Source organism: Solanum pennellii, chromosome 9, assembly GCF_001406875.1.
Source record: "Solanum pennellii chromosome 9, SPENNV200".
In the NCBI taxonomy this organism is placed as follows: Eukaryota; Viridiplantae; Streptophyta; class Magnoliopsida; order Solanales; family Solanaceae; genus Solanum; species Solanum pennellii.
This window is the reverse complement of record NC_028645.1, coordinates 81166324-81231983: the sequence shown is the minus strand read 5'-3', so window position 1 is coordinate 81231983 and position 65660 is coordinate 81166324. Positions and strand designations below refer to the sequence as shown.

Here is a 65660-nt window from a genome sequence, read left to right as displayed (position 1 = left end):
TATATATATATATATATATATATATATGTATGTTACTCCAGCTATTTCATATTAAATTAATTTTTGAGGTGTTTCACAACCCTTAAAAAAAATAGATTATGACATAAATTGAACTTAGTGTTTCATTTTTACTCTTATTAATTATCGTTAAATTTATGATTAAAATAACTTAATATTAATTAATCACTAATTTAAATATTAACTAACGAAGGGTAAAATTGAAAAAAAATATCTAAAAGAAGTCTTGGAAACTAAACAATTAAGTTAACTTAAAAAATTAAAAAATGGCCTAAAAATCAACTTAATATGGAATGGAGGGAGTATCAATTTAGAGTCGATCTGTTTGAATTGATTTATTATTAGTGATTTTAAGTTAAAATAATTTTTGAATATTTTTTCATTTTTGACTAAATTTTAAAAGTGTTTTTAAATATTTATTTTAAGCCAAAATAATAAAAATAAATCATAAATTAGAATTAATAATTTATATGCTCGTTGTTTATAAGTCATAAGCTATAAGTCATTCAAACAAGTCATTTACGTGATGTTGTATTTAGTTTCTTACTTTATAAAAATAAATAAATTTGTGACGGCGTGATATTAATTTTGGTCTCCCAATTATTAGAAACTTTCAATCCTCGTGATAACTCATTAAATATCTTTTATATTGATTTCAGGTTCAAACTCTGCTCCTTAATTTGGAAAGGTCATATGTCAATGTTTTCAGGGTAGAAAATTCTACTTTTCTTAGTTAGGCTTCGACTCGAGAATATAAATGGATCGATCGAATGAGAAAACACCTTATGCTTTCACTTTCTCTTCACTCTTTCTCCTGTGAACACATTTTTTATATTCGATAACTTGAAAAAGATTAATAAACTTAAATTTATTTTTTATTTTATTTTATGAGTGGGCAAAAGATCTTAATTCCTTTGTAAAATGTTTACTATGTAGAGGGACCACAAAAGCAAATTGCAAAACTAACACTGTTTGAAAGTAACAATAGATAGACTTTAGTGGCTACAAGTTGCAAATTACATACTTAAAATAATAGTGCACGTGATGGTCTTATCAGAGTCAATCCACGTGCTTTGCTCACTTCCATCGATAAACATTTTTTTGTATTATTTTTATTTTACTATATACTTTTTTGTTTGGTTCATATTTTGAATTAAGTAAAATGATTTTTGTAGTAGGACTAATGGAGTATGGAAAATAAGTTACAGAAGTGATATTTTAAGTTTATATATTTTTAAGGTTAAGTTAGGTAGGTTTGAGTCTTTTTTGACGTAATATTATACTATTTATATATATATATATATATATATTATTTAAATTATTTTTCACGAATATATAGCAGATATTAAATTTCTATTGAATTTTCCTGTACTTTTATTGTTTATATTTGAATTTTCTTATTAAAAATCTTAAATCTACTATTATCTGTCCCCAACCCTCCGTCAGTTGTTGTCGAATCCCTACTCTCATTTTTATAGTGTTTTGTTAAATTACATATAAATATTTTTGGATAATTTTTTATTTGACGATCGCTAAAAGTAAATAAGAAAGTGACTTGTTTGTCAATAAAATATTTACTTATAAAAAGTATTTTTAAGAAAAAATGATTCTTCGTAGAGGAAGGAAAAACAAGGGAGGAAATTACAAGATCGAAAAATCGATCCTCACCAACAAAATAAAAGAAACAAGACAAAATAACAAACACAATAGACATAATAAGTCTTTATAGTCACAGTTTTAATAATTGTGTCCATAGTTTCATTTGTTATGGAGGTTATAGTTTGTATATCTCTACACATTTGTATAAAATAGGATAAGTATATACATATTTTTGTATTCATATAATGAATTTTTCATAACTCCCTTTGTATATTTTGCTTTCAAATATACAAACATGATAATTCTTTATGAGTTTTTCGTAAATCGTACACAAATAGCTAGGGTAATTAAGCATATACAAAATTTAAATTTATACCGAATTATACAAATTTTGAAATATACAAATCAGGCGAATTATACAAATAAAAAGAATTATATAAATTAACGAATAGTAAGAAATAGAATAAATATAACCGTAAATTATAATTTTTTTAATCATAGTTATAATACCTAATATAAGCTAATGTTTGTTATCCTCCATAATTTTTCATAAAATTAAAATAATACAACTGAGCTACTAAAATTTCTCGCCTTTAGCTTATCCTCCTTTCTTATTTATGGCTAATTGAGGTTTAATCATATGAATATACATAATAAAAGTTGATTACTAAAATATATTTTTCAGTCACGCGTATCTATCTCTAGATATATATACCCCACTGTGTTAGGGGTATTAAAGTAATTAAAAAATAAATCTTTAGGCCATATATAATATTTCACTTCCTCATACAAAATTCAAATAATTATAATCTTTTACCCATAAGTTTGTGCAAGATTAATTACTCATTTACTTGAGAAATGTTACCACTTGAGTTAGAGTAAAGTGGATGGTTAAGCATCGAAATGGATTGTGGTGCATTGATAAAAGTGTTTCACCTATAACCAGAGGTCTCGAGTTCTAACCTTGAGTATGAAGAAAATCTTGTTAGAAGCGTCATCCCTAAATGAGTCCTGCAGAGCGCGATTCAAATTAAGCTCCAATGTAAGCTCTGAACACCGAAAAGAAAACCAAAAAATTGGATTGTTAAGCACATTTTAAATTTATTATGGTGCAATAAATTATGTTTTAGTTTCGAGCGAAGAAGCAATTTCACTCTTTATCGTATTAATTGTAATATTTTTATATCCATTTTCTAGTGAAAAAAAAAGTTAAGATATTCAAAGTACATATATTGACTATTTATAAAATAACGTCTCAATTTCTTTTACTGCGATGCACTGCCTTTTTATTTGCTTTTAAGACATATTTATTGTTCTCTTCATCTCAATTTATATAATGTTATTTGACTTGATACAATATGAGTTTAAGAAAAAATAAAAAACTTCTAAAACTTATCATATAAAGTAAGTAGTAGATGTTGTGTGACTATAAAACATTTCATAAAAGGTAAAATGAATTTTAGAAGTCATATGATTACTAAATATGTATAGAAATGTATTATTTTTTTATACGGATGATTTATTAAAAAAATAAATCATATAAATTGTGACAAAACAAAGTAACATATTTACATCTGATCCAGTCACGTATTGATAAACCATGTTGAGTTTGGTCATCACTCTTAAAAAATATTTAATTCAATATATTATATTATATTTATTCAGATTAATCGTACTTTAACGTAAATATCGAATACGATTACGTGGGAAAAAAGAAAGAAGTAAGAATCACATTTGTTGTCTAAATTTGGATGTCGCTTTATTTTTTTGTTCGTCAACTTGAGTATATAATATTATAATAAATAGAATAAGGTAAAAATAATATGAATTAAATTCAAAGGATATACATAAAGATAAAAAGTAGAGTAAAAAGTAGTGTCTATTGAAAAAAACAACAGTCAAATGACAACTAAATTAAGTTTAAAAAGACCAAAATGGGTCTGTATTTTTAGAAAACAAATCAACAGTCAATATTGGAAATTATTATATTTTAAGTAAATTTGAACCAAAAGTGAAATGATTACGAATCAAATTGAATAGGAATAAATAAATAGACGGAAAAGGTGTCTACGTTCTTTTTATCACGTTTTATAGTTCTAATTTTTTATTCCTTCTGTTCGATATTATTTGTTGTAATTTTTATTTTTATAATCAAGTTATAAATTTTTTTATTAATATGTTAATATATATTTTTCATCATATTAATATGAAAAAATTATAATTTATCGTAATTTTTATATAGAGTTTTAGAAGATTTAATTTTTTTTGTTTCAAATATCGAATTAATATAATCTAATTTACTTTTTAAAATTAGTCAAATTGACTTTCGATAAACATAACATGACACAATTTCGAACGGAGGAAGTAATTTAATATGTGTACATGTATTATGTATACGTTATTTTTGGAAAGAAAAAAAAGTATATCCAAGTTCATTTTAATTGTCGTACTTATTAAATATAGTCGGTTTAAAATAATTATTATTCAAAAAATACAATTAGTTAATAGTTATTTTAAAATTTTATTAATAAGATTAGAAAATATAATATTCACATAAAGTTTGAATAATAAATTTTAATGATTCAGTTAAATTATTTTTAAAAAAATATAACAAGTAAAATAATCAAATAAAAATAGTACAAATGATAGAAAAAGCTTAGTTCACATTGGTTGACATGTTGTAATAATTTTTGTATTTAATGGAAAAATTGTCAAATAAAGTTTATATCTGCAGCAAAAAAAAGATTTGTAAACAATTAAAGTTTGTCCCTCAAAAAAGGAAGAAATTAAATAAATAGATATGTTGACATACGTTAATTAAATAAAAAAATTCCCATTTCTGCCCCCAAAAATGTGATTAACCCATAATGTGCGGATTTAGATTTAGTTAAACACAAGTATAAATATTAGATATTAGGTGGAAAAAAAAATTGACATGGTAGATATAAGCCTTACGTCATCATTCTACGATTTTATGTTAGTTTTGTTGAATCATTACTATTATATTATTATTGAATTAATTTATTTTACAAAAAAATATTTTTAACATAATGTGATGTATTGATATTGATGCTTTGAACTAAATTTGATACGACTTTCCTTGAAAAGTCTCATTCTATTTATAGAGAATTCTACTACTATATTCTATATCTAACTTTTCAATTCTTTTATAACTATCTAATATGACATTTTATTTTCACACCCAATACTAAAATTTTAAAAGAAATCAAAAACGAAAAGATATATCACGAAAAGGCATTTTGGTCTTTAATGATAAAGGTTATATTTTGATGATTTTATTTATAAATCTAGTCTATAAATGCAAAAGTTGAAATATTCAAAATATTTGCAACATTAGGCCTCATTGCTTGACTTAGCTATTATTATTTTTTATTATTTACTCTTTCTCCAAGTTATATGTAAGAATTGACTTCTAATTATTGTGTTACTACTACCACATAGATGCATGGGGTTATTCCGGAGGGCAGAATCAATATTTTTAATTTTAATGAGAGGGTTTAAAATTTTGACATCTATTATATATACATATAAAATTATTTTGATTATGTATTAATATTATAATTTTTCGTCGAAGGGGGTTTGGATGAACTCTATTCGTATAAGATGGCTCAACCCCTGGATTTTCTGGTACGATGTTAGGCAGAAAGTAAGTTATTCATGTACAATCATTAGTATAATAGTTATATATCTTATGATATTTTAGTTGTTACATATAAATTTTAGTATATTAATTAAATTCGATATTTGATTGTAGTTTATTATTCCACATAAGTGATATAAGTATAAATTATGAGAAAATTTATAATATTATTGTATGCATAATAGAAGATAAGATAACTGAATTTTGCTTAGTTAATTTCTCTTGATTCTACATTTCTACTCTTCTTTTTTATCATTTTTATTGATTCACTAATGGCAACTAAGAAAAAGAATCCAATTGGATTCACTAATGGCAACTAATAATCTTGAATGATAATCATGTATCAATCAGCACATTAAATATGGTAATATTGTTGACAAGGAAAATTGACTTTGCATTTGATACATCCATAAATATTAATATGAGATAAGAATTGTCTAAATTATATAAGAAGATAAATTGGCATATCTATTTTTTGTAGCCCAAATCAGATAATTTTCTATCCCTTTTTGGTTTACGTGGAATTATCTTATGGACTCAGCGTGTGTTGATATTTTTATTCAAACTAGTGCCACGTAGGCCGAAAAGGGGTAGAAAATTATTTACAAAAAAAGTTCCGGAGGTAAAAGGACCTTATTCTAGTATAAGTGTGTCTCTGAAATTTTGGACATTAATTAAGGGTGTACTTATGCATTTTCCCAAAATAATATAATAAAAATGACACATCTACCACGAAGGTAGGATACCAACATCTTTTGCAACACTCACAACTAGAGCGTGGACAACATTTATAATATGGTGATACACATTGTATAATTAACAATTGAAATACCGTACTTGATCATCTAGGTACCGTAATAAAAAAATCGATCTTGAAATTAACTCAATCTTAAAAATTGACGTAAGAATCAAGAATTGCCCTCAAAACTATACGAAAGGACAAAATTATCACCGAATTATTGTGGAAGTACTAACCACTCCAGCACAATCACAACATAAATAACATAATATAATAGTCCACGTTGGGTAATCAACAATCGGAATGAATTCGATCATTTTGATATTGGAATAAGAAGATTATTTAATCCGAAAAATTAATTCATAAAATCTGAATCGACCAAAACGATATAAGGAGACAAATTTCAACAAAAAGTAGCTACATGCAATGTTATAAGGTGTATTTAAGGTTGTGAAATTTAAGAGCTTAGTCAATGATAATGATACCTCTTAACAGTGTATAAAAGTGGCAAAATAAATCAAATGTTATAAAGTTTGAAAAATAATTGGATGTCCACTATGCTCTTTAATTTATTATTTTGAGTGAAGCACTTGGAATAAAAGAGGACCCAACTTTTTTTTTTTTTTAATGTCTGCTATTCAATTCCATGAAGCCTCCTAAAATTCAATAATTATTGGGTCAAAATCTAATTATATCCACATCAAAATTTAAAATAAATATAACTTTCCAGCTGTATTTGATAGTATTTCTCTTATTTGTCCTATAATTCCCTTTGAATGTTTTTTTTAATAACACCAAAAATAATTTTTTAGTCCACTAGTTTTTTCTTCATTATCATATTATACTCATAATCTTTCGATGTTTTTGTATATTGTGTTATATTATATTATTTTGTTTAATTTTAAAATATATTATACAGGTTTTTATGTTACGTCATATAACTATAATTTTTAAAGATAAATTTACGAGAAAAATAAGTTAAGGAGTGGAGTAAGTTATAAAAAGAAATACGATGAAATAGAACTAATTAATAGATAATAAACTTGTCAATATATTAGTAATAATAATTATATAATTTTAAAAAGTAATATTATAATCATGACAAATTGAACATTATATAAAAATAAGGCCTTTTTATCATTTAATAACGACGAATTTAACAATGCAATATAAACAAAAATTCAACCACCGATCAAACCAAGCGGTAAGTCTCATTTCCTAATTCCTATAGTGTATGACGTACCATTATTTACTTATTTACGTATTTGTTTATTTATTATTATTCTCATTTTTTAAATTTTTTGTAATTTTTCTTTTATTTTATTTTTTTCTTACGTAATATTATAATCAGGTACGGAATTAGAAAAGCCGTAGAACGTTCATCCGAACTTTCTTTAACGGAAAATCATAGACTATGAACTTCGTTGGTGACTTCGCTACTTTTAGATACACCTATTACATTTTTTTAATTTTCCCCAACGCAATTTAAATAAATTAAAAATACTAAGAAAAGGTTGACGAATATTCCTAAATTTAGTGTAACAACAAAAATTGTTGCACTTTTTGGTAAGACTTTGAATAAATTAGTCAAAGTCAACATTTTAGGCTATTATTTTTATGTAAAATATATATAGCACACGTGTGGGTAGCATATTTTTTTTATTTATCGACATGCCGTATATATTCTTATAAAAAAAATAAGCCATATTCACATTGTATACTTTTTTTCTCTTTTAAAAGAAAAATTACTTTTTGTCTCTTATAAAAGAAAAAAAAATGGAAGTGCATGCATGTGATCCAATTATTTCATTAGTGGTTTTATTCTCAACTATAATTAAATTATTTTAAAAATCGCATTAGTGTTCGTTAGTCACTTAATCTATATCATAATCAGGATTTTACAATATGAAATATGATCCATAATTGCTTTACATCTGGATTGTAGTGAATTTGCTTTCGATCATTAAATAATGTCACACTTCTGATTAAATAGTGTACATAATTGATGACAAAAAAATATTTGAATTCGAGCGTGATGAGGTTCTTAATGAATAAAATGGAATCCCTCGTCAAATCAGTACGAGAGTACTTGATTCCTTATAAATTTTGGACAATTATCTTCTCTTAATAAAATTAAACTTTTAAACAGTGAGTTAGAACTTGGACCCAGGTCGAATTGACATTTGATCCAAAGAGACAATATTTCTATTGGTAGGGAATATACATATTTCTTTTGCGTCCAATCAACAAAAAAACTTAGTGTAATTCACAAGTGAAGTCTGAGGAGGATAAAAATGTATATAATCTTACCCCTACCATTATGGGGTAGAAAAGTTATTTTTAATCGAGACAACTTTTCCTTTTTATTCGGATTTGAAATCAACAACGTAAATGATCGATTAACACACATACATATATACATTGCGTGTTTGCGTCCAATCAATAAAAAAATTTAATGTAATTTTACAAGTAAAATCTGAGGAGGATAAAAATGTATACAACCTTACCCCTACCTTTATGAAATAGAAAAGTTATTTTTAATCGAGACAACCTTTTACATATTTAAATCCTAATAATACATTTTACATCCGTACAAACTTAGTTTCGAATAGTATAACCAATGAATATTTATTAGACTTCTACATAATAATAAAATAAAATAAATGCCAACCTTCTCCATTTTTTCTTTATATGTGACCTAAAAATTTAACTATTCTACAATGTATCTAACACTATATATCACCATCACATTTTTTCTAGTGTGACCCCAATTAGTCTCAAATTATATCACGTCATCATGATGATTAAGTTACAAATGTTTCAAAACTATTGTGCTTTTAACTTTTGGGAAAATAAAATGGTACATATCAAAATTTTATAGGACTCTGTTAGATGAGTTCTATTTCAGTTAGACATCTTGAATATTCTGTAAATTTATAGAATATTAAATTCAAATCATTCGAGTTTGATAAAAGAATATTAGGAGAGATGAAATAAAGAAAGAAACCATATTGTTTGTCGATAATATTCTTTGTTTCTTAAGATTTTCTTTTATGATTACTTTATTTTTCATACATTTAAAAATTTGTTGCAAACAAAAATATCGATAAATGATAGTATGACTTTCTCTATTTCAGCAGAAATATAAGACTTTAGGAACTCCAAATTTGAGACGTAATTAGACAAAAATAGGGTAAGGTTTGTGGTCAAAAATCAGTTAAGATTCAACTTCTAGCTAAGTTCAACACAAATAAATAGGTGCTTAATGATTCTCATAATTATTTGATGGGAAATAATTAGACGATAAAATTAGGTCATTTCTCTTTGAATTAATTAATTAATTAATTAAAGTAAAGAAACAATTGTCTTATCAAAAAGACCCTTTCAAAGAAAATATGTTAGTAGGGTCTTTTATTTCTCAAATCACAAGTGGTTCATGAGATGACATTTAAATTTTATTATAAGAGTTTAATTTCTACGGTAATTAGAAGCTAGTCGATTGAACTTGTTTAATGTGATTTATATATTTTTATAATTTGCAAGATATTATACATTGAAAAATTTATTCAATACATATAAAATATTTATCACAGAGCGTTCATCAGAAAAAAATAGTTATAATATAATTTGTAATCGCTACGAATTATCTGATGTTAAAAAAAATATGTATAACTTAAATCTAACCTTATATATGTGTGCCTGCCAACATCATGTTGTCCTTTTGTAAAATATATATGAATATATTAACTAACAAGTAATATTGGAAGTTACAAAGTTTCATATATATATATATATATATCATTTTTTAATTTTTATTTTATATAATATATAGATGTGATTGATGTTTAATTTAGGTCAAAAAGTTTACTCTATTTAATGGATAAAAAGACAAGAAAAAATTACGTGTAATAGGTCAACTAGCTGAAATGACACAATACATTATTTATTAATGAAATTATGGTTAACGTTGAAAATAATTGCTATATAATCTTTAAAGTAAGACTGGCGTCTACCTTTAAATAATAAATAAACGAGATTATCATTTCTCATTCTTATTTTATTTTAAATCTTTTGATTTTTGTGTTCTGATATAGTATCACAAGTGATTAGTAGATGTAGATTGAAGAAGAATTAAAAAAAGATAATCGAACAAGATTCAAAACATTTGAAGTTTACTGAAGACATGATTCCGTATAAAAAAAAATATGCATACTTCTTTTCTTTTTATTACTAGTTGTTTTCTTGCTTCAATTATCATATTATTTGTTGATTAGTATTCTCTACCGCGTACTATACGTATTTTCTTTTTCTTCTTATTTTGTTATGATGTTCTTGAGACGAGCGCTATCAAAAACAATATTTCTATCCATTAGATGTAAGACTGCGTATACAATACTATTTTCAAACGTCACTTGATCAGGCATTTTACTAGATATATTATTGTTATTGTATATATATTATTGTTATTGTCCTACAAATAACATTTGGATAAGGTGAGGTGTACGAATATAAACTTTACTCCTACCTTTATGAGTTAAGTAAATTATTTCCAATAGACCGTCACTTATTAAAATATTGTCAAAAAAATATAAAAGTGAATAAAATATATTAGAAATCAAAGATAATTACCAATAATAAAAATACTAGGGATAATTATTATTGGTAAAAAGAAGTAATAAAATAAAATGTCGACTATTTACTTTAATTAATTAATATTTTTTAACGCATCACGTTGCTAAATTCATCCCCTCTCCAAGTCATATTCCACTAAATCATAATTTTAGAACTCCATTAATCATGATTAATCATTAAAAATACTTTTAAAATTTTGTTTGAAAAAAGTAGCAGTCGTAAAAAAGTAGCTAAAATTGCACGAATTGTTTTTTTCTTCTTGTTAATTATTATACTTGAATTTTGCAACTTGTACTAAAAAGTAGATTAAGTTTCTTTGTTTCAACTAACTTCAATTTTCAATTGTAATGTTCACATTTAATTAATTTATATAAATAGCCAACCAATGAAATACTTCTTCCGAACAAAATTAGTCGTCATGTTTCGTCTTTTTTGGAGAGAAATTATTTGACTAATTTTTTAAAATTTAATAAAATAATTATATTAATTTAATATTTCAAAATTATAATTAAGAGATTTAAAAGCTATACGAAAAATACTGCAAGTTATGTTACAAATCTTTTTGTATCAGTATGATAGATAAATTACATTTTTAAAATATTGATCAAAATTCACATAATTCAACTATCGATACACCAAGCTCTTAATTTATGTGCTTTATATTCTAATATCTTATCGATCTTAATATTTTTTTAACACTTGATCCATATACATTTGCACGAATTAACAAATCGACTATGGGTTATAATAAGAAGACTTTTTCCAACCAAAATATTTAATATCATGAAGTATGGCTATATTTTCTTTAAAAAAAAATATATTGATGAAAGTGACAAGTAAACGATATTTAGTTTCTATATATTTTATAGGGTGCAAATCGTACGAAAAAAAATCATATTATAGAGAATTCGAATAAAAAATCGTGGTTTACCATCCAAAATATAAATCGAAGACGAAAATACAAAATTAAGAAAATTATTATTTTCATATTGTACATTATGATTTTATCAATAAATGTCATAATCATTTTGAAATAGTCTCATTAGGCAAAATTTTTGGCTTATGTATATCTTGTTACTGTTAATTTATATACTTATCAAAGAGATCTTGATAAAATGTCACATTATTTCATAAATATGTTACCTAATCTCGTTGACAAGGTTAATGAATTTTTTTTTACAATGACTTAATTCCCTTTTAGTTTGTTTAAGTATTAGTTAGTGATATAAAATTATTTATGATAACTATTTATTATTAGATAACAATATGATTAATTATTTATGTGGTTATCGTTTTTGTTAATAACATTTCATAGCTTAGTTAGCACGTTTTGACGTTCTGATACTACATTTAATCAAACTGTACGTTGAATTCGTTGTTCAATTATTATCTATATTTTAAGATTTATATAGTCGATTCGAACTCGTTGAAAATGAAGTATACTTAGTTGTGTTATACCTTACGTACGACTCATAAGTGGATTCATAATTCATATTTTGTATTCTCGAGTTTAGAGTTTTACTTTCACTTAATTATTTGGTGTTCAGATTAAAATTACTGAATTCAGATAAAAGTAATTGTACGCTCTAAATCGGATCGGCCCCTACGTACTTTACATGGAGGTTCATTAGATTTTATTTTATTTCACTTTATTTACCTTTTGAAATGGTCAACCAATAGAAAATTAGCTCTATGATATAACCTTCTTTAAATTTATATTAGAAATTTAAATATACATAAAATAAAAGGCAGATAATATATGTAGCTTAAAGTTTAAGTTTATAAAGTATAATGCTAATAAAATACTGTCACTAGCTACAGTGACACTTTTCCTAATTAATTGATAAGAATTTTGAATAAATCAACGTATATTTCAAAAATGTTACTAGGTAAATCCTGCTAGACTTCATAATTAATAAAAATATGCAATAATTAATTTATTATTTTGGTGATTCCAAAATTTTACTAACCCCACAAATTCAACTATGGGATTTAATGGTTTAATTTAGCGCTGAATAATTCAATGCGTAGACACATTCCAAGTGAATTTTACTCCTAATAAATCAAAAAAATTAATGTTTTTGACCCGATATTTAGTATACTCTTTTGAGCCCTGACTAATCCGAAATGTAGACACATTCCAAGTGAATTTACTCCTAATAAATCAAAAAAAATTAATGTTTTTGACCCGATATTTAGTATACTCTTTTGAATCCTGACTAATCCAAAATCACTCCGTGCAAGGTCCATTAAAGGAGAAAGGAAATGCTCAACAATATACTGAGTAAAATCTTATAAAGTGAGATTTGCGGAGAATAGAATGTACGCAAACGCTACCTTGCCACTAAATTTAATATATCTTTAAAATTGTCATTATTGATAACTTAAAAGAGTAAATTTGATTTCACCTGCTTTACTCAGTCACCTCATCTATATATGGAAAGTCTTACAGGGCAGGTTACATGACTGATTCCAGTGACCTCATTTATCAACTTTGTGTAATGGTGATATTTGTGCGAGCTTGCTTACACGTCGACTAATCCACAGGGCACCTGCTACTTCTCACTAGTACAAGTACAAAAGTATCAGATAACTCAGTCCACCGAAGCATTTCAAACAACATACTTTCAAGCACAAACTATCACCAAATAAAAAAAAATTGAAAAAACTAAATGAATCAATCAACTACATTACTCAGTATAAGGAGAGTGGAGTATAGGTAATATGATGTATGCAAAGTCGCGAACCTTACCCCTACATTAGTGGGATAGAGAGATTGTTTCTGATACACAAATACAACATCTCATAATTATATTGTGAATGGCGAATCCAAAGAATATGAACACTTTAAACCCTTTGTTCTTTGTCAAACTATGTTACTGTACAACAAAACTCAAAGCATGTACTTTGTCAAGGGAAGTTTTTGGAACCAAATAACTTAGTGAGCTCGAAATTAATCAGCTGCATACATAGTTGTTATATACGATTTTATTGAATCGACTATGGTACAACAGACAACAACACAGGGTTCTTGATATAAAGTTAGAGATAGCTATCTCAAGATTGAGTCTGGATCATCTTCATCGTCAAGATCCAAGTCATTTGATATTCGGAACTTCTTTCCATCTCGTGGTCCTGTTCTTCCCTTCTTTGGTTTACCCCTACAGTAGTCGTTGCATAAGGCTCACTCAGAAACATCGCAGAAGCAAAAGAACAAATATAAAGAAGTTGCAAGTTTATTTTGAGAATTCCATCCTCAATCCAAGTATCTTGGCAAATAGTAGGCTTAAACGTTAAAACAATTCCAATAAATGCAAGATATCTCTTCATAAAAAGCAGAACATACTGTCCGTTATTTGCAAAACCTCCGCCCCTCATTCGACCTTGAGTAGGATCTGGTCTTCCATCTGCAAAGAAAAACAAAAATAAATGATTAAAGGTTTCTCTAATAGCAATTCAATATCTGTTATAACCTATATGGTTTGTCTATGTTTGGTTTGGTGGCGTGATATTCCCCAGAAACAGCTTGAGTTTAGTTCCTCGCCCCAAAAGAAACCTGCAAGAGTTTATGCATTACAAAGTGTGCAGAACAAAAAAGACTAACCTTCACGTCCAAGTCCAAGCTCTTCCGCCTAAACATAAATGAATTTAACAGCCGCATCAGGCATCTATTAAGATCAAACGTGCTACATTTTAAGTATATACACTCGGTTAATGTATCAAATCAGTTGAAATTATAGATAGTGCAAGGTGATTCACATAAAAATAACAAGATAGAATCGATCTACGAATTTGTACATGCATGACAGCTGGACTTTCAACCATTTGTTCCCTAAATCTATGTGTGCGCAAAAACGTTGAAAGTGAAGGAAGCTTCTGTTTGATAAGTGAAAAAGTAAGGAAGCTCTGAGACATCAGCACAGAAAAATAGGTGTTGGGATAACCACAGGTAGTTCACATTTGTTCAAGGTAAGTGGTGTGGAAGTGGTATTGCAATTAAATTAATAACAACGATTAGACCCTGGAACTGTTAAAAAGTAATTACGACCGAATGCATATGTTAGTATCCATCAATAAACAATCATCAAAATCTGTTGATCCAAGACGAATGCGCCTATATGGAGTTGTCTGAATTCCCACTTAATCATTCATGCAGTAGTATGGAGAAGCTTAAAAACCTGGTGAACGTTTCGGTTTCAAATTAAAGAAATTACAATCCAAATTCAAAATAAATGAACTCTGTTTGGTTTGACCTTTTAGAGTTCATTTCAGAAGCGACTTGAGGCATTAAGTATTGCTTAAGCAAAGAAATGCGAGACTTAAGGAAATTTAATTGACATAAGGGTTAACTTTAGGTCTAATTGTAAAACAATTGCAAGAGCGATTTGCATCTTCTTGCTGCTGCTGCTATTCGAAGTTGCCGTTCTTCTCCTCCAATACTAATGGAGGCTTGCACATCATCTTCTTGTCGCTGCTAGTTCTAGTATCTATTATTTACTTTTTCATTTTAGAATTGAAAGATTTGCTTTATATGTTATTTCCATTGAGTTCTTGTAATTTACAACAACAACAAATACCCGGTGTTATCCCACAAGTGGGGTTTGGGGAGGTTGGTGTGTACGCAACCTTACCTCTACCTTGTGAAGGTACAAAATGGTTATTTATTGGTGGAAATTAATGTTCTTATTTTTTTCTATTAAATTGAGCTTCAGTTAAAAAAAGTGTGCACTTCACCTCACGCTTCTCGCTTCGGTGAAGCACCCTCGATGCTTTTTTCTTTCTTTCCGCCTCTCTCTATCCAAAACACTGCATAATTCTCATAAACACAACTTATTTGAACCCATCACAGGGATTTGGATTGCAAGAACAACTATCATTTCCTAGTCCCTCTATGGGAACCCTATTTTAGCCTTTAAAGCAAAATTTTCTTGCTTCGCCTTTGCATATTTTAAAGTATCAATACTTCAAAAATTTATTCATAACATAGCTAATGGGATCAATATTATTATCATCATCCTAGCAGTGCTCAAATTATCGAACCTAAAGCTTATCTTAAAGGCATGGTTTAAAGAACTTGTAAACAAAATCATAATATCACAATGTGGTTGTCAAAAAAGTCTCTTTTAGGGGGAGATTATTCTCTCGATAGTTTACTTGCTTTTTTATTAATTTTCTCATATATAGGTCATCTGGCCAAACCATCTTAAATTTATCATGCATATGATATGAGATTCAGCAGATATTCTTTGACTTTTCTTTTCAGGGGGTAGGGGACAGAATGGTTTGCAGTACCATTTAACACCAAACGCTTAAGTATAAGCAGCGCAAAACACGTTTTGAAGACTAACTTTTATCAAATTGCAACAACATAAACATCAATAGTAAAGAACTTAGCAAATATCAGAAATTCCAAGAACAAGTAAGCTATAAAGAACCTAAATACATACCGCTGGTGAAGTGACTGAAGACAATGAGAATAACCTATCTTCAAGCTGGAATTTTCTTGACCTTTTTAGGCTGCCAGATGACATAAAAATGACATTCTTACGAGTAAATCATTGGGAAAGGTATTATGACAAGATAATGAAACAAACAATCACTTCTGGAAAAGGAAACAACCTTCTAATTCATGAAAGCAAAGTCAAATACTGGTCACTAGTACAATTAAATCAGCCCAAATATTTCAGTAATATGAACAAAAATAATGCACCAATATTATTCACAAAATTCAATAACAGTATAGATATGGATCAAAAATATTCACCGAGCTTTTTTAACATATTAATCAGGTCATTGAATGTTTATTTTATTCAGGACAGTGCTTGTGGTGTTCCATGTATGAAAGAAGCTGAAGGGTTATAAGAATCTGAAATCAGCTTCCAAATGCTAGTGCATTGGATGTCATCGATCATATCCCTAACTGGTGGCTCGTTAAGCTTACTGAAACAATTACTCAGATCTTCAAAAATTTTGCTTTCTATTTGCAGGAAATTTCATCAAATTTGCACTCTTTAACGGACAAACTCAGGGAAGAGTTACTGTAGACAGAAACCTTAAATTTGTCTAGAGATATAATTTTCTTCTCTTATATAGTATATCAAGAGATATGGATTGTAACTCAGAGGATAGTAAAGTTTCATGGAACCCGTATATTACTTTAATTCATGTGAATTTTTTTATTTTTTTTTAAAAGTCAGATGCAGTGATTGGCCTTTTTCACCTAGCCAACAATTACTGGCTTTTGTGAGAGTACATCTACTTCCTGATCTATCTTAACCGAATCCCATACAGTTCAGAACTTCAACACTGATTTCACTATCTTAATACTAGGCGGAAACTAAGTAGTTATTGAGAAACGACAATTAGCACAAAAACACTAGTAATGCTGATTCATAATACGAAGCTTAAATGACCAATTCCATCAACTATCATAACCTTAATAATTATTGCTAAACCTTAATAACCATCATTGTGGCTAAGCATGCCATGATCATGTTTTGGTGAAAAAATGAGATGCTCTGCAACAAAAACTAATCATTTACAATAACTAGCACTTGTATTAACCAACAACAAAAACACAAGCAGATAAATACTGGAAAGGTGTGTACTTTGAATTCTTATTCGATGTTGATAGAAATCCTTCAAAGCCTTTTAACGCATTCCCAAATGTGCCCGATTCTTGCAAATAACTCGTCTCTAGCTCATAAACCTACACCAAACCATTACCCACATTTGAACAACAAAACAGAATAACGCAAATAAGCACAACGTCTCACATGACATAAGTTGTAAATACTCAAAATTACAGCAAAAACTCATTACCATAACATATCAAACTAATAATACAATATTTTTAAAAATCAGTAAAGCACCGCGAAATATACTACTCCTTCTGTTTCAATTTTTGTCTGGTTTTCACTCTAACACTAGTTTAAGAAAGTAAGAAAATCACTAAAGCAGCACGAAATATACTACTCCCTCAATTTCAATTTACTATCAGGTTTTCACTCGACACGGAGTTTTAAGTAAACCAAACTTTTCAATCTTTTGGACTTGTTGTGGTCACCCAATATATACCTTAATCTCGTGATTTTAAACATGTCATCAAGCTTGCCAAAATAGGAAAAAATCATTCTTTTTTAGAATGAACTTATTAAAATAAATAAGACAAACAAATTGAATCAGAGCGAGTAATATCCAACTAAAGAGCTTCTACAACAAACTTCATAATCAAAATAATAGAATAATTCAACAAAAATAAGTCTTTTTACTTGTTTTTCAACATTTCGTAATTCTTCTTGAAGCTTTTCTCTTTTGTTCAACAGGGATGCAAGAACAACCTTAGGATTTGAACCTCTGTGCCCTAATGAAAAAAAATTCCAAATTATAAAAAAAAAAAACCCAAATTTTCACAAGAAAAATTGAAATTAGGGTTTGAAGGGGTTACCATGGAGCTCCATTTTCCCGGCAATTTTTTTTTTTTTTAAGATAAAGCTGTAATTCAAAAAAAAAAAGAAAAGGTTTCAGCAGCTACAAGGATGAGTTTTATCAGTGAGATTCATGAGTGTTAGCTTTTGCACAAAATAAAATGTATTTTAATCTTTAAACATTAACTTACAAAATCGAAAAATGATTTAAATAAAATGGGCCTTAGAGAAAATCACTTTTTGAGTAATTGGGCTGATTCAATATTTTATGAACAATAAAAGAAGGCTTTGCTGTTCAAGAAGTTTCTATTTGGGCTTAGGGAGTGTGTTTGGTACGAAGAAATACATTTTTTGAAAAATAATGTGTTTTTTCTTTTGATGATGATAGTGTTTTGGGTTAGCTTTCGTATATTTTTATTAGTTTCGCGAGATATTTGTCATTGTACTAGAAAAAATTGTATAAAATAATAAACTATTAATTTAAAATAGATGTTATAACTATAATTTTATTTAATTCTAATTCATAACAAACATTTTAACATTTGCCTCTCTTCCCTCAATCTCGCTTGTCACTCTTCACGAATCACGCTCGCCACTCTCCCTTGAATCTCTCACAAATGTATAAATTGGGTTTGTGCTTGTATAAAGTGAGAGAGAACTGAATAGACAAATACATATATTTTCGTCATATACACTTATTATTGTACAAATACAAATAATCCTCTGCCCAGTTTTCTTTTGTTTTTCTCTCTTTCTCGCTTTATGCAAACACATTATATACAAAATACAATGTATAATTTGTGTTTGCATAAAGCAAGATAGATTTGATATACAAATACAACCGTTTTAATTCGATTCAATTGTATACGAATTCAAATTTTACGCAGATATACAAACACAAATAACATATAAACATAGATACATACACTCGATTTATACAAATTAGATGCTTGTGATTTTATACAATTAGATGCCACCTACGATTTTAAACAAATCTAATGTTCCATAACAAAGTTTGCAATAGAACACAAATAGCAAAACTATAATTATAAAACGTTAATATAATTTTTATATTTGCTAAATCTAAAATTTATTTTTTCTTTACTTCTATTAGTGAAATTATTTTCTTTTAATTTCACAAATCTTTTTGTTTTTTTTTTGGAGAAAATATTTTTCAAAAGTATTTAACTCAATAGGCTTTAGCTAGCAAATTGAATTTTCATTAGATTGTTGTACGTAGTGCTTATTCACTTGTACACTATCGTTTATTTCTCCTTCGGTGGCTGCCATTTATTCAACTTCAAACAATTCTCTTTCTCTAGAGTCTCTCTCTTGGTCTCTGTTGATCGCTTTAACCATGTCTTTCAGAATCAGAGGGGTAAGTTTTTTTAGTTTTTTTTTTGTATTGTAATTTGATCTGTTTGATAGATCTGATTTTGCTTTGCATGGTTGAATTACTTATCTGTTTGTTTCTGAATTGTTGCTTTGTAGTACAAAATTTGCTTAATTTGATATGGGGAAATCTGAGTTTTATGTTGTTGTGAAGTTATATCGAACTGATTCGTATACTGGCTGTGCTGATCTGTTTTTGAGTCATGAATCCCCGAGCATTATTGCTCGGGGATTCGAGTTGAAACAAAATTAGTGCTGGTAATGCTTGAATTTTTGTTTGAGCTCGAAGATTGAGGCTTTATCACAAATAATTTGAAGTTGAGAAAATTACTTGAGCCGACGGTTTATTGGAAACGACATCTCTACCCACCCTCCCTAGACCATGTTTGTGGAATTATACTGAGTATGTTATTGTTGTAATTTTGAAGTTGACAAATTATTGAGGATTTCATTTTTGAATAGGTTGAACAAACTTGTTTTGTATGAGGTTTTTGCGTTTTTATCTTGGTGGGTTTGGGAGAGGTGGTGATTAGTGATCTACTTAGTTGCGAGGAGTTGGTGTTGGTGTTGGTGTTGGTGTTGGAAGTCCATACTTTATAATGGAAACCAGTTGATGACCCTGGTGTCCGGACCATCCACGGGATACCTTTATACCTACCACCGGCAACAAGTACTAGGTAACTCCGTCCACCAAGGCTAGGACAGATAGGAAGAATCACCTAGTGTTTTTTTTTTGTTTGAACTTGAGACCTGTGGGCTCTCAACCACTTCATTGACCTTTGGGTGCGATTCTTCCGTATTTAGAGACTTCATTCTTTAATTTTCTTCATTTGACTTCTGGAGGGATTTGATGAAACGAAATTCAGTAGAGGGCCAGTGTGTTATATATATGTGTTTCATCTTTCTAACCGTACAAACTACTCAGTACAATTTTTGTTCTATCATGCCTGTGGTTCTCTTTAGAGCAAATTTATTGAACATGTGTTATGCTTCTAGACAAATGCATCCTCTGGCATGGGGGTTGCTGATCAAAGCAAAGCTACTTATATGGAACTGCAAAGGAAGAAGGTGCATCGATATGTGATATTTATGATTGATGAGAAGAAAAATGAGGTTGTGGTTGAGAAAACTGGAGGTCCAGCTGAGAGCTATGATGATTTCACTGCAGCTCTTCCTGAGAATGACTGCCGATATGCAGTATACGATTATGACTTCGTGACACCTGACAACTGCCAAAAGAGCAAAATTTTCTTCTTTGCCTGGTAAGTTATAATTCCATCTTGAACTTGCATAACTGGATTTTTATCAAAGAGATGCGTGCACCTTATATTCTAGATAGTTAAGACTCTTTTTATGATTTCATATGCTTATAGTGTCCTCTGTGAATGATGCTACACTATTCAGCAGTCTAGAACAGGGATTCCATTTTCCAAAAGAAAACACGGGAGGTGTATTGGCTAGCTGTTTTATCATAACTTCAGTCTAATATGTGCGAGGGGAATTTTGCTCTCATTTATGAATGTTGGTTCTAAATTATCTAAAATGCTGTCAAGTCACCACATTAATGAATTTCATAGAGCAGGCACATTCGGATTTACAAGTATCAAGCTTTAGTGTCAAACCAATTGAGTGAGTGATATGCGAGTAATGTGGAATAGTGGATGGATAGTTTTTTTCCTTTATGGAATATAACTAGCCTATGACGATGTGAATAGCAATTATTATGGTAGCATTCTCAGGGAGTGTCTGTGATGGCTGAACCAATTGAGTTAATCGTAGAGAGAGTAAGAGGTCAGGAGACCATTTGTGTTATTATGTATGTGGCTTAGGTTTGCAAGAAGGACGCTTTTGTGAAGTAAAGTCGACAGCTGTTGTGGTCAGATACCTGAGGTACTCGTGAAGTGAACGTCAATGTCTTGAGAAAATGTTATAGTACTGAGAAAGCGAGAATAGCCATATGAGTAGAACTTGCATGCACATATTGTGAAAAGGTGGAAACTGACCAGCAAAGGAATTGCTGATGCTACGAGCAACCATATCTTTTTAGAGAATACTTTGCAGTCGAGACAAATCGAGGTGAAGAATAGTTGGGTTCAGGGTCTTTGAGAATTCATTTTTCCTATAACTAGAGTGTGTTGTTTTGTGCCTAGCATATCATTGTAAGAAAATTGTTTCTAGAGCTTAGTTAGGTATGCATCACTCTTTCTGCAGTGAACTTTAAGACCCTGCAGAATTATATTTAGAAATTTTAGGAGGATGAAGAAATTCCCCATGTATTGGGTAGACTATACGGCAGTGTTTTCCTGTTAACGATAATTTTGTGACAAAAGTTCTTATGATAAGGTCTGAAGATTTATGGAAATTATCCTTAACGTTATGGGGATTGCGGAGTAATTATATTTCCGTCAGTAGAAGAGACTAATTCTTTGGCTAATTTTGGATTTTCATTCGAGTCTTGGCATGTGTCTAAGGATTGTTCTATATTGGTTTTGGGTTAGACCAAGTTCCATTTGAAGTTATTTATTTATTTACTTTAGTTCTTTTAATATCTCGTCTGTTGTGTACTCGCAATACATCCTTTCGAGAATATGAAATTTACTCCCTTCTTAGATCCGTGAAGCAGTGTTGTATCTAAAATAAATTCTTATCTTCTTATTGCATATTAAAGTCCTTGGCCCTTCTTCTCCTCGACAACACAAACTAAAACATAACAAGACAACACGACGGAAATGAAGGGACGTCTTCAGTAGGAAAATGTTGTTCAAAAGTAGTGCATTTTTGGAGAGTTCGAGCAACATAGAATTTTTATTTTGGGAAATCATTTCATTGGATTAGTTTAATTATGAAAGAGACGATATTCTAATCCATCCTTTTCAGGTCTCCATCTGTTTCCCGAATCCGATCGAAGATGCTGTATGCCACATCTAAGGACAGGTTCAGGAGGGAGCTGCAAGGCATACACTATGAGATTCAAGCTACTGACCCTACTGAAGTAGAACTTGAAGTGCTCAAAGAACGCGCTTACTGATTGATCAAACATCCTACTATGAAACAACCATTCATAATATTTCTGTGTAATCGCGTCTTACAAGACTCGATCTACTTAACTATGACATAAATAACTCGACGCTTGGGTTGCTGATTACCAGACGACTCATGATAGTATATCATGTTTTCTGGTTATGAGCTTGCTCATTCTCATGATGCTTCCTAGTCGAGAAACGAGTATGGTGTTCTGTATGTGAATGGTTATCAACTTCTCTATGTCTACGCAATGAATATTATGTGTTATTAGTATCTGACTGATGAATTTCTGTTGTTCTTTTCCTGTCTATCTGTTTGGGAGATAGTTAAATAGATCTTTAGTTGAAACTACAGCGCGTTTTTTGGTCGCTATACAAGCCATGTACCGCGAAGATTCACCATAAATTGACTAGTTTATGCTTTATTTATCAAGATATTAGATTGTTGTTAACATAAATTTTTAAATCGTAGTTTAAAAGGTCTATATATGTTATATTGTTACGAGAGAAATATAAGGAGGGCACTCATACAACAATTATTGTAATAAAATCAACAGGCAAAAATATGAACTACATAAAGCAAAATAAATTGGTAAGATTATGTACAACATGTCTGGAAATTAATTGTGTAATGATGAAAACAGTATTGTTTTCTCTAAATATAGAAAAACTACTATTAGAGGACATGGCTTTAGTGAAAATATTATAAATTAAGGGGCTAACTTCCAAAAGAAAATTATGTTAGCATTTGACTTTCATTTTCCCATGCGTAAATAGCTCAATCTTATCTACTTAGATCATCACAAAATCATAATTTTCTGTTATATAATTATATGAAAGTCGAAGTTGATCCTGATATGATATCGTATGGTAAAACATCAAAAATTATTTTAAAAGATTAAATTAATATGTTATTATAATAATACTATATTTTAAAAATCAAAAATAAATTTATTTATCGTATCATATCTATCTCTAGATTCATCGAAACACATCTGATATGAAATTGGATGGAAAATATTTTCAATCATGCACTTACGTACACGTCGCAACGTTGTCATTTAGAATACTTATGTCATAATATAATAATTATATTAAAAAAAATGTCATAGTAGAAAAGCAAAAGAATTGACTTTTAAATAAACTTATTTCTATATGAATTTGAACACAAATTGTATCTAGATATAAATTAAATAAACTTGTAAAATACCAAATTTTGCATAAATTTGATTTTCTACAACTCCAAATTATTCCTTCAAACATAAAAAGATGCAAAGTAGTACTCTCAAATATGTATTCTCATGTAGTATGCAAAAATGCATAGGAGTTTAAGGTATAATTTCTCATGAGCAATCATGAGAATATAATAAACACAACTTTTTTAAGATGCTCTTATTATCTATACTTTCTTACGTTATTAGGATTTAGAGAATATCACACTTCAAAAAATATAATGTACAAAACGTATTCTTATAACCAACAATATATGTTATCATGGTTTGAATCAGTTACATTCACGTGGCACGAAGATAACTTTATCATTACTCCAGATACTTCCTTAAAAAAAAGTAGGCATGAATCATGATGCTAGATACTATAATTAGTATGAAATCAAATCCTAAAGTTTGTATAAAGTTGAATATTTTATTAAGCTATTAATCATATTATATTTTTTTTTTTTCATTTTGCTGTAATTGGTCTTGTGGTGGTCCTGCAGATTACATATTTTAGGATTATTATTCTTCTAAAGAGCTGCTGCCTTTGGACTTTTGTCTTTGAGGCCATTCCACTTGATCACATGAAGTCTAATCTTTTACTACTTACTATCTTTTTCCCTTTTTTGCATCTCAGCAGATTTTAATACTCCATGTGGGATGTTCCCTATTGTTGTTCTTGGATTTTGTCTTATCTGATCTATACTATCTTGGTTAAACACAATCTTGATACTAAATTTCAGTAGTAAATCTCTTATTGGTTCTCTTATGACATTTTCTTGTGGAATTATATGAGATTGATCTTTGATTTCTTGAGTATTAGTGGTGGTTTTCTTTACTTGGGGTTTTAAAAAAGTATGATTTTTCACTAAGTTTGATGGTTTTCTTGGGAATATGATGAGAAATTTGAGTGAGTTTTGAGTAAAGATTGGATTTTTTTATGGTGTTATGAGATTTGGAGTGAAGATATTTGTTGGGGTTTGAAATTTTTTGTGAAATTGATCTTGGCTTTATTTGGGTTTTGGCAAAATATGATTTTTGACTAAGTATGCTAGTTTTCTTGGGGATATGATAAGAAGTTGGACTGAATTTTGAGTAAAGATTGGATTTTTATGATGTTTTGAGATTTGGGGTGAGCTGAAGTGAAGATGTTTGTTGGGGATTGTTTGTATTTGTCCAACTTTGTGAGAATCTTGGTTTCTTGAGTATTAGTATTGGTTGGATTTAGTTGGGGTTTGATAAGATAGGATTTTTAACTAAGTATGCTAGTTTTCTTGGGAATATGATGAGAAATTGGACTAAATTTTGAGCAAAGATTGAATTTTTATCATATTTTGAGATTTGGGGTGAAGAGTTGGAGTGAAGATATTTGTTGGGGATTGTTTGGTTTTGTCCAATTTTGTGGGATCTGTGAAAACTGACTAGTTGGAAATGGAGAGCAATTCCAAGACAATTGTGTGGTTTAGGAGGGATTTGAGGATTGAGGATAATCCAGCCTTAGCTGCTGCTGCTAGAAATGGAAGTGTTTTACCAGTGTTTATTTGGTGTCCGAAGGAAGAAGGGCAATTTTATCCCGGTAGAGTTTCAAGATGGTGGCTGAAGCAATCACTAATTCACTTGAAACAGTCTTTGAAATCTCTTGGGGCTGAACTTGTGTTGATCAAAGCTCAGAGTACACTTTATGCTCTCACGGAGTGTGTCGATGCTGTTGGAGCAACAAGAGTTGTGTATAATCATCTATATGGTTTGTAATAACTTTCCTTTGGCCTTCACTGTTTGAGTTACTGTTCTATATCTCTGGAGAAAGTGTCCTGTTATTGCTAATATGTGTCGTCAGCTAATGTTATGGATCTAACTGTCCTAATAAACAAGCTCCAATTAGCTTTATTTCTAGTTCTTGTTAGCGTGGTAGAATATACAACAACACACCTAGTGTAATCCCACAAGGGAGGTCTGGTAGCGTGATATAATATGGAAGACTATAAATAGAGGGTCAATACACCGCTTATATGTTCATACAAACATATACGTATGTATGTGTGTGTTTGTGTGAAATTTGAAGTATATATGGCTATAGATATTCGTTATTGATCTAATGTTCTGGTATCAATAGTGATACGTCTTATCTTTGCTAGCTATAACACGTGCTGCATCGTTTTAATAGAATTGTATAGAGTTCACTTGGTATATATTCAACCAAACAAACATAAGATCATCCGAAGTTTATTGCATAACTCGTAGAAACTTTCTAAAATGAATTCCTAGTAGGCCAAATGGTACTTGAATACTTAAGTTCCATGTGCCCGGTATCTGATTTCGAGGAAGTACTTACACGATCAATTTTCGGGTTTGATTTAGATCCTGTTTCACTTGTTCGTGACCACAATATCAAGCAAAAGTTGGGGGATCTTGGCATATCTGTTCAGAGTTACAACGGGGACTTACTGAATGAACCATGGGAAGTTTACAATGATGATGGAAAAGTTTTTACAACTTTTGATGCATACTGGGAGAAGTCGTTAAGTATACAAAACGAACCTGTTTCACAACTTCCTCCTTGGAGATTAACTCAAGCTGCAGGTACGTTTGAGACCCCGTAACCTCCTGGTCAAATGACAACAATTTTACTAGTTACGCCAGTGAACCCATTCTTGTTTTACATTAACTTGATGATTTTCATTTCTCTCATTGACAGGATCAGTTAAAATGTGTTCAATTGAGGAATTGGGACTGGAAAACGAGTCAGAAAAATCTAGTAATGCATTACTAGGGAGAGGATGGGCACCAGGTTGGAGCAATGCAGACAAGGCCTTAACCGAATTTGTAGAGAGCAATCTACTCGCGTACTCAAAGGATAGGCTGAGAGTCGGGGGAAACTCTACATCCCTTTTGTCTCCTTATCTCCACTTTGGAGAAGTAAGTGTGAGGAAAGTTTTCAATAGTGTACGCTTGAAGCAGATACTTTGGACCAAAGAAGGGAACTCTGTTGGAAAAGACAGTGCTACTATTTACCTTAGAGCTATTGGACTTCGAGAATATTCTCGTTATATCTGTTTTAATTTCCCATTTACTCATGAAAGGTCGTTACTGAACAACCTGAGGTTTTTCCCTTGGAATGCTGATCAAGCCCATTTTAAGGCTTGGCGACAGGGACGGACTGGTTATCCATTAGTCGATGCAGGAATGAGGGAGCTTTGGGCAACGGGATGGGTTCATAATAAAATAAGAGTGATTGTGTCAAGTTTCTTTGTCAAGTTTTTACTTCTGCCATGGCAATGGGGGATGAAATACTTCTGGGATACACTCTTGGACGCGGATTTAGAAAGTGACATAATTGGTTGGCAATACATCTCTGGTAGCTTGCCCGATGGTCATGAACTTGAGCGCCTCGATAACCCAGAGGTATGTTATGTTGCTGATGTAAATGTCATAGTAGATGATGTTTCTTGTCATGGCTTTGTTTTTTCTATTATTTTTATGGCACAACCACAATAGAAGTTACGAGTTCAGTAGAATCCAGTAGCTTTGACTAAACTCTATGTTCAATTGTTCATAAACTTTAATTCCTGGATCCGCCTCTATCAAGAGACCGCATAATCATGCCAAACTGAAGAAAACATACTTTTCGACTAGACATTTTTGACTCTATTTATGAAGGACTTTTATCGATATGGAGAAAAAAAAACTATTTCATACCTAGTAAAAAGCATGATGTATTCTCGGGACATTTAGTTGATGAGTCGCGAGCTTATTTAAGTTTCATCAACTCTTCATGCAGGTTCAAGGATTCAATTATGATCCGGAGGGCGAATATGTGAGACATTGGCTACCTGAGCTAGCAAGAATGCCGGCTGAGTGGATCCATCATCCTTGGGATGCACCACTTAATGTGCTCAAAGCTGCAGGGGTGGAACTCGGAATGAATTATCCGAACCCCATAATTGATGTAGATGTTGCGAGGGATCGTTTAATGCAAGCTATAATTAGCATGAGAGAAAAAGAAGCAGCTGTGAATACTTCAGATGCAAATGGAACTGTTGAAGTTGTGTTTGATAACTCGGAAAATGTTGGAGATTCAGCCAGTACTCCAAAGGACGATGTTGTAAAGGGAAAGGAGCCTTGTCCGAGCAGTTCATCTTATGATCAAAGGGTGCCATCAATGCAAAATGTTAGCACATATAGAAAGAGACCAAAGCCCGAAGAGGAAACAAAGAAGCTCAACGATAACAAGCTTAGCTACAAGAACGAAAGGATCAAAATGTCAAACGTGGACAGTGACTTGTGCTCTACTGCAGAATCCTCTTCTATGAAAAAACAGATGACCGTCAGCAGAAACTCATTCTCTGTACCTCGAACAATTACCATGTCTCACGACAGAAAATCCTTTGATGACGAAGCATCATCACATGTGAAGCTACAAAAGGAAGAAGAGATTGACACAGAAATCAACTCGTGCAAAAATGGTAAGACGCAAACACCCTAAGCTTGAGTTTTCGTTGTCTAATTTATGTTTCCATTCAAAACAGGAGAGCTTAGCTACATAAATATACTTGCATTTTTTCAAAATTCACTTCAATCACTCGTCTCGTCCCTGTTCCAGTTTCAATCATCATGACCGGACCCTGTCTTCTTTTCTATTTGCAGAAGCTACAAAGCGATGATTCCCTCACCATCACCAAACATCTGATAGTTGAATCAACATATGCAGTGGAATGACAATATCCTGTGGAACATTTCTTCGTGTATATAACTTCCTCTTAATCGTAGCAAGGTTTGTAGTTTGTTTAACATAGTACGCGATAGAACTCATCGTGAAGCAGCTCAGATTCATGGTTTAATCTCTGCTTTGTTTAGTTACATATATAGACCATGCATATGTAATCTTGAATATGATTTTCTTTTTCTTGTATTTTCATAGTAATAAAAGATGAAAATAGGTCATCTAGTTTTGAGAAAATGATAACATATCCTACATTTTGGGTATAAATTGTTTGTATATTCTTATAACTAAAGGTAATATACCCGCGCTCCGTGCAATAGGTTATTGATCATATCGTCAAACTTGAAATAATCCTTTAATAATATATGAATATATAATAAAAATAACTTTTAAGTGTGAAAACTATTTTGGGAAATTGGCAGTACTAGAAATAAGGGTTTCTCTTACCATGAATTAGTAGGACATTTGTATTATAGAAAGAATACAATTGTTCTACTTATTTTCTACCGAATCAGTTCACTGGAAAAATGTATAACGGGAAACATATTCTGAAAAAATTACTATTTTTTTTTTAATTTTCCCATCGATTCATCAAAATATATGTTAAAATAGCCAGAAAATACTCGTTCCAGATACTCGTTACAATTTGGTTTTCAAGAGTGAAACTATATAAACTTTGATTAATATTTCAAGATATATTTTATTAATCGTATTGATAATATAAACACTGTAACTTATAGTATTTTTCATATAAATATTATATATCTAAATTTTAATTTTGAAAAATTGAATTAATCGAGTCTAATTTAATTTTAAAAATTAATCAAATTAATAAGCAAAACGTAACAACTATTTTAGACCCCAACTATAGTTCTTAACATGGACTTGTTTTCTCCAAATATGTTTTGTTTCTTTAATTTGGAAAGAAAGTTGTTTTATGCATTCCATAATTTTTGTTTCTTAGTGATTCAAAGAAGAATTTGAAGTAATACTTTTGGTTTGTGATTGTACTTTGTTTATTACTCACAATTACTTCCTTTATCTTATTACAATTACTTGCTTTTATCTTTGAAATAGTTACATGTATTTCACTTTTAAAAAGTTTCATTTGATTGTTTTTAATTTCTCAAGAAAATTAAAATAAAAAACATTGTACTATTTTTATGCTTTTGTTCGTGAATTTGTTATTTTTTCTCTTCACTTTTACTTGTTTTGGACTTTACACACTGTTTAAGAAATAATTATTACTCTTATACTCTTCTTAGTCCTATTAAAACTAGTCAAATTTTGACTTAACATATTTATCAACGAAAATAATATTGTTGATATAACAATTTATTATTTTATCTCTATTAATTATTCTTTTCGTCTTATATTGTTTGTCATGGTTTCTATTTTTAGAGTTAAACTATAAAAACTTTGACTTTTGACTAACATTTTAAGATGTATTTTTTCATCATATTAATATGCAAAAAATTATAATTTATAGTAATTTTCATATAATTTTAGAATATTTAAATTTTTTTATTTAAAATATCGAATTAATATGATCTAATTTACCTTTGAAAATTAATCAAATTGACTTTTGATAAGCAGAATATGACAAACAATTCCGAACGGAGAAAGTAATGAAATTCTAAATATATTTATTCAATTCATTTTCTTAAAAACATTAACAACCCAATATTAATAAATTAAAGGTATAATACGAAAATTATGAAATATTTGCTATTATCATTATGTGGACAAATAATAATGGAAAACAAAAGAAAGAAAAGCAGATGGTTAATTTTGATTGGTCTAAAAGATTCCAAAAGAATATTCCACTCTCAGTACTGGTACTATATAAGTCCCATCAGAAACAGAAATTTGAGTGTTTACGCAAACGATGAAAACAGAAAACGTTATGAGCGAGGAACTGAAGCGAGATTATCGTGTGTGTGAGGAAATAGGGAGAGGACGATTCGGCGTCGTTTTCAAGTGTTACTCGCCGGAAACCGGCCAGAATTTCGCCGTGAAATCTATCAACAAGCTTCTCATCGCCGATGACTCAATCGACCGTCAATGCCTCTACAACGAAGCTAAAATCATGCATTTAGTTTCCCCTAATCCTCACATCGTTAGTATCGTCGATGTCTGTGAAGACGATACGTACCTCGATATCGTTCTCGAGCTCTGCAACTCCTCAGATCTCTTCCAACGACTCTCTACTCAACGAGTGTTTTCCGAGTGTGATGCCATTGCAGTCATGGTACAGTACTCTTCCAGTCCATTACATAAAATTGGGGAAAATGATCTGTGAATTTTAGTGCATTTGTGTTTTTGTAGATTCAAATTAAATTATTTTTAGTAAAATTTCTAAAATGTAGTACTACTTTTCATCGAAAGTTTGTCTAATTGATGATTATAATTGATGATTATAGCAAATTGATAATTTTTGGATCAACTGTTTATTATAGGTTCCATTGATGGAGGCAATAGCGCATTGTCACCGGCTTGGTGTAGCGCACCGGGATATCAAGCCGGAGAACATTCTGTTTAACGAATGGAACGATCTGAAATTAGCTGATTTTGGCTCGGCTCAGTGTTTCCGTGAAGGCGAGCTGATGAGCGGAGTGGTAGGGACGCCGTATTACGTGGCGCCGGAGGTTTTAGCTGGAAGAGATTACAATGAGAAGGTAGATATTTGGAGTGCTGGTGTGATTCTGTATATAATGTTGGCCGGAATGCCGCCATTTTACGGTGAGTCGACAGAGGAGATATTCGAGGCTGTTCTCAGAGCGAACCTTAGGTTTCCGACGAGGACTTTCCGGTCTGTGTCGCCGGCGGCGAAGGATTTGCTACGGAGAATGCTATGTAAAGATGTTTCTAGAAGATTCTCAGTTGAACAAGTCCTTCGTAAGTATCACCGCTCTAATTATTATTTTATGTATTAATTTTATAGCTTTTAAAATGCGTGATCACTATGTTTTTATTTATTTGATCAAATCTTTTAATTACAACTTTAAAATAATTAAGTTAAGGCATATCTATGTACTTAAATAATAATTATTCCCTTAATCTAGGATCAAATGATTCAAAATGAAAACTAGTTTGGACTTGGAACAATTTAGGATTCTACCTTTGTGCATTTAAAAACGGAATTTGATTTTAAAAGAAAAAATAGGAGAGAAAGATGAGATTTCTTTGCCTCTACAATTTGAATAGAAGAAAAATGGCATTTTTAATCTTCTTAGATTAAAAACGAAGAACTTTCCATATCATTCTTAATCCATATAAAACTTTTAAAATGTGTGATCACTATAAAAACTTTTGTTTTTGACAGGTCTAAAAAAGTTTGTGGTTCAATGCATATAACTTGAAAAACTTCAAATATTAATTTACTTATTTTCTTGGTTAATAAGATGATATATTATAATAATACACAGGGCATCCATGGATCACTCCCAATGATGGGACGAAAGAAGATGGTGTCGTAGCTTGAGAATTTCGACCCCTTATTTGGAACTCTAATCCAACATTATCAATAGATGTGTAGATTACTCATACTTCTTAGTAGTGAAGGAAGTATGATGTTTCTTCTTTTTTTTTTTCGATTTTCCACCCAGGGTTTAGTGTTTACATAAGAGTTTCAATAAAATTTGAATCGCACACTATAGGGCCTATTTGGGGTGAAGGATCCAACATGATTTTCTCCATATCCAGAACTCGAATCTGAGACATCTGGTTAAGGGTGGAACAGTATCACTCACTGCATCACATGCCATGTTGGTAAAATTAATGTAATAAAGTACTATTAATCAATTAAGAGACTACTCTTATATGTGAAATTGTGAATCATCAAACTAGTGTTTCCTTTTGTTATATTTTGATCTAACTTTTCATACAGAGATCGTGAGCACTAAAAAAAAGATTATCATGCATGAATTAATTCTCTTTTACTATCAACCACAATAAGTTGACAGATTCTCAACTGTATTTATGAGATAAAGGCACACACATGATTTTCTCCTACTTTAATAAGTTTATTGGTCTTACTATACGTTATTGGATGTAATACATACCCTTTTATTTTGATTGTATTTGAATGAAGTATCTTTGTTGATTGTTAAGTACTAATATGAAAATATATATGTTTATAACAAGAATATTAATGACTCGAAAACATAATGAGATGTGATTTATTGTTTCCAATAGAAGAAAGTTTAAGTATGGACATTTTCCTAGGTATAGAAGAATTCACATTTGTCATATTATTTTATTGATAACAATATACAAATCCCAACAATTAGAAGTCAAAAACATATTTTTAAAATTAGCGTACAAAAACCCTAGAGAGAATTGGGTCTAGTTGGATAGAGCATGACTATAACCATTTTTTAGCTTATTCTTCTAATAGGAAAATTATGTAAAATAACAAATTATTAATTCAAATTAAATATTATAATCATAGTTTGATTTAATTGTAATTCGTAGTAAACTGTTGTCATTCGCCTCTCTCTTTGAAATTCTAGTTCGCCACTCTAGTTTTCTCGCTGGCAATCTCTCCCTCGCCTCTCTCACTTTTTATACAAACACAAATATATAAAATGTATTTATGTTTGTATAAAGTGAGAGAAAACTGTATACATACATATGTTTTCATTTGTCTCTCTCCAGAGAATCTCGCTTGCCGCTTTCCTAGATCTCGCACGACACTCTCACTCGCCTCTCTCACTTTATAGAAACACAAATTTGTGTTTGTATAAAGTGATAGAAAATTGTATATACAAATACAAATAGATATATTTTTGTCCGATACACTTATAGTTATACAAATACAGATCTTTTCCTGCCCAGTTTTCTTTTGTTTTTCTCTCTTTCTCGATTTATACAAACACAAATTATACGATTGATTCTTTTGTATGTGTATATCGAAATAGATTATACAATTGATCTTTTGTATATGTATACCGAAATATACACACTAATAGTCATAGCATACATAAAGTTTGTTATGGAGCACAATTATACAAATTATAGGTATAACATACAAATATGATTTTTATGTTTGCCAAACTTAAAATTTACTCTATTTCAATCCATCTCATTTAGTTCGAGTTACTTTTGGGCCAATTTTTACTCCAATTTATCTATTTACTTCCGTCTATTCCGTCCATTTGACATCCCTGCTCATTTATTTTGTCCCCAAAAAAGTTCAACGCTAAATGAAATATACGTTAGATCAAAATCTCGTGAAATACATCACGATCATCTTTACGAATACAAGTCCTTAACTCGAATTTTATGTATGTATGTAAGATTCATATTATCTTTCGTTTCGAATGTATTTTTTTATATGTAAAAGTTACATTGAGACATTCATAAAATTAAACATACTACACGTGCCATGAAATTAACGCACTCTTATCTGTGTTGTTCAATTACAACAAATTAAAAAGAAAAAAACAAATAACTTGACTCTCCATTGAGAATATTCTAACAATCTATTTATAAAAACACACAAATTTTTATAAAAAGGTAACACTACATCTTAAATTTGAAATTGGGAAACTGAAGACAAACTATAATGAAAAAAAAAAGATGGATGCAATTACAATAACTTGAAAGAAACATATATATTATTTTTGACATTTGGAGGGGCTATTATAGAGTTCGGAGCTTAAAGGGTATAAAATATTAACAAAAATTTTAAAATGGTACATAAAATTTTATATTAACCAAAACGGCAAAATCACTGAACAATAGCGATTTCCTCCGCCAGAAAAAGCAAAATCGCTGAAATAGCAGCGATTTTCATTTTTTTTAAAAAAAAAAATTCAAATGAAGATTGTGCCGTCGATTTTCATGATTTTTTTTAAAAAAAAGTGAATCGCTGCCCTAAACAACGATTTTCTTTAAAAAAAAAAATTTTAAACATGAAAATCGCTGTTATTTCAGCGATTTTACCGTTTTGGTTAATATAAAATTTTATATACCGTTTTAAAATTTTTGTTAATATTTTATACCCTTTAAACTCCGGACTCGGCTATTATAGTAGCATACACAAATAGATTTGTTTTGTTCTACATCACGACACTTTGAATTAAGATAGAATGCTCCATAATCTGAGACACAATTTGTTTGACAAATTGTTAGTTCTTGAGAACAAGGTAGAGAAGCATTTGATTGTGATGAACATACTAATTGAGCATTAGTTGTAGATAGAACTTGATTCATCACAAATATAGCTGCAAAATCAAGTAATAGAATTAGTGTACTTGTTATGAAATAGTATTCTTATAATAACAACAATATGTTTGAGTCAACTTATATATATATATATAAAGACATCCAAATAGACTCAAGTTTACTTGTTATGAAAAAAGTTCAATGTCTTCAATGTAATGGGGAAGGATTTTAAAATTAGGTTTGGTTCACGAGTTTGAATTGTTGGTATCGTCAATATGAATCACATTTTTCTGAATCGTCTAATCTGACACTGTAAATCACATTCTTCTATGATTTAGATTTCAGTTCATTGACCACTAGACAATTTTTTTTTTAAAGAGAAGTGATTTGAATATCGATTTTGAGTTGTCTTCTCTTTTTCTTACTTTCTAAAAATATATGTGTCTCTATATATATATTACAAAAGTGAAAGCATAAAGATGATATACATACCACAAATGTAAGCAATGAAAAAATTGAAGGTAGGGAAAGATACACCAAAGTTCTCCATTGCAGAAATTAAGTGAATAAAATAATCATTTCACTTATCTTTTATACTAAAACTACAATGTAAGAGATTATAAAAATAAGATATAATGCATCCTAATATAGAAATTTCTTGATGAAGACAAAATTTAGAAATGCCATAATAATTTTGATAAATGTACTATTAAAAGGGGGATTTCCTTGCAAAAGTAAATATGGGAAACTATTAATTGTACAAAATCAATCTTATAGTATGTTATAATGTAAAATTTTAATTTTTCAAAAAAGAGTTAGTAATTATATTTGAATAATACTATATTTGTTTTTCAATAATTGTAAAACATTGAATCAGTAGTATCAAATGAATAATTGGTTTTGTGAGCTTTCGATGTGTTAATATTTGTTGAGTCATCTAATTAGTTATAACCAATCTAATATACGCTCCACACAAAGTTTACTTAATTTGACTTGCCCCTAATTTATAATATTCCGTCCTCAATTTATGTAAATTGTTATGTAGTTTGACTTGATACAAATTTTTTTTAAAAAAAAATTTGAAATTTATAATCTAAAAAATAAGCAATAATAAATATTTGTGTGATTATAAATCATTTTTAAAAAAAAGTCTATAAAGCATGTAAAATCATTAATATTGACTAATATTAGTCAAAATAATCATGAATTATCCAAATCTGATTTCTCCAGAAAATCTCCTATAATGATGACTTATTTATTTTATTTTCTTACATTTTCTTAAGTTATTGCTATGTATAAAAATGATAAGTTAGAAGAATACTTTATTAGAATAAAAATTTCACAATTGTGAAGCAAAGTATGAGAGATTTTATGTTACTTCACAAATTGTCCCTCATTGGATTAAAAATAGAAATGCCAATAGCTTTATAAGCTAAATGGTCTCTCCCACCTATAACACTAGTCTTTTGGATTGAAGAACTCTCTTATTTGATATATCATTGGTATCATATAGGACCGTTAGTGGGCTGAACCCAAAAGGGTTACCAGTCAGAGGCGGATCTACGTGTCCTCTTGAAATGCAAGTGCATCTGTTAATTTTGAAAAATTATGAATGCACGCACTGGTTTAAATGTTGAGGGGATGACTATAGTTTGACAGTTGCGATCTGTGATGCAAAGTGAAATTTAAAATCATCACTCCAAAAAAATAAACTTCATCAAGTATAGTCATTTAATTCATATTTTTATGTTAATACATTAGTTATATATTTTTTATGTTTAGTAAAATTATCATACGAATCATGCTATTAGGCAGGCCAAGCAAGCAACAAGGGGCATGTGGAGAGTTTAGTTGCCTTTTCTTAAAATTCTAATCATGTTGATGTAAAAAAGTCTTTGTAGCTTTTATACAAGACAACAAAGCCAAGACAATTATATATATAAATAAGTATTGAGTCTATAGCAGTTAGTAGTTCTGGTGACTAACAGTAATGATTGATGACTTGACGGAAATGATTATTATAAATTTGTGTTGCATGTGAAATCAATCATGAATATTATATCGTGATCGATTTATCTATATTAAATCCTTTTAATCCACGGTTTTCTCTAACCATGCATGAACTCAAAATAATTAGATAGAATTACATAGTCTTCAATGATTACCTTGCATTATCATTTCTTATCGTGACATACACTAAAGAATAAAAGATTACCATCATAAACTGCAATAAGCTACGAACTTTTCTGTACTGAATTTATTTTTATTATAACATAAAGAAAATCAAAAGCTCCTGCATCAAAGATTAGCAGAATTACACAAGAAGAAGAAAAAAAACCACAAACCAAAAAAGAATAGATGATTATTCCATCATAACATACAAAAACAAAGAACATAAAGCTTTACTAAAGAGCCTCGAAAACTCTTGCACGATCTTAAATGACGTATTTATGTATTAAACGGAAACTGGAATAGTTTGTGCATTTTCCCCTTTAGTTATTTCTTCTTCTCCTTCATTTTCCTTTGACATTTCTTCCAATGATCTTCCTTTTGATTCTGGCACTAATAATGTGAACAACATTCCAAGAAAATTCACACAACCTAACACAATAAGTGCATTTTTCACACCAATTCCAGTAGGATAACCCGTATCGACTTTAGATGGATCAGTAGATTGAGCAGCATACAGAAAACCAAATCCACCAACAATAGCACCAGCTTTCCCAGCTGCAGCTGATATCCCGTGGCACGTTGATCTCAACCTAGCTGGAAAAATCTCCGCGGGCACAACAAATGTTGTAGCATTTGGACCAAAATTCGCGAAGAAAAAGGTAAGTGAATACATGATAACAAAACCAATTCTGTTTTCCTTTTTAGTCCAATGATTGTATGGTATGGCTAACGCGAACATAAACACTGTCATGAAGAAAAACCCCATCAGTTGAATCGCAAATCTACCCATTCTATCGATAAATGCAACTGTAAACCAGTAACCAGGTACTGTACTACAAAGAGCAATAAGAGTCTGTGCCTTTGCAATTTTGAATACCTCATCCAACGCGTTCATTGTCTCTGGATGAGGTATCCATCCAATTTTACTAAATATATCCTTCTGAAATAGATTCTGACTATAAAACGCGATATCTAGTAAAAACCATGTACTAGTTGTTCCAAGCAAATGCAGTCCATGACGATGAAGAAACTCCTTAGTTAACAGCCCGAAACTATTCCCCTGTATCGCAACAACCTTCTCTTCCTCTGCTTCAATTTCAACATTCAACACTTTACTCATATCGGAAGCAGCTTTTTTAGCATTCTGAACTACTAAAGCTGTGTAACGCGCTGTCTCAGGCATCTTCATACGCCAATAGTAAGTAAGCAAAGCCGGTATAGCACCAAACATAAGTATAATTCTCCATACGAAATCAGCCTCAGGAGGAGTTGAACCTTCATTATTAACAGAATAAACTGGAGCAGGGTACGCGTTTTTAAACGCACCACTAACAACAAGTGCAACAATCCCTCCTGTCAAAATCCCAAATCCTTGCATCGCGAATACTGCAGATATAAAAGCTCCACGAGTCTTTTTATTAGCATACTCAGACATGATCGTTGCTGATAAAGGGTAATCGCCACCAATACCAAAACCAAGCCAAAATCGAAAGAAACATAATGTAGCAATCACACCACTAGAGGTCTTACCAAAAGACAGCCCTGATGCAATCGAACAAATAACCATGATCATGAGAGTCATTCCATATACTCTTTTCCTTCCCATTTTATCACCTAACCACCCGAAGAACAATTGACCCGATAGTGTCCCAACAAACGCGACTCCATTCACTGCAGCTGAGATACCAGGAGGGAGAATCCCTGGCTTATTATCACCCTCATGATGATAGTAAATTCGACCGAGTAATTTAGTCACAAGTGAAATGCAGAAAAGGTCATATGCATCAGTGAAAAATCCCATTCCTGCTATTACAATTGCTGTAAAATGATACAATTGTGTTTTAGCAACATCAAGAGCATTTAGTACTTGTAATTGATCTTTAGCCATAGTTAATAATAGTAATATTTCTCAAACTACTATAGTTTTTTATGCTAAGATATATAATGTAGACAAGGGGTTATTAATACAATGAGTTGATACAATAAGACAAAAAGGACAACATTACAACAAGCTAAGTTCAATTTTGAGAAATCCTTAATATTATCTACAACAACATATCTTGTGTTATGCTACAAATTTAGAGGCGGGGTCAGAATTTTCGATAAGGGTTCAAAATCTGAAGAAATAGATACACGAAATATGTAGCCGAAGGAGGTTCGACATCTACTATATATTATTTTAACCATATAAAAATGATATAATTTTTTGAACGAACCCCCTAAAGATATGGTGGCTCCGCCACTAGCTACAATGGGGTTTAGGAAGGATAAAATGTATGCAGATGGGATAGAGACTAGAGAGGTTAGTTCTGATAGACTCGAGGATAAGATTACAAGAAGTTCGATTCTGGAGTTTTTTTAATATTAAGAAAAACGGAAAAGGGTCAAAAATACCCTTGAACTATCAGAAATAGCTCAAATATACCCTTGAAGTATATTTCGGCTCAAATATACCCTTACCGTCAAACTATAGGATCAAAAATACCCTTCTTATTAACAGAATCGGTTAACTACGACTTAGATGCCATGTGGATGTCACATGGCATGCCACATAAGCCAATAGAGTTCCACTCATGCCACGTAGACTAATAAACTTACCCCTAATTTCTCCTAATTTTTTCCATTTTCCGTAGAATTTAGAAACTATTTCACTAAAAAACATAGAATCCCTTTTCCTCATTTCTCCATTTCCTTAGAACGATTTCACAAAATACATAAGTTCTAAGGGAAAAGGGTTCTATGTTCTTCAGTGAAACCGTTTCTAAATTCCAAGGGAAATAGAGAAAATTGGGGTAAATTAGGGGTAAATTTATTTTCTACGTGGCATGAGTGAAACTCTATTGGCTTATGTGGCATGCCATGTGGAATCCACATGGCATTCAAGTGGCGTTTAACAGATCTTGTTAATGAGAAGGGTATTTTTGATCCTATAATTTGAGGGGAAAGGTATATTTAAACCGAAATATAGTTCAAGGGTATATATAAATTATTTTGAATAGTTTAAGGATATTTTTGACCCTTTTTCGTAAGAAAAATAACGTATAGTATGAAAGGTGTATGGTGTCATAGAAAGGGGTATATTCGGCCGACTTTGTATATATTAGAACAAGAAGGATAGTTGTTAGATACTTCCAATAGAATGCAACTAAGTTTTCTAAGTTTTTTTTTTCTTGTTTAAACTTATAAACATCTTAAAGAACAGCCTGTTTCTTCGTGGCATAACACATAAGTACGTTCTTTTAACTTGATTCCGACTTGAAATAATATTTATGTTTGGGTGTATATCAGTAGATACTTATATTTGTATAAAGTTGAACAAGTAGATATACACATCCGACATGATAATTCGTGTGAGATACAATCGAACATATCTGTTTTTCTAAAAGAACTTTTCTACCTTCACAAGGAATTGATAAGGTCTGCATACACTCTAATACCTTCTCTAAATTCCACTCATGGGATTTCACTAGGTATATTGTCGTTTTTGCATATAGGATGTATGTATCTACTTATTCAATTTTATTCAAGTTCAAATATTTATTTTGTACAGACTCAAAGTTGGACGATATAAATATTAATTAAGATCAAGTTAAAAAATATTTATATATTATGATTTATTTTTTGCCTAACTATATGCACATTAAATTATGGTGTTTTTTTGTAAGTATCTTTTTCATTATTATTTCATACATAACAAAGTTCAATTCAGATAAAAGTTCCTCGTTGCTACCTAAGCTCTATTAAAAGGAGTACTCCCTCGATCTCAAATTATCTGTTATGATCTTTAAAAATAGATTACTCAAATTATCTGTAAGATAATTAAAATACTTATAATATTCTTTCTAACTAATAATTCTTAAGAGACGTATAAAAGAGAATCACAATAAATATTTTGAGATGACAGAAGTACGCCGTTTTGAGTATACTTAAAAAGTATAGTTTTAATACATTTTTAGTTAAGTGTACACATGCAAATTTCTTGTAACAATGATAAAATTATAGACAAATCATTATTGTAAACACATAACTAATTATTGAATCATACAAAAATTGGGTTATTTAACCCTATAATTAATCAAGTTTAACAATTGTTTTAGACTTTACAGGTTAAACACGTAGAGTCCAACTTTCTCACTCTTTAATTTAAGTTTAAAAATAGAATAAAGTTCACTAATAAGACTAAGATTAATCTAACACTAGTATGGTGAAGTTCCTTTTTTTCTTGATAATCAGTAGAATCAATCCTTTTCAGTAAAACGCGGCAATGTTTAAATTATAATTTATTTTTATGCAAGAAATTATATTTATTCATAAGCTTAATTATTTTTTAATAATCGATAGCGTGCAAATACCGCAGGAGTAATATATTATATAAGTCAACACTTGTGGCCTTTTAATTGACATATTTGTTCTTAACGATAATATACGTTCTATATGAAATAGACATACTAGAAAGGGAAATATTGTCTCGATCAATCAATCACGAGTCTCATGAATTATTTTATTGACTATAGTATAAAGATATTTATCGTGGCAAATTCAGGATTTAAAGGTTGTGGAAGCTCACTTCCTTTAACATAAACCTTTTAGCAATCATATAGTATAAACTATACTAATTGAAACTCTTCAACCAAAAAAAAATAAAAAAGCCCTTAATTAGGAAAAGGAAAAAGTGTAAGAAAAAAAAAGTTAAAAAAAGCGGGTGCAAAATTCGCTGCAAAAAGAAAAGAAAAAAGAATGGAGCGGGTGGGATTCAAACCCTGCCAGTGTGCTTTGCGGGCCTCTTGTTTTCATGTGTAAACCAGCACGCCCATGACTGCTTTCATACTATGAATGTTCATTTAAAAAAAATTCGGAGTCAATGGGTGCTCGAGCACCCGAAACTCACTTACTAGATCCGCCCCTGGATATTTACCTAATTTATTGACTATAGTATAAAGATATTTACTTAATTTTCAAGATAGTTACTTCTTTTGTGTTCATTTTTATTTGTCATGTTACGTTTTCTAAAAGTCAATTTGATTGATTTTTAAAATTAAATTGAATTACATTAATTCGATATTATAAACCAAAATTTAGATATTAAAAAATCATGCAAAAAATATGGTAAATTCCATCTTTTACATATCAATATGATAAAAAATATATAGAAAATATTAGATAAAATATAGTTTGAATCTAAAAAGAAAAATTATAACAATTAAAAACAAAACGGAGGTAGCTTGTGTGTAAGATAATGTATGGCTAACTACTTTTTTTATAATAAATAAAACAAATAAAAAGAAGAAAATGAGATATTTCTTGGTATTTAATTATTGACAGATAAACAGTAAACACGGCAAAAAAGACTTTGCCTGATATCACTAAAAAGGATATTTAATACCTAGGCTTTACTTTTCGATATTTATATTAAAGCTTTGATTAAATTTAAATTATATATTGTATGATCTATTTGAAATAGCTATTCTCAATAAGATTAAGATTCCTTTTACATATAAGGCTCGAATATGATATTTTTGATTAAGGATACACAAGAATTTTATGGACTTAGAAATAATTTTATTTTATTTTATTAAAATAAATTTTTAAATTTCCTAATTTATTGTTTTGAACAAAGAATAGACCAACAATCAATAGACCATTCCCCACCTAAAGAAGAATATTCAATTAGGAGGAAAAAACATGGAAATTTCTATGTAGAAATTAATAATAGTTACTACTATATATGCCCAAGGAACAAATTAGTAATGAATTTGAACATTAATATAATAACCAGGGGAAAAAAAATCAAATTTGTCTATATTATCTGAAATTGCATAATTTTATTTTTCCATTACATTTTTTATTTATTAATATCTTGTTATTTGTAAATCGTCTCATATTTGTCCTTGCTATTAACGGAATTAATTCTACGATGAAAACGTTGATTACCACCTACTCAAATTAGAACATTTTCTCATCTAGCAATAATTAAAATTAAAGAACATATATATAAATTATAATCTATCAATTATCTGCTTTGATTTGTCTTTTGAGACTAATTTTTTAAGTCTTTAAACTCCAATTCTTAGTGTTTCTGATTTTGACTACCCCACCCCCTTGAAAGCAACATACGAGCTATTATAATTTACAATAGGCGAGATTAGTATCGGAATCAGAATATTTATTAAGGAGTTTAAAGTATAAAAAAGTATATATATACACGTAGAAACTAAAAATATTCAATTTTTACTAATTTACTATATATACGTACAAAATAATTTTGACTTTTAATATATAGTATAATTTTTCAATAAACTTCATGGTATTTTGACTCCGCCCCTTTGGCAAGAATATTCAATGAAACTACGAGGAGAAACAAATTAATTATATTTCTAATACATTATGTTCTTCATTTCTTTTGGTTTAACGTAGAGATTAAGGAAAAAAATATTGTTTCTTGTAGATACAACGTAACGTAAGCTGTATTATTTTTAGGCCAAGCTCATATTTAGTTAATATTACTGTCACTATTAAAATTTGATCATTATATGAATTGTCAAACATATGTGGACGAATTAGAGTCCACCGTCTTAGTGATTGGATTATGTGGTATTCTTGTATGATTTTGTACGATTTTTTATCGCGATTTAACTTTTGGAATTTGATTATACTGATCAAGATTGTTTTTTTAATCGAACGTTGTGGTGATCATAATGTTTGTGAATTACCTTGTTGTAACCCTTATTGATTGATGAAATGATTAATAGCATGAAAGTGGACTTGAATTGCATAAATTGTTGTCTCTTTCATATGTTGTGATATTGCTTGTGTGCATCGATTGTCAAACATTGTGATGAGACATGATATAGTTTTGATGTCGAGATCATTGTCGGCGAGTGTTATAATGTTGAGGTCTTTTGCCAGTGAGCGTTATGATGTCGAGATCTTTATCGGTGAGTGTTATGATGTTGAGGTCTTCACCGGCTATTATTATAATGTCAAGGAGTCTCCGGCGGTTGTTATTATGCTGAGGTCAAATCCGGCTAGTATTATTATATAAGGCCGATGAAAAATGATTTCGACTAGTGATTTGATATAAAGTCGATGGAAAATGATTTTGCCTAGTGATATTGTCTCAATGGGAAATGGTGGTAAGAAATCGAATATTGTGATTTGATGTATTTCTATACTAATGTGTGGCTTACTTACTACTTGTGATTGATGTATTTGTTTCGTGTGATTAATCTTCTTGATATTGATATGGATTTTTTACTTGATTTGTTTTGTTATTGAATTGTGATTGAACTATGAATATTGAGCCTTCTGAGCCGTGTATTATAAAACTAGTAGGTTGAGCTTCTGTGTCAGTTGTAGTTTGAGGAGGTTCTGTTGGTATGTAAAGAATTGATGTATACACCCATTGCGAATAAATTTTACCCCTTCTACCACCATAAATGTTGGGATCATATTATAGCTATTGATATGCTTAACATGTCCGGTACCCCCAAGCCTGACTAAATTTAAACTCACACCAAAATAACCTCACATTAGAGGTATAAAGTGTTTCATAACATTGACGATTCTATATCCAGAAATTCGAGCTTGAAATCTCTGATTACACGTTGTTTATACATAAAAAGGGAACATTAAAAAAAAAACAAGTTGTTTACATAAAAAATAGAGTCAAGACATGTTTTATAGAAAGAGATAGACAACCAAAGAACCTCCTTTGGTTACTTTATATAATCTCAGAATTTCTGAGATTTGCAGAACTAAGGTAATAATGTTTAATTACCCAAACAAACAAACAAAAAGATAAGAGCTTATTCCATCTTCTTATAACAAACCAACAAACAATCTCTTTCTAATCCCAAATACCACAAATTAACTCAAACTGCATTGTAGTGTATACTAATTGATAACTTGTCAAAAACTTAAACAGGAACTGTCCTTCCACTTGTTGCTCTTATTTCAGCTACAGTTTCCTCTTCCCCTTCGTTTTCCCTCGACAAATCTTCCAATGACTTCCCATTGGATTCTGGAACCAAGAATGTGAACAGCATACCAAGGAAGTTAACACAACCAAGGACGATCAACGAGTTCCTCACACCAATGCCAGGAGGGTAACCGGCGTCAGTCTTTGTTGGATCCGTGGGCTGAGCAGCGTATAAGAATCCAAATGCACCAACCATAGCTCCTGCTTTACCTGCTGCTGCTGATATTCCATGGCATGTGGACCTAAGCCTGGCTGGGAAAATCTCAGCAGGGACGACGAATGTTGTGGCGTTTGGACCAAAGTTGGCGAAGAAAAAGGTGAATGAGTACATGACCACAAAGCCGATTCTGTGATCCTTGAGAGTCCAGTGATGGTATGGAATGGCTAAGGCAAACATGAAGACTGTCATGAAGAAGAATCCCATCAACTGAATTGCAAATCGACCAATCTTATCGATGAATGCAACTGTGAACCAGTAACCAGGAACAGTACTACAAAGAGCAATAAGAGTTTGTGCCCTTGCAATCTTGTAAACTTCTTCCAACGCGTTCATGGTTTGTGCTGGTGGAATCCATCCAATTGCACTGAAAATGTCCTTCTGGAAAAGGTTTTGACTGTAGAAAGCAATGTCCAACAAGAACCATGTGCTAGCAGTTCCAAGCAAGTGAAGTCCATGGCGACGGAGGAACTCCTTAGTGAACAAACCAAAGTCATTGGCTCCTTTTGCTTCAGAAATAGCTGCAACTTTCTCTGGCTCTGCTTCAATTTCGACTTGCAACACCTTGGACATGTCGTTAGCTGCCTGTTTCAAGTTCTTGGCGACCAAGGCAGTGTAACGGGCAGTTTCAGGCATCTTCATACGCCAGTAATAAGTAAGTCCAGCAGGGATTGCACCAAACATGAGAATTATACGCCACACGAAATCAGCCTGAGGGACTGTTGAACCAATAGCATCAACCTCATATGCTGGTGCAGGGAATGCGCCCTTGAATGCTGCAGAAACAATGATTGCCACCATTCCACCAGCCAGAATTCCGAAACCTTGCATAGCAAACACAGCAGCAATGAACGCTCCACGAGTCTTTTTGTTAGCATACTCAGACATGATGGTGGCAGAAAGGGGATAATCACCACCAATGCCAAATCCTAGCCAAAATCTGAAGAAACAAAGCGTAGTCATAACACCTTTTGGTGTATGGCCAAATGAAAGCCCCGAGGCAATTGAACAAATGACCATAATCATAAGGGTCATTCCATAGACTTTCTTCCTTCCCATTTTATCTCCAAGCCACCCGAAGAACAACTGTCCAGCAAGGGTGCCACAGAAGGCGACTCCATTAACAGCTGCTGAAACATTAGGGGGCAGAGAGCCAGGTTTCAATGCACCGTCATGATGGTAGTAAAGACGACCAAGCAATTTAGTGACCATAGAAATGCAGAAAAGGTCATAAGCATCAGTAAAAAACCCCATGCCAGCAATCACAATCGCTGTGAAGTGATACAGTTGTGTCTTCGCGACATCTAGTGCATTTAGCACTTGCAAATCGTTCGCCATCACTAAACTTCCTGCTAAAAACAGAACAAGAGGGTGTAAATTATAACAATTCAACTTACATCACTAACATAGTAAACATTCTTTACAAGAATATATAATTTAGCTTGTTATAACAAGGAGCATACTTAGTGTTCAAGGTTACTACTCCCGCGTTACACTATCAGTATACACAAGTTAAACTCAAATAATTAGAACAAACCAAGAAGGTAGTTTAGGATGCATAAATCAAACTGATCAAAACAAGAGGTTATGTAAATTATAAGGACTTAACTTACATCACTTATAACATTAGTATACTTTTTTCACAAGAACATATATTTTAACCTGTTGTAACAAGTACCATACTTGTTGTTCAAGGTTACTAATCCCACTTTTTACTATCGCTTTACACTGTCAGTACACACAAGTTAAACTCAAATAACATTACAAAAACAAGAAGATATTTGGGAATTGCATTAACCAAAGCTTATCTGAATAATTAATACTAATAAATTTGTAAGTTGTCCTGTAGGGGGGTAGAAAATTGACTTCTTGATAAAGACAAAGCAAGGGGGGCCACAAAAAGTCTTGTTTTCTATCTATTATTTTATTAGTTTTAATATGACACATGCTAAGCATGTGTGCTACTTTTCAAAGCTGGTAACCTAAAGTTGTGACATAGTATTATAAAACTATAGTGTATATGTGAAATCAATGAACAACCTAAGCTTTAAATAGTCAATATTGAGAAAAAAAGTGGTTTAAAATCACATCAGCTATACAGTGCTTACTGCTACAACAGTTAATTCCAGAGAGAGATACACAGATTCCTTGAGATTCTGGTTGATGTTATCATCACAAACCGAACGTAATCTCAAAAGTAGAGTCTAAAAAGATGATAACGACCTAGTCGTTCAATCATAACTCAATTCCGAGATCATCAACTCAGCCTTGCCTCTCTACCTTGTGAAGATAGAGAATGATAAGGACCTAGTCGTTCAATCATAACTCAATTCCGAGATCATCAACTCAGCCTTGCCTCTCTACCTTGTGAAGATAGAGAGACAGTTCCATTCAAAAAAAGTTGTGGCATGATTGCATCACAAAGATACATAATTTACTTAAAAAGTATAAACAAGTGATATTATTTTTTAACATATGGAGTGGTTGATATTAGTAAATATTAGGTATAAATTTGCTACCAAAGACCAATAATTAAAAGAAAACAAGTAAACTCCTGTTTTACTTATATATAGTCCATACTATGAAGTCATGCAGAGCTATATAAATATATTTTTTAAAAGATAGTATTTATTTATTTTTTCTTAGAAAAAAAGTGAAGACTTTTCAAAAAAATAAAGGAAACAGCCTAACATTTACATGTGAGCCATAAATCTAGAAGACAAGTTAGTACTTTTCACAACCAGTGTATAACAAACAGAACTATACATATAGGACCATACAAGTTCCCATTTTCAACACTAGAAGAAACAAAACCTTACGGTTTAAGTTGGATCGAAAATTTATACATGAAATTTTTTATTTTTTAACTAAAATTTATGTGTATATTACGTAAAAAGTACTATTAAGCCACAGTAATAAGAGTGAATACATCATTTTCATTTGGGGGTGTTTAGAGAAGGGGAAAATCAGTTTCTTTGATCCTGAAACAAATCATATAAAAATGAAATCTTGAAAAAATCATCAATATGATAAAAAGTTCATATTTTTATAATAAATCAGTATATGGGTATGAACAAAAGCAGATACCCATTGATCAAAACCTCCATTTCCACCATAATAAACCATCAAGAACTCATTTTTATCACTACTTCTCCATAAAAAACACAAATGCATGGAGTAAAAACACAAGAAAATTAACAAAATTTTAAAAAAAGATTAGATCTTTACACTAACCTTACAGAGTTATCTTCAATTTCCACCCAAAAAAAAAACCAAATTTCAAGATTTGGTCTTTTTTTTTACGTTCAAGAACTCCAACAAAAATACCCAAAATTAAAAATCAAAACTTTGGATTATTTTTGCATTTTTATTTTTAATTCACTGAATCTTAAAACTCTTAAAGAAAGTATTAATGAAGAGAAATATGGAGAATTAGTGCCGTATTTAAAGGGCGTTTGAAAAAGGCATCTTTTTATCGTATATTCTTCTATTAACCTTCTTTATAGGATTTGAACCACTGTGATCTTGACACGTGTCTAATTGGGTCCAAAAGATGGTGTTTTAGTACACGTGTCATGATCAAGGAGGTTTTGAATATTGTTTTTTTTTATAAGTAAGTCAAAAGACTCCTATAAGACACGTATTTCACCGGATCACCCTATTTCCATCTATTTTTAGTGTTGACCACATTATTTTTATTTTTTTTTAAAAAAATGATTTTTTTTTATATATTTCATATTAATGTATTATTTTAATCGTGAAATTATACTGAATATATTGTAATTGTTATTTTTGGGTCAAGGTAGAATTAAGGTGTGAGTTTATATAACTTACGGTTAATCAATTTTAGCTATGCAATTATACTGAATATGTTGTAGCAGTTGTTGATGCTGCTATTATTGTATTGATTGGTTGAGTATTTATTAAGTGAATTACTTAAAAAGTGATATGTTTAATTTGGATAATTGTAATTAAAGTTATTAATTGTTTTTTGTAAAGAAATCTTGGAAAAGCTTGAAATATGAGTACAAGATAAGTGATAGATGAGGTAGCATTAACTATTACTATAAGAGATCATTATAATCCAAAAGTTATAATAGGGTAATTATTTAGAGTTTCCATAAAAATATTAGGGTTCCAAAATATTAAATGTAAGTTTATTAAATAGACAAATTTTATTTTTTCGCAACTTGTACTTATTGATTATATTAATCTTGGTACATGCATATTATTTTAGAATCGTACTATGGTAAAAGAGAGATAATCAACATTATTGTACTATAAATACACTTAAAAATCATAATTAAATTATTATTATGTATGTTATAGTGATCTTGATATATTTCTTTACGATACTTTTACTCTAATTAAAATAAAAAAGACAGAATTTTATAACTTGATATGATATGAATAGTATATCAAAATACATACGTAAACTATATATTTTCTAAAAACAACAAAAATCAATTGATTCTCAATGTAACGATGGATTTGCCTAACAATATCTAATTCAACGTAATCATGTAATAAAAAGTCAAATAAATATTAGTGAAAAAAATCCTTATATATATATATATATAAACTTAAATCCCAACTAACAATCCTAATATTTTGTTAGAAAAGTTCCAATTTCCAACTTAGATCATATATTTCGAATCTCTGTTTACATTTTTCTCTTTTTAAAAAATATTGTGGCATATATATTACCTTAGTCACTCATTTTTTATTTTTTATTTTTAAATGGATATGTTAAGTGTGGCTGAAAATAAAAAAATATATATATTATATGATAGTCTTCGTTTACTTCAATATTTTTTATTATTTTACATAAGCCTATATGTATTTAGTTTTCAAAGTCAAAAAATTTGATATGATGAGTAGATAAATTATTTTGATGGAGACAAAAATATATTTTTTAGAGGGAGGGGTTGAGGCTATCATGCTTGCCAATCTTTTGTTAATATCTTAAGTCAAAATATAATGTATTTACAAGTAATATAGTAGTATAGTAGTAGACATGTTGTGATTCTTGACGGTCGAAATTTAATTATTAATCAGAGTTTTGAGTTGATTTTTGAAAATAGAAAAGAATCTGTTGAGAGATAATCGACTTCAAAAATATGAGTTATGCAAATCGCAAAAACTGATATAGTTAAAACCCTAATACAAATATCTGAAACGAGGAATAAAATTTTAGAAAAATTATCATATTATATATATGATGATGTGAAAAGTTGGTATTTGACCAAAAATGTATTTAGAATATTTGAAAGCATAGGTAAAACTAAGTGGGCGTTTCAACTGACTTTGTTTGGGGCTTGCGTTTTGCAGAATATTTTTTATTTATGATTTATATATGGTATGAAAAGGTGCTAAAAATGGGAAGAAGAACAAATTTTTCTTATATAATTGAACTTTTGAAAATGAAATATGGCATATTTTGAAATGTTACAATGCTGAAGAAATTTGTTTTACTTTGTTATTATTATTATTATTATTATTAGAGTTAATAATCGAAAATATGATTTAAACGAGTACCCCCTCGATGTCCGAAATCCTAGAGACACACTTATACTATACTAAGGTCCTATTACTTCCCTGAACTTATTTTATAAGTATTTTTCTACTCTTTTTTCGGCCTACTCTTTTTTCGGCCTACGTGGCACTAGCTTTAAAAAAAAAAGTCAACCATTGGGCCCACAAGATAGTGTCACGTAGGTTGAAAAGGAGTAGAAAATTATTAATAAAATAAGTTTAGGGGATATAATAGGACCTTAGTATAGTATAAGTGTGTATCTGAGATTTCGGGCATAGGTTGAGGGGATACTTGTGCATTATTATTGGGATTGAGTTTCTCACCTAAACTATTTGCTAATAATTAATTGTTATTATTAGCATTTGATTCATAAGAAATAAATTACCTTTAGTTACAAACACATATTTACCTTCATATTTTTTAAAAAAAATCACCTTTCTTTCTTTATTCTAATATTTTTCTTATTAATTAGTTCACTGACGTGAGAAATGTATGTTCATTTATCAAATTAATTAATCTTTAGTCACATACACTTTCACACTCAATCTTTTTAAATTACTGATAACCCCTTAAATTAAGCCCATTGTTAGCCGTTAATCCATTCTCCCGGTTGCATACGATAACTGAAAAAATAATTTTAATTATTTTTTAATTAAACTGAGATAAGATCAATAGATACATTTTTCTATAACTAAACTAGTTGAGAAATAATTAGTCGACTTAATATATTTTAAAACAATTTAACATTTTCGTGTCGCCGATTAACGAACATGACAAGTTTTCCATCAAAATTATTTGAATTCTATATAGGGAAAAAAAAATATTGTTTTATATTAGAAAGAGCATGAATAATTCATCTTGCATAAAAGGGTGATTAATTAATTAATTATGTAATTTAAATGACATTAATTTAAGCTTAGTAGTACATTAAGTGGGCCACTTGATGGTGATGGGTGGGGACTCTATTATTGTTGTGAAAATATAGAGAATTTTTTTTAATGTTATTGTCGTAAAAATATTTAAGAAAAATTTTATTAAAGTCATTATATTCAGAGTCAATAAAGTTTTTAGCATTATTTATACAAAATGTTGGTTATCAATATGCATATTTATTGTCATAGCTAAATATATTATAACGACAAAACATATTATTACTGCTAATTTTTTTTATTTATTGGGATGTATAAACGTTTTAGATTATAATTAAAAGTTTTTATTTCAAAAAAATTAAAAATTTTATAAGTAAACTCATCGATTATCATTCAAAATCTTATGAGAAAATATTAAACTATCATTTAAATTTTGATAACTCGTTACAAACATTAAACGATAAGCTAATATTCTGTTAGTAATGATATAATAATGAGTATATATTAAACTTAGAATCGAACATTATTTGGAAAGATCATTTTTTCAAGGACGAATATATTTATATTAAAAAAAAACTAAAAAGTGTTTTATTATTGTGAAATTATAAAGTCTCAAGTCAACGGGCTAGTATAAAGAATTTCTTATAATTTGTCCTTTTCTAATGTCAGACTTAATCATGTTACTTTCAATTATTAAAAAAACTTCTTTTATAAATATTTTATTTGTCATGTGACAGTTGTATGTCAACTATATTATAATCTAATGATCATAAAAAAGTTTTTTCTAAAAATCTTTAAAAGCTTGTTCACATTCTATAACTTAAGCGGCATTTGTTCGTATATTTGTTTCTTATTGATTTGGTTATGTATTATCTGAGTCGGAATTTTATTGAAAATAACTTTTATATCGTCATAAGATAGGAATATATTTTATTCAATTTTATTTGTTCAGTACTAACTTGGTATTCCATTTAAGAAGTAATAAATAAAGTGAAATGGGATTATTTTTTTTAATTATATTTATAGTTGAATATAATGAATTTAATGTTTTGAAAAATGACTATATCTTATGATAACTAAATTGAGAACTAAATAAATAAAAAGTTATCTCTTGATTTTCTTTATTAAACGAGTAAAAATGAACGAAGAAAAAAATGGTTATCACTCCACTTGTGAAAATTCACGATAAAATATTATAATTATGAAAATAAGAAAGGGATAATTTCTAATTATTGTGAGTGATAATTCCGTGGTCGTGTGTTTCTAATTTCTGTATCGAATTTAATATCCATTTTATATTGTTTGACTTTCTAATTATAATTATTTTTCGAATGTTTTATACACTTATTAATTACTTGATCCCAACAATATGGATTCCACTATCTTTTTTGTTTTTGTTTAATTAGTATGCCACTGTTGATATTTGGACGAGTTATTTCAAATTGATAAATAGTTGTTGAAGCTCAGAACATCGATTAATTTAAATTTATATTGTAGTTTTGATTTTCTTATTATATTGGAAAATAAATCTTTTCATATTTGGTTACTTTTCTTAGAAAAAAAGTTTGGAGATCTATAATCATATTCTCATAATAGAATACAATATAATTTACAACATAGTCATTAAAGAGTTTTATTTGAACGGATATTTATTCTCTCAGCAATTTTAATATTTTCATTTTATATTAATTTTTATATAATAATATTATGTTTTTAGTATAAATTTTTGTTATCTAATTTACCACCATGTTGATTAAAAAAATTGTTATGATCTGCAATTTTAAACTTCCGCATAAATTCTCAATCACTTTCGAACTCAACATGTACGTGATAGATCGAATTCCAGCTTCTTGTGAATTGTGATAATCGATATCGCTAGTAAATTTTGAATATAACATTTAGAGTTACATTAAAAGATGTTCAATTTATGTATGCATGTATTCGAAATCATTTATCTAAATTTGGAAACACTTAATTAATAAAACAAATGGAAGTTAGTTTGTAGGGCAAAGGTAATAAATTATGATAAGAGATTAAGTAAAACAAATTATCTTCAAAAGTTCAAACTAGTAATAAAATACTTAATTAAAATCTTCTAAAAAATGCTTAACATAAGTTAGAAAAAAGTTATTGCCATTTTAATTTGAAACAAATTCATGCAATATAGTCATAATTACCCTTCTAATTATGACAAAAAAAAACGTGTGATAATTAAAATCGGTTTTGTTTGTTGTTATATTCCTTAGCTAAGTATTGTAAGTTGTTGCTTGTTATGGACAAATTTCCACTTGATTATATTTGATGTTTTATTATGATATAAACATTATTAAATAGAAAAATTGATTTAACCTAGCCGAATAATTAAGTTTATTGTAAAAAATGGATTTTTATAAGCATAATTCAAACCAAAAAGCTAATTCGAAAAATAAGAATTGAGTCTTCAAACCTTATCTTATATCTGGTGCGTATGCAATTTTGTATGGGATCCAACATGGATTTTAAGAATTAGGATGATTCTTGTTTTACTATGTAAAAAAGATGGATTAACTCAAAAGAAAAATGAGATTTTTGAAATTTGTGATCGAAAATTCTACTTGACTATTTCTTTATTGTTTGGTTACAAATAATTTTATTAAGGATAAAAGTAAAATTTTGATAAATTGCTTCTCATAATAGAAAAATGTCATTCTTTTTAATTTGAGACAGATTTTAAAAATATATATATCATATAAATTGAAATAAATAAATAAAGTATTAATAAGACCAAAATTCCTTAAAAAATCGACATGGAACTCTTCACATGCCAAATATCCTAAAAACAATTACCGTTAATGTGGAAACCTAACTATAGCTTAGCTTCCAGCCATGGATGTCATTATAGGCACAATTAGTATCCCATAATTAATTAAATTTTTTTGTAATTATTTTGTACCAAAAAATTTCTCCTATTGGGAAAAGTAGTTGCCATTAAATTTTATAATAGCTAGAATATGTTTAAGTTGAATTAGACTTACCATTAAACCGTGTTAAGTATTTGATATATTTGAGATTTACTGGATCGATTAATTTAATTTTACATAAGAAATTTATTATGTAGGGGTTTTAGCATTTCTTATCGAAAAAAAATTCATTATTAATTAGTCTTTGAACCTGATGAAATCTCTTATTAAAGAAGAATAAAATTCGTGTTATTTTATACCAGACACAGTTCAAATGGCTTGGCGAAGTAAGAAATGATTATTAATAAAAGCTTTTGTATTGGTGTATATATATAGGTTGTCACTAAAATAGGGTTTTCTTTTGAGGGGGAGATATAGTTGAATGTGCAAATAAATTTTTACATTGATACTTAAAAAGATCGAGAAACTACATACAAAAATACTCTTAATAGTGTGACATTCCTAATGAGAAAAATCATGCAAGCTCGAGCTTAAACAGATAATATAATCACACCGTGTTAGAAATATCTTTGAAAAGTTTAAAAGGTGGCAAAAGCAGAAAATTAATCAAACTATATGCATATGTATTCGATTCGATAGTTACATGTTAGGTATAGATATATAGCAAACGTATATAATGAACTCATACAAAGATTCCTTGTCAATTTTATCGAAACATATAATATAAAAAGTAGTAGACTTTTTTTAGAAAAAAATTAAAAAATTGTTGGAATCATGAACATAATCGGAAAAACTACACGCAATTAATGGGAAATAATTGAAATATGTTAGGTATAGAATATTTTGGTAATTAATTTAACAAATAAAATGGAAATTGTAATATGGCTAATTATATATAAAAGCCTACCTAACACAAATCATTGATTTTGGATAGAAAAAATGTTTGTATGTATATCGATATATACTGCATATTTAATATTTGTATTGAGTTTTAGATAAATTTAAATTCGTGTATCATAGGGTTCAACTCTAAAGGCGACAGTCTAGATACCTTTTTTGTTTTTTATTTCCCACCGTACTCAATTTTTTAAATTAAAAATAAAAAAATTCTCGATCATCATATTACGATCATTTTAAGACCTCTCATCCATAAAATAGTGTGGAAAATCAAAAGATTCCTTTGTCATTTTTTTCTTGAAAATGAACCAAAAAAAAAACTAGTATTCTTTTTCCATGGTTAACTAATAACCAAAAGCTCGATTTTTCTTGACAAGTTGAATGAAACAGTTCAAATCCCAATATCTCATGAAGTTAAAAGGGGAAATAATCGACAAGAAAGACGTAGCCTATTACACGGTTTGCTAACTCTGTCTTAGATATAAAATATCTATAATTTATCGGATAATTTTTTTAAGAAAAACACACATTTTTTCTTTCTAAGAAACTATAATAGATATTGCCGCTAGGGTTAGAGTCTGTTTCGCCAATTGGCTAAAAAAAGAAATCCTTAAATTTTTATAAGCACTTTATTAAAATAATTTTTTCGAAAAACAAAATTGCTAGAATTGTGAAGAAATATAAAGTAACATACTAACAATAATGACCATGAAAATAAGTGTTACATCCAAATTGGGATCTAACTGTTAAGAGACAATTTTATTACCACATAGGTTTACTACGAGCCATACTCAGTGAGACAAAGTTTAATATATCGAATAAAAAAAACAATATCTTAAATAGTTATATAAATAATTACATGCAAGTACAACTAAAGTGGGATAATGCTGGAAATTTGGAAATAAAGACTAGGAATAAATACATGGAACTTAAGTTGAAAATATTAATGAAATAAATGGAGCAGTGCGTTAAAAGGCGGATGCGTGAGACAAGATATTTTGTACAGTATGGGGTAAGAATATAAGCTTCGAGACATAGGGTGAGTCTTATGAATTTTCGGAGTGTAGTCTCGTCTCATGTATATTCAATTTTATAATTTTTATTACTAAAAAAAGTATAAGTAAAACTTTCAATTATTTTACAAATTGATTTCATCAAATAAGCTATAATATATTTTTTAAAAATATTTTTTTTTACTTGAGAAAGATATTATTTACGACTAATAAAGAAAAATATATTAGAAGTACTATTTGAGAAATATCATTACACCAATAGTAAAAATATGATTTAAAGCAAAAAGGTTCAAAAATAATAATAACAATAAAAACACCCAGACGTATGTTTTTACGCCCAGTGCTTACATTTTAAGGTTGGAGCTTATGCCCCAAATTCTAAAACTTACGTCTTGTAAATCTACGTCTTACATTTGTACTTCAATTTTCTTTTAATGCACCCTACTTTAAAACTCATTTGAAACTCGCCCAAATTTTTTTTTGAAAACACACAACTCAAAGTAGATACAAAGGCATAGTACTATTTAAACGGATTTAGAATATAAAATTTATGAATTTTTAATAATTTCAAATTCTTTTTATGAAAAAAACTTAATTAGATATGTCAGAGGAAAATTAAACCCTCATCAAAGAGGATAACAAATGTTAAAAGTGAATTCTATTTCTATCAAATTATTTTTAACTTAAAAATCATTTAAAATTATTTTTTTATTTTTTAAATCCATCCAAATAGATTCTAAATGGAACATTAATTAATGGTCCCAAAATTCCACGGTATTTTGAAATTCCATTAAAAAAAGATACTTAGAGATAGAGACGAATTAAATGCTAAAGGGAAATTAGAAAACTCCAAGGCTCATATGTAGATTTATATAGACTTTAGTCAACTTGAACCATACTTTTAATCAGTAATTTCACTTTTAAATTTTTAAAAATAAAATTTTTTTTTATAGAGGCGTTATCTTAAAAAATAGATCATGTAATATGCAAAATCAAATTCAGTTGAATTTCGATATAACTATCGAAAAATTGTGTAATAAAAAAAAGACTTTTAAGTCAAAGTCTTCATCCCTTCCCTTACCCAAGCTATACAATGGCTTTCACTTTAATGTTCTTAGACTTATTCCCAAGTTGCATCAATCAATGTAGACACATTAATTTAATTTAATTTAATCATGACACTATAGTGATGTAAAAAATAACGGCAAAATTAGGTGGGCTAGCCATTTTTTGAATCGATATTTGAAGACTTTAAGTGTTAGAAATGTAATTGAGAAATAATCAACTAATATTATCGAAGTAAAATTTAGATAAAATACATCTACCTAAAACATTACAAAAATAAACTTTGATACAGTGTGTCGAAGTTTGAAGTTTTACAATTGAAATTTTATCGCGTTATATGCTGGTAGATGTGTGTTGGGATTACATGACAATAATGAATTTAAAAAATAAAGATATGTATATCGAGAAAAAATTACAGAGAGGTGATTAGATAAGAGTACATGTCGTATCTTCAGTTCATCGAAGATATAGCCTTAGAATAACTAGATAGAAGAAAATAATAGTCAAAGATTAGAATAAATTGTTAGCAGATAGTCGAGTCTTTTCTACGTCTGATGGAGCATAGTTCTAGCTGGGAGCATCTTTCAATTCATTACCAATGTTATTATTGTTGCTCTAACATTATGTTATCCTTCGATTTGAATATCAACAATAAACAATACTCTTTTTTTAATTAAATATGAAATGAAATGTATTATTATGGAAGCCCTTATTTTATAGTGTGGTTAGCCTAAAATCAAATGTGACAAGTAAATGAACATTAAGTTAGAAACTAAAGTAAATAAAGATAAAAGAAGAATGTAAATTTTAAAAAATATTATCCTAAAATTATTTGTATATAATTTAGATAAATCTAATGAAAAAGCCAGGAGCAGAGAATGCGAGGTAGTGGAATGGGGGCTACGGGGGTGAGAGTGAAGATAAGGTGTTAAAGGTGGGGGCCGAAGGACGCAATTAATGTGAAATAATCAATAAATCTTGTTTTCACTCCTACTCCTATTGTTCGACTAATTTATCTATATTATATATAAATACTTTTAAAATAATATTTTTCATTTATTTATAATCGCACAAATACAAATAAATAAATAAATAATCACTTATTTTCTCAATATATATATATATATATATCACTTATTTTCGCACAAATACAAATAAATAAATAAATAATCACTTATTTTCTCAATATATATATATATATATATCACTTATTTTCGCACAAATACAAATAAATAAATAAATAATCACTTATTTTCTCAATATATATATATATATATATCACTTATTTTCGCACAAATACAAATANTATATATATATTATGTCTAAGATAATTTTATTGAAAGCAAGATATTAAATGCATTCCTTGTAAAAGTCAATAGTTATTTAATGTCCATACCTATATCAAGTGGAATTTTGACCCACAAAATTTGATGACTATAAATCATGCGCATAAGTTATAAGTTACGTATTTATAAGTACTCCTGTCATTCTTAATTAAAAAACTCGAGTTTGAGTTTCTTCATTCTTAATTAAAAATCTTGAGATCGAGTTTCCTGAGACCATGATCTTTAATGTGGATACTGAACACCAGATGGAGATGACAAAAACGGATAAAGTACATACTTTGAAATGTAAAATATTCATGAACTAACAAACAAACCTGAGTTTTGTTGAGTTCAGCTCGATTACTATTCAAGATGAAACGCGAACAGAAGTTCAGCTCAACTCGTTTCATTAAACGAGCTTGAGCTGAATTTTCGTTCACAAACAACCCGACTCATTTACACCCCTAATTTTACACCAATAAAAGAGTTGGAAGGGTTAGTAAATCTTTTTTGCTGGTGAATCATAAGAAGTCATTATGTTCACCAGATTTTGGTTTATATTATACAAACAAAATAATCAGAACTGTTACATATTTTCCGGTTCCTATCACGCGTAGGTATCTTCATCTTCAGACTCTTCTTCGATGATTCCAACCCGAGCCAAACATCTGACGAGGATGTATGTCATCGAGCTAACTGAGGTGATCGATAACAATGAAATGTTCGGTTTATATCATCCTATTTTACCCAGAAATGACTGCAAGAAGTTTAGATGTTAGTGTTAAACAAGCACTAATATGAGGGGGGCATTGAGAAATGATAAAATGTATATGAATAAGAAGCAGCAAAACTGTACAAATGAATAGAAAGTAGCGACAACAGAATGAAACTAACGCGACTTTGTTATTACTACCTTGACTGGATTAGGAAACTGAGATCACAAGACATGCAATGCAGGAAAAAGTTAACTTTAAACGGATCGTAAGATGACTTGTGAAATTCCAGAAGTAGCCTGCATGGCGATGATTCACATCGCGAGAATTGCAAAGCGTTTCCTACTAAGACATATAGTAATGACTGAGAAAAGATTTCCAAAATGCTTGCATACTCATCAAGGCTGATAAAATGTGATTTTGGTAAGCACAACGAGTATTTTCTTAACCTAGAGCGATTTAGAAAGTTGGAACTGTGGGTTCAGGAAGACCGAAGAACTTAAGGGGATATCGAAGGTTGTATAGTGATGCAAATAGATCCAGTCATCAGAACTAATAAAATGACGAGCATGGATCGAGATCCAAGCAGAGAATCTTGTTGGAACTTGGAACAAACTCCATTGTCGGGTTTTCCGAAGGTGTAACCTAGACACTGCAGGGCCTAGTACTTCAAATACAGAAGATCAATGAGTTAATCAAACCCCGACCCAGCATCCCATATCTTACAGGTCCAAAGTGATCCAATGTTCAACTACTAATTCCTCCCTGAGTTGTGTTTAGGATTAAAATCATTTGAGGAACTTATACTACGACATTATACTTAGACCTCCAAACTTTATGTGGATGGTGATTTTTCTTTCTCATAATAGTAAAACAATATTACAAACCAATTGGATCAATAGACTAACGACGCCTTGCTTTTTCTGCATAGCAAAAAGTTTTCAGTAAAAAAAAGTTACCTTTGTTTTGGTCAGAGAAGTTCCATTCTTAATAGTGCTTCCAAATCCAAACTTAGGCTTCTTCTCGGCAGGCTTTAATATCTGGAAAGAGCACATCAGTGTCTCATCCACACTCATCACGGCACCAGCATTGTCAAACTCTCCACAATAATTAGGGGCTGAGAATATAGTCACTAGTTGTCTGTCAGCGAAAAACTCGTAACCATCTTCCACGACCTATATTAAGTACAAATAACCAATAGAATTTAAAAAAAAAAGAACTCTGAAAAGAAAGGAACAAAGGAAGGAAAAAACGACTACTTCTGGAAGTCATATTTAGTTTAAAACCTGGTGGGCACGGCAAATGAGGTCAAGATCTAGCTTCTGAAGATACTCTGTCACCTTATCTGGACCAAATGTGTAGGAAACACCCCTATCATTCATTCCCCACCCTCTAATGTCCCTACAAGGATCTGACCATAAAAGATCACAAAGCAGTCCAGTTTCTGGAACATCAGTTGGTCGATGGAGGTTCCGTATCTGATCCAGATGATGAAGGTCGGGGGAGAGTCCACCATGCATGCACAATATCTTTTCATCAACCAGAGCTGCCACAGGCAGGCAGTTAAAACATTCTGTGAATATCTTCCACAATCGAACATTGAACCTTCGTTTGCACTCATCATAAAATCCATATATACGATTAATGGAAGCACATTCATGATTTCCCCTCAAAAGGAAAAAGTTCTCGGGATACTTTATTTTATATGCAAACATAAGACATATTGTTTCCAGACTCTGCTTCCCACGATCCACATAATCGCCTAAGAATAGGTAATTGGATCTTGGAGGTAATCCACCGTATTCGAATAGCCTCAGTAGATCAGAATACTGACCATGAATATCCCCTAGCAAATATGGCACCGTGAAAAGAATTAGATAGGAAGTCATGTTTTCTTCACCATAAAAAAAGGGGTGAGAGCGAGAAATAGCAAGAACGTTTCAGCATGTATTTTAATCTTAAAGAGTTGTAATACAACCAAATGTTGGTGCCTCAAAAACGAGAATTAGAAACAAAGATATGATCGCAAGTTGGATATAGTGAACTTGAATCTTCTGAGAAAGCGCTTTCAGGCAGAAGAAATGTACAGAAGTGCATAGTCTCAGCGACTTGGGAATAATGAACCAATGCTTTTACAGACAAATTCAATTAGATATGGATGATTCAACTTTCAACAAAAGTCTTGAAGTTAGACTGCTATGACATTGTTCTTGGTAAGGAAGGATTTACGAGGTTTTCTACTAGGAAGAAGAGAAGAATACACAAATAGTACTAATAGTATCTGTTCATGCCATTGAGAAACCCCCTTTCACCTGGATTAGCAGATTCACCAGCCTTTTCAGTATTAGACAGGCCTGCACTTTCTGAGAACTTGATTTTGGTTTCACACGTGAAAGCTTAATATTCCGCTTGGTATTCATTTTGTAAATTAATAACCACAAAGTAGATACTCTTAACATATACTATGTTCTTAATGACTTCTAATGGCTAAGAATATTTCTCTCTTTTTCATTTTCTAGATCTCTTTGTTGAATGTTCACTTTAAAACAAAATGTAATGTTAGAGGAGAAAAAGAGTTCGTAAATACTGGTAAACGAAAAGAAACGGAGCAGAAACTACAAGAACACAACTATCCTTTTTTAATACTCCTAATTTGGTTTTGTTCTGATTGTATAAGACCATTAAAGTTGGTTTGAGGTAGACATTCCACTACCCAAACTAATACCGCCTAGCCTGGGGAGCAACACTATGATTTAGCTTTTTCAAATGGTTTTAGGAACTGGCCTGTAACAAACAAACACCACCTAGCCTTGGGGGCGTGATTTTATTCTCACCCTCGAAAAGTGACTTCGAAAAATGCTGCAACACTCTGATCAAGTTTTTTCTTACGGTTTAATGCACAGGATTAAGAACATAGAATCACACTGATGTTGTCCAAGAATAGGTCAGTGTATTTTGTCGCCAGTACTTTCACTTCCATTTCAGAACAGCAAGACAGCAAAATACCAGTTGAATGAATCACTTCGAATTTAGTTAATCATTTTTCACACAATTGTTACTTATTTTTAAAAAGAGTGAATGCTACTTATGGAAAGATCTGTTCCCCAAAAAAGAGTTAACAATTATGAAAATTTGCATAAGCACTTGATAAGTTGACAAACTTATGATCAGAAAAACGGTAAATCTCGAGATGACTGATAACATTTTGAACTTGACAAAAGGTTAACCAAACAATTATTTAAATTGAATTCCATAAATCAGTTGCATGCCCATTTGGAGAGTATTTACATGCATTAAAAATAAAGCTCAAATGGTGCATCAAGACTCTCTGATGTACTATAGTCCATAAGTGCCTGCATCCTATCCGGTAATATCGGAAGGAAGGAAAGGTCGTCTGTTTTAAGGAACAGCAGTAGCTCCACACACACTCAAATACAAATGACTGGACTTATTAGCTCACACAATCAAATACAAATGACTGGACTTATTAGCCTTTTGGGCTAACTTGAGAGATGCATACAATCTAGATACAGTTTTTCAGTTCCTTCACACTCTATAGAAACTGCAGGACGTCCCCTTCATCTTTTTGTTATCTATAACAACGTACATATCAGCACTCACTTAGTGCCAAACTGCCAATTAAATAATACGTTGCTCCATCGGAAGAAAAGGAAAGGAAAATTCGAAGTAAAAAAGAAATACCGTAGCCATAAAATAGCATTTAAAGACCGTCCAGAATTAGACTAAAAGTGAAGTGAATCAAGCAGTCTCTTGGAGAACATCTACCTTCCGTTGGACTTAAACACAAAGAAAGATAGTCTTTTTACAGTGGCTTGGGTTAAAGATGCTAACTTAGGGAAAGGATCATAAGTAAACATGCCAAAGGCTAATTTCAGAGCTTTTAAAACTGGTATGGTTCATCTGAATGAAACTATTAACCAGATACACTAAAAATTCTGATTTTGAAGCAACAGAATGAACCATAAGTCCCTAACTACTACTAAAGCAGGTCTTAAGCACCAGATCATAACCAAATTCCTGTCAACAACCAACAAAAAAAAAACTACGCCTCAGTTCCAAACAAGTCGAGATTGGCTATACGAATCCCCAATTCTTTTCTTTTTCGATTAACATGATGTTCAGGCCAGCTTGCGCATACCTCAACAGGTATCCAAGTTTGGCACTTAGTTATCAGGTAACTCTGTCCATCAAGACTAGAACATATAGAAAAAAGCCACACAATGCTTTTGTCATGGTGCTCAACCCTCTTCACATGAATCCCCCATTCTTCATTCAAGTTCATTTCATTCATGTCAACAACCAACACTAACTTTCTAAAAAGTCCAAGAACAACTCAAAGACTCAATTTTTACACAAAACCAAACCAACCCCCTTTAAGGAATGCATCAATAAACTCAACCTCACTTCAAAAAAACTCAAAATTCCATAAAAGCAAAACAGTACAAAATCAAAAAGGGGTTGCAGTAAAGTACCACAGATCTTTATTGGTGCATCCAGCTCAAGAAGATTAGGCTGCTTCAAGAAAATTTCTTTAGACTCAAGACAAAGATACCTAATTTCAGCTTCAGATAACTGAACTTGTTTCCCTGGTCGATTACGAACTTCAAGTAAACGATTGATTATATCATCTAAAGCAAAAGAATCCATAACCTTCTTCCTAGACATTGATCAAAACCCAACAAAAATTGTATTTTTTCAATATTTTGATGAACCACAAGAATGTTTATATTTCACTACTATTAGTCTATTTATTTTCAATTCTTGGTAGAAAGATACACTAACACGTGTACTTTGATTAACTTTTTATTTTCTTTACGATAGTATCTGATACTCGCATTGAAATCTGACTATCATGAACTTGCGTCCCGTAATGCTTCATGTAGGATTAAAATGATTTTTTCTATAGTCAAAACTCGAAGTTACTATTAGGATCCATTTGACCATAGATTTTTCAAATAATATATGGAAAAAAATTTGGTTGTTTGTCCATACAATTAGTCATTATTTTTTGGCAAATGTCCCAAATTCCCAAATACTAATTTTATCCCAAAATTTTATCTTTTACAAAAACACCATCTATAGTAATTGTTTGCATTGTATTACAGATTTTTTTACGAGAACATCAAAGTAGTTGATGATATGGTTGTTGATGAAAATGATGAACAATCGGCTCAAGAAAACAAAGTCATGTGCTTTGTTTATTTCACGATGTATGGAACGATGCTAGTTGTACTCACTCCAAATTACCACATTGCTCTAGTGTGATTGATATTATTTGTTATTGTTGCAACGAACATCCAATTGACTTGTAATACAAACTTATAGTTTGTTTTAATAGTTTTTAAAACTTATGGGTATAAATCATAATTTCTAAAAAAATAAAATATATTTCCCAATTACTATGACCAAACACTTAGTGAAATTTTACCTAAGTTCTCGCTCAAATAATATTTGTCAGGAATATTTGAAAATCTATAATTAAATGCTAACTTAAAATTTTTAATTTCTTTTTCTAAATAATTTTATTGACGCTCCATTTTTTTTTCATATAATATAAACTTTTTTTTAAGTGTGCAATAAAGTGATTCGAGCATTAAAGGATTAAGAAGAATAAAGTGGTGAAGAATAGTGGATTGGCATCTTATTATAGGAAAAAGAAAGAGGGAATTGAAGTCAAAATTTTCAACTTTTTTTGTAAAGAATTAATGGTTATGGATGAAAGGGGTTAGTGTTTGAAAAAAATGGATTAATGGTAAAAATAATTATTTATTCAATAATTTTATGTCTTAATTATTTATTATATATATTTGTGTTATTTAATTTGATGTTGAATTGATCAATTATTTGTTCTCAATAATAAGATATACATATAGATCAACTTAATATCTAGTTATTCAAACAAATGAACATTTAAAATATACAACTGACAAAAAAATAATTTTTAGATGTATTTTTAACCGTTAACTTATAAAGAATTTGCTTTTTTTTATTTGTGAAAATATGCGGCTCTAGGAAGAGTGAATAGATGCCTCACTTGAGAATTTGTCTTTTTTGAAAGTTTTTAAATTAATAATTAAAAAAGAAGACTTCCAAGCCGTCAATGACCTTTTTTTTAAAAAAAATAATTTTTTTTATTATTTAAATAATTTATAGTATTTATTTTGGGGTCAGATTAGTTTTACGAAAAGTTATATTTTGTATAAAATTTCCTTTGGCTAAGCTCTTGTTTCGATGGCGGTCGTGTATAGCTTTTATAATGTATTGCATTATATTATTTTTATAAATATAATATTAGAATAAATTGTATTTTTATTCGTTTGTTTCATAATGTGTGAATTTACAATAACTAGAGAATCAA

At 30.0% G+C, this 65660-nt stretch overlaps 7 protein-coding genes across 10 annotated transcripts; 3 read left to right on the top strand and 4 right to left on the bottom strand.

Moving 5' to 3' along the window:
• Positions 1-13432: 13432 nt before the first annotated feature.
• Positions 13433-18233, bottom strand: LOC107029519 (chromatin modification-related protein MEAF6). Its single transcript, XM_015230947.2, has 7 exons — positions 18097-18233; positions 17921-18012; positions 17258-17358; positions 16097-16166; positions 14254-14281; positions 13996-14056; positions 13433-13810 (listed from the first exon to the last, which is right to left on the bottom strand). The coding sequence occupies exons 1-7, from the start codon at positions 18107-18109 to the stop codon at positions 13702-13704; spliced, it is 474 nt and encodes a 157-aa protein (XP_015086433.1). The 5' UTR covers positions 18110-18233; the 3' UTR covers positions 13433-13701.
• Positions 18234-19296: 1063 nt separating this feature from the next.
• LOC107031216 (actin-depolymerizing factor-like) lies at positions 19297-22794 on the top strand. Its single transcript, XM_015232505.2, has 3 exons — positions 19297-19454; positions 20465-20730; positions 22346-22794. The coding sequence occupies exons 1-3, from the start codon at positions 19434-19436 to the stop codon at positions 22494-22496; spliced, it is 438 nt and encodes a 145-aa protein (XP_015087991.1). The 5' UTR covers positions 19297-19433; the 3' UTR covers positions 22497-22794.
• Positions 22795-24157: 1363 nt separating this feature from the next.
• Positions 24158-28662, top strand: LOC107031215 (cryptochrome-1). The gene is made up of 5 exons (XM_015232504.2): positions 24158-25449; positions 26064-26285; positions 26401-27107; positions 27484-28168; positions 28350-28662. Exons 1-5 carry the CDS (start codon positions 25137-25139, stop codon positions 28364-28366), a joined length of 1944 nt encoding a protein of 647 aa, XP_015087990.1. The 5' UTR covers positions 24158-25136; the 3' UTR covers positions 28367-28662.
• Positions 28663-30305: 1643 nt separating this feature from the next.
• On the top strand, positions 30306-32255 carry LOC107030685 (phosphoenolpyruvate carboxylase kinase 1-like). Its single transcript, XM_015231952.1, has 3 exons — positions 30306-30676; positions 30885-31323; positions 31854-32255. The coding sequence occupies exons 1-3, from the start codon at positions 30314-30316 to the stop codon at positions 31907-31909; spliced, it is 858 nt and encodes a 285-aa protein (XP_015087438.1). The 5' UTR covers positions 30306-30313; the 3' UTR covers positions 31910-32255.
• A 4583-nt stretch (positions 32256-36838) lies between these two features.
• On the bottom strand, positions 36839-38712 carry LOC107030627 (inorganic phosphate transporter 1-4-like). Its single transcript, XM_015231892.2, has one exon. The coding sequence runs from the start codon at positions 38654-38656 to the stop codon at positions 37052-37054; it is 1605 nt and encodes a 534-aa protein (XP_015087378.1). The 5' UTR covers positions 38657-38712; the 3' UTR covers positions 36839-37051.
• A 5684-nt stretch (positions 38713-44396) lies between these two features.
• LOC107031703 (inorganic phosphate transporter 1-4-like) lies at positions 44397-48376 on the bottom strand. 4 transcript variants are annotated; one of them, XM_015233154.2, is made up of 2 exons: positions 48198-48376; positions 44397-46312 (listed from the first exon to the last, which is right to left on the bottom strand). In XM_015233154.2, the coding sequence occupies exon 2, from the start codon at positions 46299-46301 to the stop codon at positions 44685-44687; it is 1617 nt and encodes a 538-aa protein (XP_015088640.1). In that variant the 5' UTR covers positions 46302-46312; positions 48198-48376; the 3' UTR covers positions 44397-44684. The 4 variants fall into 4 exon arrangements, with proteins under 4 accessions (XP_015088640.1, XP_015088641.1, XP_015088643.1 ...); XM_015233155.2 differs by having other exon boundaries at positions 44397-46315; positions 48198-48375; XM_015233157.2 differs by lacking the exon at positions 48198-48376 and adding an exon at positions 46577-46716.
• A 10465-nt stretch (positions 48377-58841) lies between these two features.
• LOC107029321 (serine/threonine-protein phosphatase PP1-like) lies at positions 58842-64046 on the bottom strand. Its single transcript, XM_015230710.2, has 4 exons — positions 63775-64046; positions 60568-61127; positions 60241-60456; positions 58842-59325 (listed from the first exon to the last, which is right to left on the bottom strand). Exons 1-4 carry the CDS (start codon positions 63965-63967, stop codon positions 59302-59304), a joined length of 993 nt encoding a protein of 330 aa, XP_015086196.1. The 5' UTR covers positions 63968-64046; the 3' UTR covers positions 58842-59301.
• Positions 64047-65660: the final 1614 nt, after the last annotated feature.

What these genes read in the sequence shown, in the direction of transcription:
- LOC107029519 (XM_015230947.2), bottom strand. An exon ending in TACGAAATGTTGAAAAACAA is followed by an intron (nt 17,359 to 17,920) that starts GTAAAAAGACTT and finishes GGTTTGGTGTAG; the next exon opens with GTTTATGAGCTAGAGACGAG. An exon ending in GCTTGGACTTGGACGTGAAG is followed by an intron (nt 14,057 to 14,253) that starts GTTAGTCTTTTT and finishes TTTTCTTTGCAG; the next exon opens with ATGGAAGACCAGATCCTACT.
- LOC107030685 (XM_015231952.1), top strand. Translation starts at nt 30,314, where the DNA reads ATGAAAACAGAAAACGTTATGAGCGAGGAACTGAAGCGAGATTATCGT. An exon ending in GTGATGCCATTGCAGTCATG is followed by an intron (nt 30,677 to 30,884) that starts GTACAGTACTCT and finishes TGTTTATTATAG; the next exon opens with GTTCCATTGATGGAGGCAAT. An exon ending in CTCAGTTGAACAAGTCCTTC is followed by an intron (nt 31,324 to 31,853) that starts GTAAGTATCACC and finishes AATAATACACAG; the next exon opens with GGCATCCATGGATCACTCCC.
- LOC107031215 (XM_015232504.2), top strand. Translation starts at nt 25,137, where the DNA reads ATGGAGAGCAATTCCAAGACAATTGTGTGGTTTAGGAGGGATTTGAGG. An exon ending in GAGATTAACTCAAGCTGCAG is followed by an intron (nt 26,286 to 26,400) that starts GTACGTTTGAGA and finishes TCTCATTGACAG; the next exon opens with GATCAGTTAAAATGTGTTCA. An exon ending in AGCGCCTCGATAACCCAGAG is followed by an intron (nt 27,108 to 27,483) that starts GTATGTTATGTT and finishes CTCTTCATGCAG; the next exon opens with GTTCAAGGATTCAATTATGA.
- LOC107031216 (XM_015232505.2), top strand. Translation starts at nt 19,434, where the DNA reads ATGTCTTTCAGAATCAGAGGG. An exon ending in TGTCTTTCAGAATCAGAGGG is followed by an intron (nt 19,455 to 20,464) that starts GTAAGTTTTTTT and finishes TTATGCTTCTAG; the next exon opens with ACAAATGCATCCTCTGGCAT. An exon ending in AAAATTTTCTTCTTTGCCTG is followed by an intron (nt 20,731 to 22,345) that starts GTAAGTTATAAT and finishes CATCCTTTTCAG; the next exon opens with GTCTCCATCTGTTTCCCGAA.
- LOC107030627 (XM_015231892.2), bottom strand. Translation starts at nt 38,656, where the DNA reads ATGGCTAAAGATCAATTACAAGTACTAAATGCTCTTGATGTTGCTAAA.
- LOC107031703 (XM_015233154.2), bottom strand. Translation starts at nt 46,301, where the DNA reads ATGGCGAACGATTTGCAAGTGCTAAATGCACTAGATGTCGCGAAGACA.
- LOC107029321 (XM_015230710.2), bottom strand. Translation starts at nt 63,967, where the DNA reads ATGTCTAGGAAGAAGGTTATGGATTCTTTTGCTTTAGATGATATAATC. An exon ending in TCATTTGCCGTGCCCACCAG is followed by an intron (nt 60,457 to 60,567) that starts GTTTTAAACTAA and finishes TACTTAATATAG; the next exon opens with GTCGTGGAAGATGGTTACGA. An exon ending in CTTCTCTGACCAAAACAAAG is followed by an intron (nt 59,326 to 60,240) that starts GTAACTTTTTTT and finishes AACTTCTTGCAG; the next exon opens with TCATTTCTGGGTAAAATAGG.